General features: G+C 42.3%; 1 protein-coding gene across 1 annotated transcript; it reads left to right on the forward strand.

The window, feature by feature from the left end:
• Positions 1–10756: 10756 nt before the first annotated feature.
• On the forward strand, positions 10757–42931 carry LOC115317008. Its single transcript, XM_040214565.1, has 10 exons — positions 10757–10954; positions 26457–26605; positions 27772–27857; positions 28939–29043; positions 31373–31474; positions 34978–35114; positions 37255–37394; positions 38942–39027; positions 40498–40578; positions 42807–42931. Exons 1-10 carry the CDS (start codon positions 10757–10759, stop codon positions 42929–42931), a joined length of 1209 nt encoding a protein of 402 aa, XP_040070499.1.
• Positions 42932–67696: the final 24765 nt, after the last annotated feature.

A 67696-nucleotide genomic window follows, 5' to 3' on the forward strand; every position in this document is an offset into this window, starting at 1 on the left:
AAGCATTTTTAGCATTAGAAAAAAAAAAGATGTTATATTGTAGATTAAGAAAACTACGATTGCACGACGTCCCCTACCTTTCAGGGATACAGGAACCGTAACGGCAATGTGAGGCTCGTTCAATGCTTCGATGTTTGCTAAAGTTGGCAGTTATTTTTAGTTTAACAGAGACATTTTTGTTGAAATAGGCAAGAAATTTATGCTCAGGTTACTTAATTAGATTTAAAACATTTTCTGCGAAGCCACAGAAGTGGGCTAGAAGTTGGTCTTGAGCTTAAATGCGAAAAATAAAAACTGCGAAAAAATCAAGGGAAAAACATATCAATATCTTTTTAAAATCGAATCGATCAGATTTATTTTATCTAAATTACTGTGGCTAGAAATGTGATACTTTATTTTTAGATCTCGGTATTTTCAAATATGGCAGTTTGATTGATCAATCCATCCAATCACTGAAAACAGTGCGGAATCAAAAATTGGTGTGAATTTAAAGAACAGCCTAACAATAGTTTTTAATTTTGTAAACTCCGGCATACTGGAGAAAAAGCAGTTAAATAATAAAAATATTAATTCACGGAGAAGAGGGACAAGGAGGAAAAAAAAATCCAAAACACAGTTGTGAATAAGCTTAATTTTTCTTTTTCTTTCGTGTTCCGATTTTTTTACTAAATGACATTGTTTTCACAATTGTTTCTTCATTTTGCTTTCTGATTTTCTTGCAATACGACGTACGTAACTGGCAAAAGAAGTGGAATGTAGAACGAAAGTTCAACCACCACTCGGAATTTCCCATACGAGCGCCGCTTTTGCGTATTTTCAGCACGCTATAAATATTTAAGGCGGGATGATTTTTTTAAATTTAAATACAAAACGAATATGAACATAAAAAGCATCGTACGATAGACAAGCTAAAATATCTTAGCGTTATTTGTGTGGGTAATGGTGGTAATAAATCATAATTGGAAAGCGGATATGATCTCCGTCATGATTCTTACTTAAATAAATATTCAAGTACTTGCTAAAAAAATTGTGAATTTTTTTAATCACAACATAACCTTTAATCTGTCATTATCTCAATCTTTTTTGAGTAATCCTGGCTGCTATTCTCCACCTTGGTCAAGATGCAGTTTTAAACTGCTCCTTTCGTTATGAACGTCTGCTAATAGTATATGGGCATCTATCTAATAGCGTAAATATTTATAGTTTTCTTACAAAAACTATATGGATGATTGCTCGCGTGAGGGTACGAAAAAACGTATAGCTGAAGAATATTTTTTTCTCTTCTACGGGAATTTAAAATGTGGTGAGTAGGGATTCCGCGATACACCCTAGGTTCGAAGTCGAAAGGTTTCGAGATTTTCGAACTGAACTGAGCTTCGAATTCGAAATAATCGATATTTTCGACGTACGGAGGTTCGAATTCGAAAAATTCGCACCTTTCAAAAATTGTAGAGTTTCGATTTCTAAAAGTTCGAACCTTTCACGGTTTCTAAAAGTTCGGGTTCGATTATTTCGAATCCTGTTTTACTTGAGGTCCAAGAAATTCGAATATTTTGAACTTTACTAACTGGAAATTTGAGAGGTTCGAATGTTTCTAATACTTTGTTACTTGAGGTCCGAGAAATTCGAATATTTCGCACTTTACTAACTTGAAATTTGAGAGATGCGAATGTTTCGAATTTCTTTGGTTCTGAAATTCGAAAAATCCGGACGTTTCGAATTCTTATAGACATAAAGATAAATAAATTTGAATATTTTTAATTTCTTTCTACATAAAGTTCGAAAAGTTCGAAGGTTTCTTTTAGGGCTAAATTCGAAAAAAAAACTTCAAAGGTTTCGAATTTCTTTCAAGTTCAAGTGCGCAAAGTTCGAAGTTCGTTTTTTATGTTCCGCTACAGTTTCAGTTTCAAATGACGTCTTCACGACCCACTGGTTTTCACGAAATCAGGTTTAGAAAAGTTCGGGTGTGATGTTTAGACTGCGCGAAGTTGGTCAGGCAATTAAATGATACGACGAGTGTCCCGGATGTGCTGGAATATTTGTCAGTGCAGAGTGACGAGTGACCATAGATCAGTAATTGTGACCGGCAGCCCCCCCCCCCCCCCCCCTCCTTTTCCGGGGGGGGGGGGGGTTATTGACCAGCATTACGAAGTAGTGATCACACAAACGTACTGTTTGCCGATACTTATCCAGTTCGCAACGGCCCGGGTCAGGCAGGTGGTTGAGGCTCAGAAAAACGTTGAAGCGATCTGGCAAACTGCCTCGCTACCCCCTTGCAGGCTGGTAGTAATCCGATCTAACGCCGCCCGAGTGACGCTGGCATATAGTAAGTTTAGTTTGTACATGATGCGAAATCCTGAGACTGGGAATGAAATTTGAAAGAAAAAGTGTGAGAAGACAGAAAAAGGGGGACAGGACAACGGCTGAAACTCAGCTCTGGGAATAAAATTTGGAAGAAAAAGTGTAAAAAAGACAGAAAAAATGGGACAGGACAACGTCTTAAACTCAGCTCAGGACAACGTCTCAAACTCAACTCAGCTCAAAAGTCAGCTCAGGACAACGTCTGAAAGTCAACTCAGCTGAGCTTGAAACGTTGTCCTATCCCCCCTTTTCTTCTTCTTACACTACTTCTTTCGAATTTCATTCCCAGTCTCAGGACTTTGCGTCATGATTAACGTACACAAGGTTGCCTGCAGCTCGAGAAGTTTTTAGTTTGTAATTGCTTTGGAGGTTTATTTTCCGGGACAGAACAAACGCCGAGCAAAAAGCACAGAAGCCGACACAACTTGAGATCGAGAAGCGTTCTACCATACCAGTGGCGTCGGAAGAGGAAAAACGGGGCGGAAGGGGGGGGGGGGGGGGGGCTCCAGTCTCTCTCCCCTCCCCCCCCCCCCCCAGATATTTCGGACTATTAAAGAAAACAATACGGGGAAACAGGGCATGGTCGAGCGTATTTTAATCTGAAATTATTTATGCACATGCATAGCTACTGCCGCTCTTCACTGCATAAACGATCGCGTAGAAGGTCATTGTTAAAAACTCGTTGTCAGAAGGCACTATTCGTCACATGCTCGGGGGTTTGGAAGTTCAAAGCTTTGTCTTTTCGAACGAAATAACTGTGCCATTCGTAAAAATAATAAATAAATAAACATAACAATAAATCCAAAAATAAAAGGCTGTAAAAAAAAAAAAAAAACTACCAAGAACCCGTCGGAAGTGTTGCATTCTTGCATACCCAGAGGCCCAGAACTGCGAAACAAGTTTCTCCTGCCAAAATGTGTACAGGCTAAAAAAAAAAAAAAAAACACGTCCCAGGAACGTGAATCAAGAAAAAAGAAATTAAAAATGTTTTTTTTAATGACATGCTGACTTTGAATAATTTTAGAAATATTCCCCATTCTTCAACGTGAAAAAAACAATAAATACATTATTTTGTATTCTGCAGAAGGTAATGATATGTACTGTATGTGGTGTTAATTGAAATCCGATATCTCAAACAATTTAGACGAAAAAAAATTACCAAGTTTAGGGCATAATTGCCCGTAGATACATGTTTGGATATTTCTTCGAAACCAGTCTTGAACAACACTAATCATATCTTAAGACTACACTTACATAGGCAATAAATAGACAATTCTTCAAAAGTTTAACTTCTCTACCATAAATAACTTTGGCTATAGCGCGTTTCAAATATGGCACAAACGACAACTGCCAAAAACGCATCGTCCTTCCCCGCTCCTTCGGGACTCTATTTCTTTAAAAGCAAGCAAGCCATAGGATTAAAATAAACGGCGATGTCTTTTGCAAGGGATGCGGCACCACATGTAAAAATGCAAAAAAAATAAAAAAATAAAAAAATTGCGAATTTACAGTTGTCAGTCTATCAAGTTCGAAAGTTCGACAAGCATCGAATTTTGCAGCATAATAGGTTCGAAATTTCGAAAAGCGTCGAACTTCTAAGTTTATCAAGTTCGAAAATTTGACTTCCGTCGAATTTCTCGATAGGGAAAGTTCGAAAATTCGAAATCTTTCGAACCTTTCGACTACTTGATTCGATCGTCGAACCTTCGCTCGAAAAACGTTCGCGGCATCCCTAGCAGTGAGTATTGTTAACACCTTCACATTACAGATGAAGAAGCACAAAGCGCCTAGATGTGGCTTTTTATATTACACGCACTGATCTCTATGACAATTTTATTAGGTTGTGCTTCCTAGCCCCGTAAATTTGGCCACCGAAAGTTCCTGATGGGCCAACTTGCAACATCACAAATTCGTTCACGTGAAGAGTTGTAGAGGCTAGCCAGCTGCATCTGGAGAAAAATTAGCGGAAAACTTTCCCGTTAATTTAGCTGTAAGATTTCCTTGCTAAATTTAGTGGGAAAATTTCCCCGTTAAATATAGCTGAAAAGTTCCCTGCTAAATTTAGTGGAAAAAATCCCTCGCTAAATTTAGCGTGAACAGAGTCCCACTGAATCTAGCGAAAAACTTTCCCCGCTAAATTTAGCTAAAATAATTCCGGCCTAAATCCAGCGGAAAACATTCCCCGCCAAATCCAGCAGGTAGATTTTTCTCCTAAATTTAGGAGAAAAGACTCCCCGCTAAATTCAGTGGAAAAAATTCCCCGCTATACTCAGCGGGAAAACTTTCCCGCTAAATTTAGCGGAACATTTACCGCTAAATCTAGCAGAAAAATTTTCCCGCCGAATTAAGCGGAACAACTTCCCCCCTAGAGCGGCTACTGGCATATTGAAGTCGACGAAAGGGACTTCGAGAAGACTGCGCAGCTGCGGCGAATTCGCAGCAGGTCATGGATACCGTGATAGCGGAATTAAAATAACAAAGCTGCCTTGTTTACCTCGACGCCGTCATGGCATCCCCACTTGAGTTCAACGATCACTTGAGATGGCTTATGGTCGTGCTCCAAGCAATCAAGGCCGCTGGGCTCACACTCAAGCCGTCGAACTGTCGTATCACCCACGGCGAACTGAAGTTCCTTGGCCACGTCGTCAGTGGCGAAGAGCAACGCCCTTACTCCGTGAAGACATCCGCCGTAGTCTAATTTTTTCTACCATCACACAAGACCGCTGTTCGCAAAGTTTTGGGGCTGTGTGCGTACCACAGGCTTCGTTCGTTCAAGATTTCGCGAAATTTTCGGTGCCACTCACACATCTCAGAAAAGAAGCCGCGAAGTTTCCATGCAACAACAACCGGCATCCAACAAACTAAAGCGAAGATTCCAGACAGCTCTAAACCTTGGCCATTTCGACCAGTCTGCAAAAATACAAATCCATACTGATGTCAGTTATACCGGATTGGCTCTGTACTGGTTCCACACTAGGAGGGGAGAAAAGAGCGGTCGAGTATGCAAGCCGGACGTAATCAAAGCCGGAGAGTACTTACTCAATGACAGAGAAAGAATGTCTTGCTGTCGTCTGAGCCTTCACCAAGTTCCACCCGTACGCATATGAGAGCCCTCTTCGAGTGGTCACAGACCACCATTCGCTCTGTTGGCTCACAAACCTCAAAGATTCACCAGGGCGCCTCCCTTGGTGGAGTCCAGGCACGTAGCCAGGGGGGGCATGGGGCCCGGCCCCCCCTCCCCTAAATGTTCCATTTTGCTGGGACCTCCCCTCCCCCCTCCCCTTCATACAGCATTTTGTCATGGGCGGGCTGCCCCCGAAACAAAATCCTGGCTACGTGCCTGGTGGAGTCTACAACTACAGGAATTTGGCATGACCGTGGTCTATAAGTCCTGCGACAAGCACATTGATGTCGACCGTTTCTTGAGAGTCCCCGTTGAGTCGCCACCTACATGTGCCGGCGACGATGACAACCAGGTGCTTATCGGGGCAGTCAGTGATGACGATATGGCCGACTTGCAACGCGACGACCCAGAACACCGCGCCGTGATCGACCATATCGAAGGATCAGAAAGTGCAGTCCCTATGTCTTCTCCCGAGACCTGGCAAGCTTCGTTATTTGTCGAGGGTTGCTATTCGAATATAACTTCGAGTCTGCACTGCAGTATGGCTAATGGTAGTCCCAAGAGATCCCCTAGGAAGAGATATTTAACGGCTGCCACTATGAAAGCCTAAAAAATGGCGACCACTGCGTCTGCGTTCCGACCCTATTCTGGACGAACTGTTTCAAAATCCCAATGACTGTCGTTAAAAAAGAAAAAAAAAACATTCCTTGCACAGTGACATTTGAAAAGATCGGTTATCTTTTAAAAGCGGGCTAGTTGAACATGAATACTTTAAATCGAAAGAATGAGAAGCAGAGGACAAGCACAGGACAGGCACGTTCTTTCATTTAGCAACAACGTTTATTTTGGGCAGGAAAATTGCACCCTGAACGAGGTTACAGCTAATATAGGGTGATAAGAGGGAACGAAAGCTGAGGAATAAAGAGCGGGAGGAAGAAACTACGAGGCGCGGATAGAACTACAGTGATCGTATGGTTTCTTACGGGGAGTTGCCATATTTTTTTAAGTTCAGGCCTGATGAGTTCTATACAGAAATATTTATAGCGGCCTGAAAATTAGTTAAAGCGAAGCTTTTACGGAAATATCGGAGTGTTGATCGAACTTTCTGTCCACCTTCCACTTCGTTTGTCTTTTACGTATGTCGTATTGCAAGAAAATGAGAAAGCAAAATGAAGAAACAAATGCAAAAACAATGTAATTTTGTAAGCAAATTGTAACACGAAAGAAAAAGAAAAATTAAACTTTTCTCAGCTGTGTTTGGACATGTGTGTTTTTTGTGCTCCCTGTTCCTCATCTTTATGAATTATCATTGTAATTATTAAGCTGCAGTTGTTCCAGTGTAGTGACGTTTACATAATTAAAAACTACTGTTAGGCTGTACTTTAAATTTACAGTAATTTTTGCTTTCACATTGTTTTCAGTGATTGGACGGATGGATCAATTGAACTGCCATATTTAAAAATACCGACATTCAATAATAAAGAATCATATTTCTAGCTACAGTAACTTAGACATAATAAATCTGATCGATTCGATTTTAAAAAGGAAGTTAATATGCTTTTTTTCCTTATTTTTATGCAGTTTTTATTTGTCGCATTTAAGCTCTAGACCAATATAGAGCCGATCTCTGTGGCATCGCGGAATATGGTTTAAATTTAATTAAGTAGCCTAAGTATAAATCTTTGGGTAATTCAACAAAAATGGATCTTTCTTAAAGTAAAAATAAATTTTAATTATAGCAAACATCGAATCATTGAACCAGCCTTTGATTGCCGTTACGGTTCTTGTATCCCGCGAAGGTGGGAGGCGTCGCGCACTCGTAGTTTTCTTAATGTACAACATAACACTCAAATTTTTCTAAAGCAAGAAATGCGTTTTAACGGAGCGATCCTATTCTAAATTTTTGTGCTCCCGTGCATCCACCCGCGAGTATTCTGGTAAATTAGTGAGGAAATTTTCAAACCGTCAACCAACGACATGTGAAACTGCAATTTAGTCTCCGCGCTCAATTGATCAGAGAAACTGACGTCGCGTGACCTTGACAGCAAATCAGTTGGCCTGCTAAATTTAACAGAATTAACATTGTAACATGACATGACGTCACGAGATCATACATCAGTTCATTTTCCCACCTAGACTTGACTGGGAAATTTACATGGCTTGACCTCAGCCTACATGACCTATACACTAATTCTTTCCTCACAGAAGTTGCAAACACTACTGCAGCCAGGTAGAACGCCTAAGATCGTCGGGTTACCTTGATCGTTTTCTTCAAGAGGTGGCTGAAACGCTTGCTTTCAAAATGAAAACGGAAGAGGAGAAATCACAGGAACCAGGAGGGAAGTGTGACCCGCTGTTAGGCACTATACTCACAAGGTCTCGCACAACCTAAAAAAGTGGCGGCACGCTTTGATTTGCCGTTTGTGTTTGCTGCCCCTTTGACACAAGCTGTCCAGCCTGTGTAAAAAAATTAACAACAAAAGTGACGGAGGTGACGTTTGCAGAAAGAAACAATGTTGGGAAGTACTTTAAGCACATTATACTTAAAGTACTACTTCAGGTAGGTTTAGGACCCTTGTACTTTACTTGAAGTACAATATCTGGGTATGTTCTAGTACTTTACTTAAAGTATTCTTTCTCGGTACTTTCCGAGGAAAGTACAATTTCCAACTTCAAAGTAAATTCACCATATTTGGTTTGTTTAATTTGTATCATGAAATGATGCTTTGGCAACTACAAAGAAATACTGGGGGGAATATTCTACTTTCATCAGAAACGTGAACAGACGACGCATCGCTCAGTTTGTTTTGGGGGCGGCTTTCCCGTGATCTTTCTGAACTCTCGCTACTTCTCGGTCGGTCAGCGCAAGCGAGGAGGTTTAAAATAGTAGGAGAACAAAATTAATCATAATGTGGTACCTGAGCTTGTGCTGTGGAAAGATTAAACGTTCAAGTCGAAGAAAACGGCAACAGAGGATAACGCCAGAATGTTTTGACACATTCTCTTTTGTATTTCCCTTGGACCTGTTTTAATTTTTTTTTCGCACGCCAATCCCAAGTGTCACGTTATATTTAATTATCACCAGCTCGCTTGAACACTCACTGTTTTTTTTCATTAAGGATAGAACATTCCTCTATGATAGTGAAAGCGGCGCCAAATTCACAAGAGGGACCCCTAAATTTGGCTTCACTCCTGAAAATAACTACTCTATGGCTACTTGACTTTATCAAATATTCACCGCAGTTTTTGAAAATGGGTCATGCACCCTAGTACACCTGGACAATGCATACCAGTTAAAAAAAAATTACTGTATAAGGAAATGAAAGGGCATCATGAAAGATTGTGTTAAAATACTTGTACTTTACTTTGAAAGTACATTGTGTTTATAGTACTTTACTTAAGTACATTGCATCCAGCGTACTTACTACTTTACTTGAAGTACATCACGTCTAATTTACTTTATACTTTACCTAAAGTACCTTTTAGACGTACTTACCCAACACTGGAAAGAAACACTGTATGAAATTCGTAGAATGCGCATCTTCGGTCGTATACGAAATTCTAATGACATGCGGGAAAGGGAACGTGGGCCAAACGGGCAGATGCATTAATGAAAGGGCAAGAGAGCGCGCGCTATCAGTAAGGAATTCTCCCTCGGGCAATTTAGGTATTCACCGTGACAGATACCACTGCACCCCGGAATTGGAAAAAAACAAAAATTTTGGGAAAGCTAAAAACTCAAATCTCGAGAGAGCTGTACGAGACATTCAACATTAGATTGCATGGGGATGACAGATGCGTAAGTGTCAATCCATCTTACAAAGACGGAATTTGAATTCTTGGTTGAGAAGCACGACTGGGTGCATCATTTTGTGTGTTGTTTCAATGAACAATTAGTTGAAAGCAGTGCTTAGTGTTGTCTCCCTTACTCTGTCCCTGTCTTGCGGCGCATTTTGTCAAAAGAAATCATGCACCAACTGCCGCATCTTTCACTATTGATATCACATTGATATTTTTCTAGTGATAGGTCATCCACTTCTTTCTGACATGTCTTAAGATCGCTGGGATTTTTCTACGGTGCATAAATGTTGACATTCAGGTACTTCATTCTCACTTTTTTGTGATTGCCGATACGTAGACGTCATTTATAACCCGGACGTTCGGCGTAATATAGAAATATTGTTGACCTTTTTACAAACTAACTCTGCACAAAATATCTGCTTTTACCACGGAAAGGCCAAGACATGCGATCATTGCACTGGAGAGCCTGTAGTTTAGTGCAAAAGTTGTTTTTCCCATACTTTACGAGAAATTGATGTGCTGCAGCTAGTCCGTGACATTCTAGAAGTATTTCAATTTCACGAAGTTGAGTTTGCTAAAATGTAGTTAGAGATAAGCAGCTTTATTTTTCAGTTCATAACTCAGGAACATTATCCCGAATGCATACATTACAAGATAATATCATGCTCCAATATGCAGGATCTGCAAATAGGGTCTAATAATCACGAACATTTTCACGTATTAAAAAAACCCCAATACTCTCCCTCTTATACTTTTTTTTCGGCGTCTTTCAAGGGATCACTGAGCACTTCCCTTGCTGCGTAAGGTTTGGCATTTAGATATTACATTTACATAGAAAAGTCGAGTTTGCTGTGAGGGTTATAATACGCAGAGTTTGTATATATGTAAAAACATTTCTAGAAACTTAATATGCTACCTCTCGGTTCAGACATTTTAGAAGCGTTTCGAGCACTTGAAAAAGATCTGGATGAAATGTATTTTCTACCCTTAGCGTTGTTCATCCGAGCACGGCACACGAACCCTATTTGGTAAAATTAGACTAAAAATTAATACAGTGCTTAGACATTTTTCCCGTCCAAATGGTTATGCATAAAACCTTTGGCATATTTCAGGCCAGGTGCTGGCTCCTTTCGTTTTGTGGCGCATGGGGGTGATAATTTAGCCCTTGGCACGCTGTATAAATTTCGGTATTCAACTATAGCATGCTTACACGAAAGGTCACCCTCCTATAGAAGTCGTTATGTTGACGTCAAGAACTACCCGTGGGCATAACACAATAGGTTATTCCTTTTCTTTTCGGACAACCCGTGTGATATGTGAGCTTCCAAAGAGTTCAGGTCAAGAAACGGATAGTGAAAGGGCATGGAAAATATATATAAGGTCGGCTTTAGTATCTTGTTGTTGTTAGGCTGAACTGTGTTTGCTAGCAGTAGACTCAAAAAGCTTAGTCAGGTTTTCAGTCCCGTGAAAATGAATTTGCTTGAAGTTATTTTTCTATGCATAGCGTTGTTTATCAGTGTACATTCCACCAGCCCCTTTCCAGATGTTCCGTCTAAGTATGTAACTGATAAATGCAGAGAAAAAGCTACAGAATTTCATATATCAAGAGAAATGAGCCTTCCACTGTCGTACAACAGTGCACAATTTTGTATGTATCAAAATTTACAGGTGAGTGTTTGGAGATTATATTAAAATTAAAATTTTATTCTAGACCACGGATTACAGTTCTATATTAACTAAGGCAACATAAATCTTTACTTTGCCTAGATAGAAACGTCACATCAAATGTTCAATTGAGTTTAATGTCCCTGCAACAGAAGTGATCATCGTAGTTATAAAACCCCGAAACAAAAAATAAACAAAAATAAATAAAAAAGGACACCAGAACGATGCCTTACGCTTATTAGCGGTCAATCGTTGTACGCGTTGTCGTATATTAAATATTTTGTATTCTTGTCCTAAATTGCCATCATTGAGGTCAGGACCACTAGCTTTTTTGCATATCTTAGAGTGGGTGTCAAGATACTTTTCAGGTGCGGGATATGTTAAACATTTAAAATTGCCTATATCATTAATTGTGATTTTTTAGTAAGTGATCAGTAGAAATATGACAAATAAGGATTTCCCGTGATTACAATTTTAAACACAACAAAGCTTTACTGAGAAAAAAATATTTTGTAAACAATTAGGATTCGGCTTTTTCCTCAACCTAATATAAATTAGAGTAAAATCTAGAGAGTCAGGTAGACTAATCCAAAGTTATTAGGCTTAGAAATAGGAAGAAAAATACAGTTGATTACATCTTAAATCATTTTTTATTCATCTCATCAAAGTGTGCTATTGCTTCAGAGCTTCAAATAGCTAAAGCTCGAAACTGACGATGCAGGAAGCAAGCATTCAACGTTTAATTCCAACACCTACTCCTTCCTAGTTCCGTTCGTTCCCACATGTCTTCATGTATCACTACCACGTGATGACGTTAAAGACCTTCAGTCTTGCGATCCTGTACTGGTACATGTGGAGTGATAAATGAATTCTTCTCACGCTGCATGAATCTTGCCATTAAGATATTGCATTCTTAAACGAAAGATAACCTTTTCGGAAAAGTCAAAACGTTGACGTCATTATCTAGTTATGTAGCGTAAACACAGTTTTTATTTATATTCCTGCCATTTCTGCGCTATGCATACATCCAAAAAATTAAGGTGAAGACAAGCAGTTTTGAGGGGTGAGAAAAAAAAAATTTAACGCCAGCATTTGTACTCGTGTGTCCATTTTCACAAACGTCGAAATGTCATTGCTGATGAGTAGATTCACCGTAAAAACTGCGTTGAAAGATGTTCTCAAACAAAATGTGCGCACTAAGACATGACACATTTCACAGTACAGGTTAACTGGTTGACATGTGTGTCCATTTCAACAGGCGTGGACCTCATGAAAGGTCGTTGGTGAGTAGTATATTCCCTGCAAAATCTATGATGGTATGGGCCAGAGTTGGTAGCCATTTATTTTGCTAGCACAGTTCCAGCCTTCCTTTCCCTTGCTCTTGTGTTGGCGTGCACACTTTTGTCAATTAATCTTTAGCAAACATTCTTCAGCAAGATGTCAGTGCTGCACCACAGTACGTGTTTAAGGACAACCTTTTTTCTGCCCGTCTGCACATATATCGAAGTCGGATGAATTGTCACTGGTTAGGAGCTCCACAGTGAGGTTGGCGGCAAGTTGGCACTGGTTCGGCATTTGCAAGAACTCCGACTGCTTCGACAGTTGTGTAACAATGACGTAGCTGTTTGTAACCGCAGTAACGGCCAACAGTGTGGGGTGTACAACGCCCTACTCTGTCAAAGGCCATCACAAGATCATAGTGCTTTCTGGGATGGAAGCTGACAATTCCTTTTCACGCCTCAGCATGATCCTGCATAGGCCGCACTTCACCTTCTTCAACGTGGCATGAGTCGCTTAACCTGCCACGTAAACCAAGATAGGTAGTTTTATACCAGTCTTGTTGTCGCCGTTTCCATCACGTGAAGAGTAAGGCTGAGGTTGACGATTACAATGATCAACTATTTGATCTATGGTGGTGGGTTTTCAACGATCCGCACCAATATGAGTCAACTATTGCTTTCAATGGCTTGCCAGAATGCACACTGCTTGCACCTTATGTGGTCGGCAAGGTTCTCTGGGCTAAGAATCTTATCTTCTTGTTGGTCGTTCGCAAGCGTATCCATAGAGTTGGCCACAGCGGTTTCCACAACTCTTAAGTCGAGGGGCGTTCTTCGAGCCCCTGGGGCTTCTTTTGCTTGTGAGTGATCTGTTGAGAGGTAGCCAAGGCAGTTCCGAAACCTCCTCGGGACTGCCCCGTGGCATAAGTGTAGATGCTTTAATGGAACTGTGACATGGGACCATGTAGGATTTATACGTGTGACGACTCTGCAAAGATATCGCTCTTCGTGATGTTACGCTCGCACACAAGAAACAAAAAATTGGCCTTCACATAAGTGACACCAATTTGTGAGTACGTTTTTTGGCTCCCACGTGTTACATGAACTAGAGATGTCCCGATAATATATTCGAGCACGAACACTCGTTTGAGCATTTTTTTTCACTTACACGTCTTTTACGCGGATAGATGTGACAATTGAAAGAACACATGACAATTTCCTTTCGTGAACCTCCAAAACCAATACGTAGTTCGTTTATCTTCTGATTATTTTGGGTCTTCGCGAATATGTGTTCTTTTTCCTTTACGAGTCGGCACATAAAGTAATAACTCATGTGGATGAAAGATTGCGTTTTTTGTTTTTGTTTTTTTGACAACTCTGCACATAACGTAACAACTCCTCTGCACAAAGTCTTGTGTTCTATTTTCTGTGCACGCTAGGCTCCAAATGTCAACACATGTGAGAATATATTTTTGGCGCGTTAGACTCCGAAACTATAAATTTCTATCTAATCTTTCTTTTTTTTTTCGCTAAACATCACTTGTAATTTTTACCTTGTGTGTACATAAAACTGCAAAGTTCCAACTAATTGTTTTTTGTCTGTGTGTAATTTTCTTGGTGAAAAAAATGACCTGTGGGAAGTATTTTCTTTTATGCACGTGAGACTGCGAATTTCGACCTGTTTAACTTTTAATGCTGCGTTGGGGGGAACGTAGCACTGTAAATTGTGACCCTCATCAAAGCTTTTGCGTGTGGGAATTGTTTGCGTGCGAGATTTTACTTATGAAAGGTATTTTTTGTGCACATGAGGCTCCGAATTTCGACTGGTTTTACTTTTAACGCGGGGTATGGTCCCCAAACCCCCTGCTGGGTTTGATGAGACCCGATAATACACTTGGAGATAACGGTATTTTAGAGCGCAGCTCTTAGGCGTCCGTTTCCAGGTTGAGCGGCGTCGCTGTCGGCGTAACTGCGGGCGTTGCATTATGGAACGTTTCTTCGCTAAAGTTAGCGGTGAAAGTTTCTCGCTAAATTTAGCGAGAAGATCACTACGTTGTGACGTCATTTTCCCTGATAATTTTAGCGGGGAAACTGAATTGGTGTTCAGGTCACGTTACGTCAATTTCTCCGCTCAATTTAGCGGAACAATTTACCGGGTACCATTAGTGGGGAACGTTTTCCCGCTAAATTTAACGGAAACTGACATCACGTGACTTCGACACTAATTCAGTTTCCCCGCTAGATTTAGCGGGGAAATGACGTCACAACTTCATGTCACGTCACCCATGAACGAATTTAGTGAAAGTAGGAGAGGAGGAGGAGGGAGGTAGGGGAAGGAGGGGAGGGTACAAAAGAGGAGCAGGGGCACACCTTCCCCTCCTCCTCCTCAAAAGCAGTGCTTTAGTTTCGCATTACAGAGATTTGTAAACGTCTGTAATTTTTTTTATTAAATTATTAATATTATTATTTTTATTTGTGATAATAATACTTTCCCTACTTTCCTGGCATGTTTTAAGAAACGTTGAAGCCCGTTACACAAAAAACGACCAGCCACCATCACATCTCTTTTTCGAACCGGCCGTGCCGCCGCCCTACAAGTGTCCGTTCGGCACCGCTTCCTCGGTTCAACTACGTCTTCATCTAAGCAAACATCTGCTGCCCATCTGGAGGCCACTGGGTCCGTTGTCTAGATTCCTCAGACACACCCACCGGTGTCTAAGAAGCTAGGCAGCCAGTCACGCACTCTGCAATAACTGTTGTTTTATTTTGCGGGTGAGCTGTAATTGTTTCTTCTATTGACATTTTGGCTAGATTCAGTCTTTCGCCTTTACCGTCAACTTCTTTTTCCTTGTTAAAGTAGATACCGTGGCTGTGCTTTGTGCCATTTGCTCCGAATATGTGCCGATAGACGGCCATTTTATCAAGTGTGGTGACTGCACAAAAGTGTTTCACCTAGGAGAGACGTGCTCCGGTATATCTGAGAGCACCTTTAAGGGTATGAGAGCTTCAAAGATTGAGAAGTGGTGCTGTCTTGGGTGCCGAGGTGGGCCGATGTAATCTAATTCTGAAAGCGAGCTCACACCACATCAAAGTGAACCCGATACTTTCTGCTCACAGCTCTCAAGAGCCAACCACAAACTAGACATCCTACTTTTCTGGAAATGCGCAATGGGTTCTCTTCACGAACTCTACCCCATGGTAGACGCTTTATTAATACTAAAGGAGACGGTCGACTTTGTGCGAACCACCATCACTGAGGTGCAGACGCCTCTTAATTTCTGTTCAAAGTAATATGATACACTTGTGAAGTCCAATCAATCACAAGGAAAACTCATCAAAGATCTTCAGGGTGAACGAGCTCATTACAAGCGCTCGTAACAAAGCAAACCAATGAAATCCAACCATTAAAATCCGCCCAATATTGCTAAGATCAAGCACACCATCTCTCTAACTTAGAGATACAAAATGTGCCGGTCTTGACTCATGAGAACATTGTACATATTGTGACTGGCCTAGCCGAACAACTAAGCGTTGAGTGCTTTGAGCCCGCACAAGTAGGGGCTGCTCACCACCTCCCGGCTAAACCTGGCGCTGTGCCTCCCATCCTGGTTCGATTCAGTTCAGTCTGGCACAAAGAACGCTGGATGACCTGTCGTAAACGCCTCAGCTCTTTGCCTAGTGATAATTCCCATCCAAGTATATGTTTCAATGACAACCTCACAGAAGCAAACCGATAGCTATTCTGGATAGCAAGATCAAGAGGAAACGAAAAGTTCTTTTTTAAATCGTAAGAGTGATACACGGACCAATATTTGCAAAACAAAGCCTAAGCTCTCAAATCATTCGAATCACTGACGTTGGTGCCTTGAATAATATTGCAAAGGCCACGATGACTAATTGTATCCAGCAAAAAGTTCTGTATAGAAACCTTCAAGATCACTTATGTCATATGTTTACTCTATTTCATGTGAATATTCGTATTTTTCGGAATCACTGGGATGAATTTCAACTTGCTATTATTTCTGTCCTTCCAATTGCTGATATTTTTGTCCTGACAGAGATTAATATCCACGATGATGAAGTAGGCCTATGCACTTTAACAGGATTCAAAAGTACTTTCTGCACCTGCGAAAATAAGCGCGGAGGTGGCATTGCGATCTTGCTTAAGAACAACATATCCTTTACGGAAGTTCGGCTAACGCTCCACTCAGCTGAGAGAAAAGTTTTGCATATAATTACTTCTGCCTATGGTTTCTATCTACTTACGTATTATAATCCACCTTCTGGAAAAGCTGCAGGTTTTTTTTTTTGTGACCTGCGGAACAGTTTGAAAACCTTACCGGCAACTCTTTCTTTATGTCTCGTCGGGGACTTTTATATTGACTACTGAAGCCTTCAATTGCTCTAGTTTGTGAATATCTGACACTGCTAGCATATCATGGCATTGAACCAGCAATCCTTGTTCCAACAAGAAAGGAACTTTTAGGAAACAAAATTGTATTCGCGTCAATTGACCACATCAATCTTAGATCGGCATCCTTCACAACAAAAGCAGCAGTCATTACTCACAAATTATCAGACCACAATTTTGTTGCATGCCATTTAGAATTCCCCCATGATACGTCGACTTCAGTTTCTAACAAGATTCATTGGGTTGAAAATTTTTATTGACAAATGTATGACTACTTTGTCTCTAATTACGACTGGAATGCTTTTCAGAAATCTGTTACATCTTCAGATATTCACCCCGTTTTGTGCAGCTGTATAAGCGGTTTTCAGAATCCTCAAAGAAAGGTATTTCTCGCAAACAACGAGATTTAAATCTACGTTGGTTAAATAACGATATATTATCTGCCATACAACATAAAGAAATAGCATGAAGACGAATCCGGCGCTCACCTCCTAACTCCTCCCTTTGAGCTGAATGCAGAATTCTTCGTACCAGAGTAAGCGCACTGATTCGCTCGGCTTAGCGTCATTATTTTCAAAAAAGTTTCAAAAAAAGTTCAACGCATTCAAGTCCAACTTTGCTATATTTTGGTTCTTGATTTATAAAATACGTGGTGTCACATCCCCTGGTTTACAAGCTGACACCTTTAGCGAGTTTTGTTTGACCCAATTCCCTCGCGACGGCGAATTCCTTCAACAAGTTCGCCGTATTTTAAAGGGGCACTGAAGTCATTTTTGAAAAAGGTCGTTTTTATCTTATAGTGTTGAAAGCGCTTTAGTTTACTCATACACTAAGTCCTATATTACAAAACCGCCTATTCTTCTGAGGGCAATCGAAAAACATGTTGACTCTTTTTTCTCGCAGACTACATTCTGTGGATCAATGGAAGGACCCCCCCCCCCCTCCCCCGCACACACACACACCCGCAATACGTGCAGATTCCGAGTGATTTTATTATATCTTGCTTTGAAGAGCGTCTGATAAATACACATTCGGATAAGACTCCCCTTTCTCTCTGCGGGTGAAGCCATCGCTTGCAACTTGCCGACAAGCGCCCTTCGTCGACCCCTTTACTCGGAAGAAAGTTATTTTCAAAAAGAAAGTGTCGCGAGTTTTTAACACGCTTCTAACGAGGGAATAAGCTAAGCACGATTGCAATTTCGGGTTTGTTGTGATGCTTAGAGCGTCTAGATTGAGTTGTCATCACAAAATGAAGATCTCAAAATCGACCTCAGTGCCTCTTTAAGGCAAAGCCACACGAAGCCTAACACCACCCAGCCTTTTACCCGACTCCGAAGTAACTTCTGCATTCTTCCACTCATGACAATGATTGAACTGGAGTCTATTTTTTCAAATCTGACACCTAGAAAACCACCAATGTATGATGGAATTCAGCTCTCTGACCTCCAGAGAAGATTTACACCCATACAAGACGCACTTCTACTTATGTTCAACGTAAAAATAAAGTCGGGTATGATTCCTTCAGGGTTAAAATTTTCCATTGTTAAACTTCCTTTGAAGAAAAAAAAAAAACGTGACCGGGTTGAGAACTACCGACCAATATTGATTCTTCCGCGTCTTGCTCAAATCTTGGAAACGCATATTTATATAATTATGTCTTGTTATATCGGAAAATAAAACATAATATCGCAATCACAACATGGTTTTGTGCCGGGACGTGGGAAACACCCTGTTCCTGAAGAACACAGATTATTTAAATTTTAGTTTTGATCACAACTTATTTATCTGCGCTAGTTTTTTAGATGTCAGTAGGGCATTTGACACGGTATTCTATTCTATTTAGCTTAAAAACTTTTCTCTATCGGTTTCCGAGGACCGTTTTTATTTCTGTTAACCAATTTTCTCAAAGGTCTATCGCAGCTTGTTTCCATCAATTGCATGCAGAGCACGAATGTTTCCTTACAAGCCGGGGTTCTACAGAGTTCAACTCTTTCACCTTTAGAATTCAATATTTATGACAATGACATGAGTTTAACTGTTTTAACCTCTACAATTTATCAATGTGTGGGTGATACTCTTTTGCTGACGAGCCATATCTCATGTGTAAGAGCAATGGGTTTGCTCCAAGCTTCTGCTTCAGAGCTAATTAACTGGCTCGCCAATATTATAATGAGTATAAATATTTCAGAAACTAAGCTCATCTGTTTTCACAACCCCCTTAAAGATGTGTACCTAAATATTCATCTCTTACTGCATACACCTCGCTGTGTCCCTATCTTTTGTTCAAACACTGTGAATTATATAGGAATCACATTCCATTCAGATATTTTCCGGAACGCAGAACATTTATAATATTGTTCCAAATTAAGAAGCGAATTCCGGCTTATTATATTATACGAAGACGTTTTTACCTCTTAATCTCAGAAAGCTCATAGCTCACTCATTAGCTTATGATGCACTCCGATACGGCGTAACAGTACTTGGCAAATGCACTGGATTGTGGCAGGCCAAGAAAAATACTATCCTAAAAGGAATCTTGCGGAATGTTCAGTCTAATGCTGCATTCTCTGAGCACGATCTCGTTTAGTCTTTGTCCATGCCAAATCTACAATTGTTTTTCTTGAATCAGTCGTGCTTGGGCACTACTGGAAGGATGGTTTTAAAACTATCCGTCCGAATATGAGACAATTCCGAAATATATCAAAGTTTCTCGTTCCTGTTTACTGTACACGCTATGGTAAGAACATGCGGTCGGTCTATGTGCCTGAAATTTTTAATTCCCTAACTCCCAACTGATGCGACTTTACCTCAAGGAAAAAGCTCAGAAAAGCACTTCGACATTTTGATATGACCGACGAACCCTTGTGATTATTTCTTAATTAGTATTTATCGCTAGCACTTTTTAAACAAGGGCGTTTTTTGTCTGCTTTATGCGTGATTTTTTTATATTATGTGGCAGCAAAGGAAGTAATTTACATATTCCGTGTCGGAAGAACTGGGCAAACTTTTGTGTTACATTTGATGGTGAAAATTGACGCTAGCGCCTTGAGTGTGTTTTTTTTAATTTTCTGGCTTAAATGACATATTTTTAACATTGTTATATATGGCGTGTGTGTTTTTTGTGATTTTCTGACTTAAATTAGATAGTGTGTGTGTGTTTCGTTTTATGATTTTTCGACTTAAAGGTTTTTGCTCATATATTGGAAGCTTCAGTTTCCTGTTGGAACTACTGTAAAAATTTGGTTATGAGTAATTTTTTTGAAGTCTAGAACTGGCTATTTTATTTTTTTGCGATTATATAGCTGGTTTCGCCGCACAAGCCCATGATGGCTTCCGTGGACACTCACTGTGCCTTGTTTAGGCTCTTCGTTCACAAATAATTTTTTTTGCTATATTATTATTATTATTATTATTATTATTATTATTATTATTATCTTGGCTTTCGACGGGCCCGCTTTTTCTGTATTGTATTGAAGTCTGTGCAATAAAATTATATTATTATTATATTATTATCTCATGACCGATTGAGAAAAAAAAATTCTCATGTTTTGTGTATCTCTGCATTAGGTTTGATGGTAATGCTGTGTCACATAATGTGAGCAATCATATTAAACTACCTTTGTTTTCCATTTAAGTGACTCCGAAAACAGATTTTGTTAGCATTTGCGTTTTTCTCTTTCACTTCAAGAGCAGCATGCTCATCAAGATGGTGTTCATCATACAAGCCCTAGTAGGCTTTGATGAACCCGAGTTTGTACCTGGTTCTGTGTTCGTGCAATAAACTATTGTTATTATTATTATTATTATTTTCCTTTTTTTTAATAATAATAATAATATTATTATTATTTTCTTTTTATTAATATTAATATTATTATTATTATTATTACCTCTCCCAGCCTTCTGTCCGAAGTGAGCCTAAGAGTTCCACGTGTGCCTACACGGCTTCAATCATTTTTCTATATAGCTCGACATTTTGGCCTCTTAAACCCAATCCAAGGATCGGCTGAGTATTATAGCCGTTACACTGATACACTAGATATGTGCGGAAGCGAATTCGCAAATGCTGTTCGAAACTTCCTCTTGCACGAAAGGGCTGCATGATCAGTTGTAGAGTTGATGTTTGTCAGTACAATATCCAAATATTTGCTTTTTGCTCTCACACTTGGTGATGTCTATGTTTTGTACTTTTAACTACACTTATTGACTTTCGTGTTTTTTATACTTGTTAATATTTTTAGTCTCAGACTGGTTGACTACGTTCTCCTTTTGCACTCGTGTGTATCTGTGTTTGCATGTGTGTTTTTGTTAATTTTTTAGTGTGCCAGCACTAAGACCGATTGGTTGTTCCTGGACGCTTTAATAATTATTGATTGATGGATTGATTATTATTATTACATTATTAATTATTAGTTATAATTACAATATTATTACATTAATAGTAATAATACAGAAGAAGAAGTGTCTTGAAACAGACGTTATTTTCGATTGCTTCGCAATATATCGACTAAATTCTGGTTTGCCGAAGGCTTGGCACCCCCACCCCCACAGGTATTACACGAAGGGGGGTTGCGGGTTAGGATCCAACGTGAGGAAGTCTTCAACTATTGTGGATTCTAGCCAAATCGTCGCTTTGACTTCGGCCTTCTGCTTCATCGCTCAAGATGGCTGCGGTGCTGTACATTGGTCCTATTCCACATCATATCCATGTTCTCATTGCTTCAACTCGGCATCTTAGCCTATGAGCGATCATCCTCACTCGCTGTGGATTCAGCATTCTCGTCCTGTTCAGGCAGGGCAAGAAGGCTGTGCTGGTCTTACAACCGTCGGCACCGCCGTGAATAGCTGTAATCAAGACATACAGGCTTGATGGTGGCAGAAATCACTCCACTGCATATTCATGTCATCGGTGCTTCAACTCGGCAACTTAGCCTATGAGCGATCACCCTCACTCGCTGTGGGTTCAACGTTGTCGTCCTGTACAGGCAGGGCAAGAAGACTGTGCTGGTTTTACACCCGCCGGCATCGCCGTGAAGAGCTGTAATCAAGACATACTGGCTTGATGGTGGCAGACACCGCATACTGGAGCAGCGAAATCCCGCACCCTGGATTTTGTGCTTCACAGACAGCTTCCTTGAACTGTTGTGCTTTAGTCAGCGGTTTATATACCCTTGCCACACACACTGTTTTGCGGCAGGTGAGCGTCTGATACGTTTGTGTACTGTAGTCTAAGTTGACCACGAACTGCAGAGCGTGGCGTTAAATTTTTATATCTTATTTTTTGTCGTCTTTTATAGTTAAAATGTCTCTTAGTTGCTGCGCCTGTCTTGATCCCCTTCCTACCGATGGGAGAGTCATGAAATGCTCCGAGTGCCTCAGCCAGTACGTCATCTTGGCCAACGATGCTCTCACATTGCATTTAAGACGATGGGCAAAGCAAGACGCAAAATCTGGGTATGTGGCCCATGCAGGAAATCTAAAACTCACTTGAGTTTCATTGATACCGAGTCAGAGTGGATAACTCAGGATGATGACAACACGATATCGGTTCAACTTGCTGCCGTCAAGAAGAAGCTTGATCTTCTGCATAATCTGAAAGACAGTGTTGACAGGCTTAGTGATCTACCATGAAACGTTGAAGTCCTATTATCAATGAGACCAATAGTTGAGGCCCTAAAAGAGACCGTAGGAGCTGTTCAGACGTCAATAACCTTCTTATCCCAACAATACGACACAATTCTTGCACGTGTCAGCTCCAATGAAAGTGAAGTTAAGTTACTGAGGTCGGAAGTTAGCTCTCTGCAGTCGACAGTATCTGATCAAGCATTGTTGATACAGCGACTGTAGTCCGACATAAATGAAAAAGAACAAGATAATGGAAATTTCTGGAATTGCCTGTGCTCCGAACGAGGATTTGGGTGCCATTCTGAAGGGCCTGTCAGTCAAAGTAGACTTGCATAATTGTCAGGCTAGCGAGATACTTGATGTCCACCGCCCCCGGGCCAAGCCTGACTCAACCCCACCTATCCTAGTTCTATTCGCCTTTACTGATATCAGACAAAAATGGATGAGTACCCGTAAAAAAACTCCGCTCGCTTTCTAATGTAGAATGCCCGCAAAAAATATATTTTAATGAAAACCTCACTAAGGCAAACAGAGAGCTTTTCTGGCAAGCGAGATCAAAGGGCAAAGAAAAAGGATATACTTTTGTGTGGGTTAAAAATGGTACAATATTCGCAAAAATAGCTGAAGGTTCCATTCCCGTGCGTGTCTCTAAGGCTGTTGACCTTGAGAAAATTGTTTGATCGCGAACCTCCTTGCTGTTCCTATATGAAGGATTCTCGACGATTTACTGATCTTTCTTCGCTAAGCAATTTTTCCACTCGTAAATAGAGCAGTAACGATAGTACATGTAAATATTAGGAGCATCAAGAACTACTGGGACGAGTTCCAAGTTGTTATTCGTAACATTAAACACATCGTGGATGTTTTTGTTTTAACTGAGATAAACGTACATGATACATACAAGGAACTATTTTCTTTGTGTAAATATCGGTCCTTTTTTAGTACACGTGACTCGTCTCGCGGAGGTAGCATAGCCATTTACGTTAAAGAGAGATGGTCTTGTGCTGAGTTAAAGTTCTCGTTCAATCACGCTGAGTACTTATCCATAAAAATGTGCGATAGCCAAATTTCAACATTGGTTCTGGCGTTTTATAGACCTCCATCAAGCAATGTTAAATCATTTCTAGATGAGCTTGACGCAAACATCGCTAACGTCGGCCAGAGTGAGGTCATTTGCCTTGTGGGCGATTTCAATATTGACATACTTAAATCCACAAGATCGAACGTATGTGACTACCTTAGGCTTCTTTCTAACCACGGTATTTTCCCATTATAAACGTACCAACGAGAGAAGAGTTCACAAGCGGAAAACGTGTTTTTTCTTGCCTCGATCATATTGACATCAGGAGTTCAGGGGCGTCTGTGAAATCCGCAGTCATCTCACAAAAGCTGGCTGATCATTATTTCGCGGCATGCCAAATAGACTGTGGTATTGTATCGGAAGAAAACAAGAAGCCTTCAAACCAGATTGCTATTATCGACAGTCACGTTTTTGACAAGTTAATATCCTCATATGATTAAGAACAGTTAGTAACCATCACGAACTGTCAGACTGCCTACACAAAGTTAGTTGATGCATTTGCGCATTTTACGGAGAAGAGTATAAAAGTCATTAAGACAGAAAAACGAAGACCGCAACATCTCTGGTTGACAGCAGATATTATGTCGGAAATTAAACTTAAAGATATCTTATGGGCGCGTTATCGCCGGTCACCAAATTCCCAAGATATAAAATTACAATACGCAAGCCAGAGAAATCGAGTAACCGCTCTCATACGCTATGCGAAACGGAAACACTACCAACGTAAGTTCTTCGACGCACGTTCTAACATTGCAAAAACCTGGTCTCTTGTGAATGAAGTAAAAGGCGGCAATACGCGAAACTCTATCGATGAAGTTATTGAAAAAAATATTTAATTCCAATATGCTTTCTGTGGCGGATAATTTCAATAGTTTTTTTGTTTCAATCTTCGGCATATCTGACGATGTAAATGTTTCCGCGGTAAATCTGGAAAAACCCTGCCCAAATTCTGCCTTTCTCCCAAACATGACTGAACAAGATCTTCATATGTTGTTGTTTAGCTTTAGGCCTCGTAAGTCTCCTGGTATAGATAATACTAAACTTAGCGACTTGCTTTGCAATTTTAATGTCTTAAAACGCGTTCTTTCCCACATACTAAACGGAATTATAGACACCGCGGTTTTCTCCAAAAATTTCAAAAGCGCAATTGTCAGACCTCTTTATAAAAATGGTGCACGTGACATTGTAAAAAACTATCGTCCCATATCTATTCTTCCTTGTTTGGCGTTGGTTCTCGAAAAACAAATTTTTAAAACAATGAGCGCCTTCCTTGACGAATACAATATTCTATCACCTAACCAATACGGCTTTATCGTAGGCTGCAGCACCATCTCGGCACTTGAGGATATGTCTGATACTTTACACTCCTCATTCGACAATAATCAGTTTACGTGCTCACTCTTCCTTGATGTGTCAAAACCGTTTGGTTCTATCGATCACCGAATACTGCTGGAGAAACTTTGCAATTACGGATTTCGGGGTCCATTTTTTTCGTTGCTCCAAAACTTTCTGACTGACAGATCGGCAACAAGTATTGGTTTCCAACAAAACAAGCGCCAAAGTAGGCCTACAGAAGGGAGTACCACAAGGCTCGGTCCTGTCCCCCTTGCTGTTTAATCTTTACGTGAACGATCTCGCCCGATCAACATCAGGATGTACAGTTTACCAATATGCAGATGACACATTGTTGCTATCTACTCATATCAGCCTGCGCTGTGCAATCAACATGCTACAAATAAATTCTACAAGAGTCATGAACTGGTTTGAAGCAAATCGAATATCTCTGAATCTGCAAAAAACAAAACTTGTCTGTTTCCGTAACCCACTCAAGCGGACATGCATAGAAATGCCTTTTATACTTCATTCATCGTCTTGTGTCTCTTACAGCTGTACACCTATGCCATGCGTAAATACAGTAAAATACGTGGGCGTTTATTTCGATAGCGATTTAACATGGAAAACACACTTGGATTATTTGGCTAAGAGACTACGAAATGTACCATGTTTATTATAACTCATCAAAACCTTCCTCCCAATCTCCGTCAGAAAAATAATCGTTAATGCTTCCACCTATGGAGCTCTGCGATACGAAATTACAATCTTCGCCAACTGTTCAGCTCTTTGGAGAACAAAAATAGATGTCATTCTTAAGAGCATCGCCAAAATTGTTGCCTATGATTCCAAATTAATACAGGACGGTGACATATTCGCATCAGTGGGCCTACCGCGTTTTCTGCCTCTTTTTCAACGATGTGTTATCCTAAAGCATTATTGGAATAGCCCGTTTAAAACGCCTCATTTTGTTCAGCACTCCATAAGAAATAGTGAACGCGTTATAATTCCTCGAATATACACCAACTACGGAAAGAGTATACGTTCATTTTACCTGCCTGACATCTTCAACAAATTACCAGACGTTTTTGATGAACTCGATTCTCTACGATCTTTAAAAAAAGCATCTAAAAAAATGTGCTAGAAACCACATATGCATTTTTGTTTTGCGAATAACATTTCGAACTCTTTGGGCCTTTCTTCAGTTGGTGCTGAATCCACATAGGCATTTGTTTGTGTCTTTATCCGTGTCTATGTTGTAAGTACTGTATATTTGTGTATCCGTGTACGCATCTGTAGATCTAAATTTGGGTATATATATATGCCTTTGTGCATCTTTGTGTGATATATGCCTGTATACACATATCCGGGTTTTTTTTGCAAACATTTACTTTCTTTTATTACTTTTTGAAAGTGTACATTAATTTATCCATGTGTTTAAATATTACTTTGTCATGAAGGATGGTATAGTGTAGTTATAGCTATCACCTCTTTGCTTCTTATTTTGCCATTTGTAAATTATTTCAAATATCTATACTGACTGCCATTTGTGAAATATATTTTAACTTCTAAACTGACTGCTATTAGCATACCAAGAACGCCCGTCTACCACTCACATTGGCTAACATCAGCGCTGGGTCGTGTCACACAAGTTAACCCTGGCTTCGACAGACCCGAGTCTAACATAATGAAAAAAATCAAATGCTGGAATAAAATATATTATTATTATTATTATTATATTATTATTATGATTATATAATTCAAAAAACCCTCTCTGTTCAGGTATTGGAAGATATAAGATTACTAGATTTGGCTTTGACATCACCACACACTACACGGTCCATTTGCCGGATTCAAGTCCACTGGTTTAATAATACAGCTAAGACGGTTGATATGACAATACATGATACCGATCTGCGTGGAAACTGTGTGTAAGTAGAGAAGCATGTATATGCATTCGCACATAATTGTTTACACTTACTTGGAATTGCTGTCATCAGGTGTCACCTTAAATTCAAAAGATATCCAACAGTCCCGGCAAAGCATGCTTTTCACACAGTTCAGCAGAGATTTGTAGAAAAGGTTAAAGAGGGATGCTACAATGTAAGCTTGAGATGGATGGGCGTGTTCAAAGTATGTTGCGGGTGCGTGAATTCGGTCATGTACACGTGCGGAAGAAAATCCGTTTCAAGATATAAACTTGCGTATCAAGCACACCCAGTAATACAAGTTATTTCAAATAAAAAGGCACGCTTTCATTCACTGCTAACATATTTTATAAAACAATGTAAAACTAGGCATTTCAAATTATTTGTAAATTTGCGTTACCAGCACAGGTTCAGCAGGTTTAATTTTGTAGCTTGTTAAGTTTTAAAATACCGGAAGCAACACGTTTGAGAATGACGCAACTGAAAATATAAGTATTAAAAGCAGACAGAAAACCAACAAGAAGTGTATATGAAGACACCCTAACTTTCAATGTCCGCTGATATAACTTTTTGAATGCAAGACTACTTGAACTTTACTTCACTTGACTACTGAAACATGGGTGAATTGAGTTAATTTATAGTGAAGCAGCTGAACAGTGGCTAATATCAGCAAATTGTCACGCAACCACGTATTCTTAAACTCTTGCAAGGATTTGCTGCATGTGGTCTGCTCTGTTGTATGGTATCAACCTTTCATGAGCATTTATCGAAACTCCGTGCAGACACAACGCTTTGCTTTTAGGAATACACATTATTTTGCTAACCTTTTTGCTGCCCTGTCGAAATATTCCAGACCTTTAATTGGATTCTGTGACCTTTGTACATTTGTTTTCGAAAAGGCCTTCATGCCTCCTGGGTACAAATAAAAAATAAGTAAAATTAACAAACATTTCTTGAGCTTTGCGTGTTGTTTTGCGTTTCATTTTATGGGAAAAGCGTATATTAGAATTTGACACTGTAATAAGCTCGTTAGAACACAGGCAGTGGCGTAAACTACCAATTGCTTAAAACATCACTTAGATTGTTTAATCGGTATGCTGAATTGTTATTCACCCGCCGGAGGGTTTTCTTTGATACTGAACAGTGCTTTTCCCGCATTTTTATTACAGTGCGCGGGAGGCCACGGTTATTGTGAAGGCTCATGAAGACCAAAGAACCAAGGAACTTTCAGAATTAGAAATTCCACGAAAATTTGGTAATACACGCGATAAGAATTTTTGAATCACCTATGATTTCCGATAGCCTCGACAGCCCATACAGCTACAATCATTGACGCAGCTGTCACAAACTGAAACTTAGACACTTTTCTTGTTTTCCTTGGTAGTTTAATGGCTGAAATAACCAAAAAGTCAATAGCGTTATTGTGTGCGAAACACACTTAGTAAAATTGTTCGTTGAAAAAAACTGTACAACTAACATGGACAGAAAGTACCTTATCGTGCTCGCTCGCTGTCGCGCAGTTTGATAGGTGTAACTTGTCATGCTGGCTAAATCGATCTGGGCGTCCTGTTGAGAGATATACAGGGTCCGATCGAGAAAAGTAAACCCTACTTTTCGGCCCGCGTAAAAAAAACTGCGCATCGCAGAACGCTCAAACTCCGCCAGAATGTAACCCTAGCGGTCCAAGCAAGATGCCAAAGTTTCAGCCAAATCCGATAACGTAATCTAAAGTTATAAGTGATTTCCTGAAAATTGAGCCAATTTTCGCCCGTTTTCGGTCTCTGGTGTCATAGAGCCCCATGTGTTCGAAAACTCCGTCGGCGGCCATTTTCCCATTGAAATTTCAAGAAGTCACTTATAACTTTTGATTAAGTTATCGGATGGGGCTGAAACTTTAGCATCTTGCTTGGACCGCTAGGGTAACATTCTGGCGGAGTTTGAGCGTTCTGCGACGCTTAGTGTTTTTACGCAGGCCGAAAAGTAGGGTTTACTTTTCTCGATCGGACCCTGTATATGGACGTGCGAATTCTAGTTCCAATTTACATAAACCACATTACTAAGCTGAAGCACATATGATCCGACAGCTGCAAACTTCCTGAGACAGTCACGCATATGGATACATTAATTTTATGTCTCACGTTACCTCGAATTAATCTCCAAGTTAAGACTGCACTACTAATCTGTTCTCCAAGTCAATACCTACGTGTTTCATAGGGTGCCTACAGTATTGTAATATAACTTTCCTAATTTACGAAAAAAAATCTGGCTTACCTTTTTACGGGAACTGTTGCTGAATACAACGGAATATAAGTCAATAAATAATTTTATTTCTTTAGGATCGAAGAGGACATATATACAAAAGGAAGATGCCCGACTTCTTTTTACGGATTACAAGGAATGTTTAATTTTAATTACTCCATTCTTAAGCGGAAGGTCAAGATGTAAGTAATCAATACACTTTTACTTATGTAGTTTACACATCATATGAATATGAGTTGAACTGGTTTCTGTTACAAGATGGCTAGTTTGTCTAGTTCGCTCTGATTCACAATGAAGATGTAGGGAAACAAAAATGAGGACAGGATGAGGGATAGCATGCAGGACAGGACGTGGGTGGCTCAGCGCATAAGGGCGGCCTGTCCTGTGGTCCACCCGTCTTCGTGTCCTCGTTTTTGGGCCCATATCCCCAATATGGTTTCAGTATTTCTCTTTAGAGACTTACAGAACTTAGAGCAATTTCTAACCGGTGCCGACTACATATAATTCAAGCCTAAATTGCAGTCCATGATTGTCGCAAGAGACAGGTTAACTGAAAAGTGATGTGCGTGTTTTGTGAATCATTCAGACAAACATGGACGCCGCGCCGACCACGCGCGATCCAGAGCCCGCGGCCTACACGACACGGCTGGCCCGGCACGCCCGCGCGTAGGCACACATGCTGTTGTTTTTTCTTCCAAAATGACTTCGATGACATTGAATGCAAGAGGGGGCCAGATTACTTCTATCTAGATGCGTTTAGAAGAATATAAAAGTGTTACATATCTTTCACGAGTCTTGCGTCGTCGTCTTTCATGGCAGCGAATGCACTAGTGACTGCGGTCGGAGTGTTTGTTTATTGCAACACAGCGTTAGTTCCCGAGGTGGCCGCTAGGGAGCTCCACTCCTCGATCTCCTTCCAAATAGAAACAGGAAAAAAATTTCAGTGGGCTTTTTTGAGGTTTGGGGATGAAGATGTAACAACTAACTATAACCACGTTGCCCGTTCCTTGAAATAGGTAACGTAAGTACTCTACGCCTTACTACTGGGGAGAAATAATGAGTACGTTATTAATTTACCAAAGAAGTAAAACGTTACCGGTAACGCCGTTACCTGTAACGCGTTACCTCCAACGCTGCTTTATAGAAGACGTGCTTGCACCAAAATCCGAACGGACGCAAGCGGATATGGCACTGGGGCTGTCTTAGCTTAGAACGTCAATAATCGTCCACGCGTCATCGTGGACGATTATTGACACTAGTCCAACTCTAACGAAGTGTGAGCGAAACTGCAGCATCACAAAGAGTTAATATCAAGCACTTATATATACGATATCAATATGCGGACCGTACCTTTATGCTACCTAATATTAAAATTGTTATAGACCATCACACCTTATGCTGGTCAACCACCTTTAAAGATTCATCTGGCCGCCTTGGAACATGGTCATTCAAAGTTCAATACTATTACCTCAGCGTTGTATAGAAGACCCGAAAGCATCATCTCGATGCCCACCCCTTGTCACGCTGTACCTTGCCCAGTGGCATTTAACCTGAGTCTCCAAGCGTCCAATAAAAATTTGATGCCGCTGAATGAATGCTTGAGAGGGATTCCCAGATCTGCCACGCGGTACACAAAGCAGTGAGCCCGTGTCTTTACCCTTCGTCATAGTGTTTTCTACAGACGGAACTATGAGCCACAAGGACGACCCTGGCTGCAGATCCAAGGCACCAGTTAGTAGGTCACTAGGATATCCTTTAGGCGTGACTACAGATTGTACTCAGAATTATAATAGAGAAACATGCAGACCTTATGCTCAGAGTCTAAGTCTTCGATTTCTCCCTCAGAAATATATTGTAACTGCTTTCGCACCCTTCTTTCAATCCCTCTCATCGGCAGTAGCCATTTCTTGGACAGGACGCGTGTCCAAGAAGACAGCTTACGTGTAGGAATACGAAAGCATTCATACAAGCAGCGCTCCCAGCTGTCCGTGCCGCGGAGGACAGCAGGCAGCTTGCCCCGCTCCTCCGCGGCCTTACATGGCTGGAACAAGAGTGTAGAACACGTGAGGAGCGGAAATTCCCCAGTCTCCCTCTCGCCTCCCCCCTCCGGGCCTCCGGCCACGCCTGACATGTGACCCGAAAGGGGGACACAGGGGCGGCCGCGCGTACGCGCGGGCCACAGCGGCGTGGAGAGGTCTTCTCTGTCTGTGCGTCTGCGGGGAGGGGGGGGGGGGGGGGGGGGCGTTTCTTGGAATTGGGACGCGTCGCAGCCTTTTTACCTGCCGTATTTAGGAGCCGTTTATTGCGGTTCCAGACAACGCTGGCTGCGCTCCATGGGACAGAAAATGCTTTCGCATTAAAATACACACAGTTTTGTAACATTGTTAAATAGACAAGTAGCCTCCGGGGTTCTTTCACACTGTGCTACTCAGTTTACCAAGTTTCGAGAACGTGCATTTTAGTTTTTCACAGCTTAAACTTCCTAATCACGTTCAAAATGTGCAATTTCAGTTTGCGAGCTTTTCGTTGCAAGTAAAAAATCCAACAATATGGATAACACGCAATGTCACTCAATTTACCGGATATACTGTGGTTATGGACGGCCCACACGAGGTACGTAAATGTCGCTTTCAACTAAACAAATAAATTTCTTTCAGATGCAACACATCTTTTAAAGCGAAATCTTTATCGGGCCAACCAACCTCACGAGCCGCATAAGCGCGAAATGTGTAGTGTGTAGGCCTCTAAATTTGTGAGGCTAAACGATATCGAAATAAAAGGCAGCTGGTGCCAGGGAACGAATACTGGTCGCCGGCGTGGAAGCCGAGTGCGCTGCTGACTGCGCTGCAAAACCAGCGCGCAGGGACGGGAAGTAGGGGATGTGAGAAAGCGCTCGCAGCGGAGAGCGTTGAAAAAGGCACGAAAAGAAGAGCAGGAGCAGGTGGTGTTGCAAGAGCGCGCGGAGCGAGGAGTGGAAAGGACAAGACAGCGAGCTTCCCCTCTCTTGGCAAACCATAAAATTTAGATTAAAGGCTTTGTATCCGGGTAGTGATGAAGGGACGCAGCGTCACAAAGGGACAATGGGGTCCCATAAGGCACCACCTAAACTAAAAGCCCTCCCCTCCCGTCTCTCCAGACATTGAAAGACTAAGGTCCATCGTGCCCTAGGCACCACATACCTTATGAAGCTACCACAGTTAAACGTCTTTAACAAATGGCCAAATATGCAATCAATTTTCACTTTGAGTTGTTTGCTTCTTTGGTTGTCTGTTTGCGCGAACTTCCTACCTTCGACGACGACTGGGCGTCTTGTGAGCCTTGAGTTCGTTCCCGACAAAGCCCGACGAAAGCCTTGAGTCTGTTCGCGACAACGCACAATACAGACAAAACACGATAAAAGTGAGCGATTGCGTGAAAGAGACCGAGCGTAGCAAAAAAGAAAAAAAAAAGATTTTGCCGTTTTTACTTTGTCAGTGTTTATAGAGAGTTTTAGTAGGTGAATCCGATACCTACGCTTGTATCGCATTGTTTCCGGGTATAGTTATTCGGGAGTTTTAGGGAACCGTTTTTGCACATCCGATACCGTACGACGGGCCCTGCGGTACGCACTGCGCATGCGCGAACACAGAAGAAGACACCCACACGCGCAGGTCGTACCCGAGGGCCCATGGTACCGTACCGGACTTGCAAAAACAGTTCCCTAAAACTTTGAATTGGAGATATATTGGAACGGTGTACTAACAACTCTCCTATAACAAAAAACTAAATAATAGGTTAAAATATTTCCACAAAAAGACTATGCTACAGATTTCTCTGGGTGAATGTTAAGCAAATATTATACATCTTAGGAGCTATTTTGCTCATGGCGCGCTGAGATGGTTTCTAGATTCCTGTATTTATAGTTGAACAGGTAGGAATTAATTATGCGCATTTTTAATCTGGAGGACATGTTACCACTTTGGCGATGTTCATGTTAAAGGGGCCATTTTCAAATGGCCACTGAGCAACGTATATCCGATCGCGTGCACACGCAACGCGGCGAGAACAAAAAAAAAAAAAAAGAAAGGAGGGAGAGGAGGATGCCCTAGCAAAGATAGACACCCTAGTATCGGCGCTCACGCCGGGTTGGCCGCTCGGCAACGCGCGGGAACTTCGTATTCGGATTCGGACGGCGCGTCTATCACTGGGTAGCGTGTTAACCCAGCCCCCCCCCCCCCCTTGCGTTTACGACGCTTCGCGGCGACAGTCTGCGGCTGCTCGTTACAGGACTATTAACCCACTTGGCCCCCAAGTACATGACGCTTCGCGGCGTCCAGACGGCAACACAAGCCCCGCTGTCCCCTATGCACCTCCGGAAAGAGAGACGCGTATCATTTAGGTCAGCGAAGTTTCGTCGACAACATTCACCTTTTTCGGTGTTAATCGTAAAAAAAAAAAGAAAAAGAAAGACGTTTACAATTCTCTGGAATGCCGAGTCAGAGCGCAGCTCTTGAGGAAGAGGGGAAGGATCAGAGGGGAGGATATGCCCCTCCTCCCCCTCCCCTCCTACTCTTCTGCTCCCCTCCCATTTAGCGGAGAATACTCGCTAAATTTTCCGCTAAATTTAGCGGTTAAAATTTTTGTGCCAAATTTAGCTGGGAATTTTTTTTACTAAAATGTTTTCGCTAAATTTAGCGGGGAAACGTTTTCGCTACATTTTGCGGGGAATTTTTTTCGCTAAATTTAGCGGGGAATTTTTTTTTTTTTGCTAGATTTAGTGGGGAAGTTTTCCCGCTAGATATAGAGGGAAAGTTCTTTCGCTAAATTTGACGGTAAAATTTCTCCGCTAAATTTAGCAGGAAAGGTTCCCCGCCAAATCTAGTGGGGAAATTTCCGCCGCCAACTTTAGCCGGGAAATATTTCTGCTAAATTTAGGCGCCGCGTGACGTCACTGGTTACCCTCGTGTCGTCACGCGTGACGTCACGTGTAGCGTCAATATGGGAGCGCTCATAATGCAACGCGTGGTTACGCCGACGCCACTCAAGCCAGAAACGGGCTCCTAAGAAGTGCGCTCTAAAAATAAATGTCGTAAATATCGCCAAATGCATCGACGAAATAAAATGTCCAATAAAAATAAATAAAAAGTAAGCCCACACTGGATTGGCGCCAGACAAAAGGTTCTGAGAAGCTGTTTAAAATTAGCACACTGCTTCTGTGATTTCTTAGATAAGGCTGAAACGATTTATTTAGCGTAGAGATGAAACACCATACAAAAAAAGTTTGTGTAGAAGTAGTTTATGGTTTATTTTGTCGGAAGCCTTTTATATGCCGAAATAAACTGTGTGGACTTGATCGCGGGTGAGAACCAAATAGAGTAATCTATCGTTTTTTGTCAAGGTCGTTATTCTACCGTGCTTTGTACTAGTTCGGCGAGAACGTGTATACTGCATGATGTTGAATAAACGGAGGAAATTGTTTAAGAATACTACGCAGGTGAGCTCTAAAAAGCACATCTATGATAGTGTCTTTAGAGAATACCGAAACTGCGATAATGCGCATAGCGCTTCTATAAAGGCACAAGTGGAAAAGCCCATATGACGGTTTTATGCACTGTATAGGTCAGCGTATATCAGAACGCAACTGTAGGAATGTTTTGGGTGGTTTCTTTGTATACATAAAGTAATTAATAAAATATAATACTTAAACTAATCAATAAAATATATAGAGCCCCTCTCAGCACACACTGTGTAAAATATGATATGTAGGATTAGTTAGTGAGTAACAAATCGTTTAACATGCGGCAGAACACCGAGCGATACACAGATGTCGAGATCCGGATTTGTGATACTGTTATGCAGCGACTTTTTCTGAGGAACGGGCAAAGTTTTAAATAATGAGCGAATATGAAAACACATAAAATGCGCAGTTGAACAGAAATTGAGATGGCAATTAACTCTGCGAGAGAACCAAACTAAATCAACACCAGCAAACCATATCTAAAAAAAAACAAAAAAACTCTTTATGAGTGTTGTTAAATGACTTGGGCTCAGCTGCTCAGAAGATATATGAAGAGTACATCATTCTTATATAATTATGAATAAAAAAATAAATGCATTTTTATTGTTTCTTTACCTAGGTGTATGGCCGAACCCCGCCGAATCCTCAAGCAGTGAACAATTCTTATATGAATTGAATTTACTTCGGTTGCTTGTACGCACGCCTCTTTTAAAAGAGGACACCATCTTCATGAACGAATATCAAAAGATCCCGGAGGTAACTAGTCTTTTTCCTGAAACTATTTTATGTGGATCAATTGTTAGAGGGCGATTTTATTTCAAATAGTGCTGAAAAAAAAACATGTCTCAAATACTTTTGAAATATATATATATATATATTTATATATATATATATATATATATATATATTGTACGAAAGACAAAGTAGAGATAAAAAGCACCGGCTTTGCTGGCCGAGCCCTGGAGCAGTTCTGCCCCCCGAGCTCTGGCATGAGCCACGCATCGCCCGTGCAGGCGATGCACTGTCGTGGATGGCAATGATAATCTGGATGCTGATGGTGATGACGCTGCGCTGTTACAATTTATATATGTTGGGCAAATTCATCGGTTGTACAAAACACTTTTTCGTTCCATTTTTATATCTTATGTGCTTGATTTCTAAGGACCAAGACGTATTTGAGATTGACGCGATCGTCACAGCTTTCTTAGGCTCATATACCTGCCGCAGTACAAATGAACCATTTACATAATTTTATATAGAATGCAAAACTCCATATGCTCCTAAAAGTTTTTTTTGTAAATCCTCTACAACCTGGTTTTTTGACGACAGTTTACGTATCTTGGATGATATTTTGTTTTTATAGCGTAAATATCATACGACAACAAATTTTAATCATACCTCTTAAGTATAGCCAAATAAAATTACTTCACGGTAAAAGCCTTTAAACACTAAATACAACTTTAAAACTACAAATTTAAACATTATTTTTCTTAACTTTTTTATTTTATTAGTTTTTTAATGACCCATAACAGGGGTCTGCAAACCCCGGCCCGCAGGTCAGATTAGCCCTCAGAGTCATCCCGGCCGCCCCGCGGTCCGCTGTTCATGTTCGGTCATTTAGGAGTTATAATCGCGACAAATGAAAATATGACGCCAAAAAGAATTCTAGGTGTGTCTTAATGAATGAGGTGCTTATCACATTTGTTTTGTTTTCATAACCTCAGGAGAAATGACCTTTTTTTCCTGCACAAGTTGAAATGAAATGGCCAAACTCACATAATCCTGCTTCCAGGTTAGCTACGCACATGTAAGGTTCGGTGTTTTCAAAATAATCTGAAAAAATCCGAAAACACTCGTCGGTAAATTTTCCGTCAGTTGGGATTTTTCCCAAAAACTCAGAATTTTCAGGTCACAGCGACAATATAAACAGGACAAAGAACGGAGTTTACAACTAAACTTTTGAGAGCACGCAGTCAGTGGTCCTCAGGAGATCCCACTTCAGTTTCCTTTGAAATCTAGAACTACTGGCAAAAGAAGTTAGCCTCTTAGCACGTCCGAATTCCTTCGGGAGGGGGTTGAGGGTACCCGAACCTTATTTTTATTTTTTTATTTTTTTTTTTAAATTTTACGCAGTAAAATAAACATGGACTTTCAGAGAAAGGGAATCTAACAAAAATATACTCCAATAAACCCCAAATTCCCAGCTAAAAATAAACTCCGGAAAACGCCCTCCAAATTTCACGAGAAATAAACTCCGAAAACACGGAATCCTCCGTATATGCACTTTATCTATTATCTTAAATTGTCACTCGAGGTCATCTCGCGCATGGAAAACGGCAGACGAATGTAAAACTGACAGTAAACATTTAATAAGGCTAACTTCTTCCTTTAAGTGAATCCAAAAGTACAGCGCGCATTCTGACGGAGAGGGACTGATTCGAAGTGGCGTCTTACAGTTGCTTTTAAAGACGCAGTATATTTTTGGAAAGTAAAAAAAAAAAAGCGTACTCCATGACAGCCAGAATTGTCTCACACTTTCCTGAAAAGTACACAATTAGAAATCAAAGCTCTCAGTTCAGGGGATTTCTAACCTCGTTTGTCCACGTGGCAGCCGCCTGCGTTGTAAACGTGGCCACGCATGCGGCCGTATATTGCAATCCAATTGTTAAAATCCCGAAATATATTACCGAGGTAAAACCAACATCAGGCAACATCATGAATATATGATAGCATAAACAAATTTCAAAAAGGTGTCAAGTGACCTTTTTTTCTTTATTCAAATAGTTCCTGTATTACCTTGCAACGTGAAAAATGTGGAATGAAATAAATATCCAATCAAAATAATTGTGCAGACGTCATTTACGTTTCTGGATGAACGCATTATTCGGTATTTCAGGTTTTGTACCGCATTCCAGAGGCAAACATGTACGCCTCAACCTACGAGAAAAAAGACCCAAGACTATGTGGAATACAAACTCAGAAGACATTGCCTATTGAGGCAGATTTGGAGCTCAAAATGATCACTTCTGGCAGGAAGTATGACTACAGTTTGTTTTATAATTAGGAACCACTTAAGACCAGCGACACACTTCATTAATTTTTCCAAGTTTGGTAGATATTCTTACAAAAACTATCAAATTGAAAATCAAAACTAGAGGACCAACTCGGAGGAAGTCACAATAAAGACTCCCAGGGTACCAGGGATAGTTTCACATGTTGCAACCACGCGTTAAAGTTTTTCTTTAAATCAAAGTATTTTAGAAGCACCAGTGGACAATAAAAATTCATATGATGGATTATATTGTTGATGAATATCATGCTGTGACTCGGGATAACTTAACTCTTCTGAAATATCGCACGGAGGAAAGGTAAAGGCAAAAGAACTATTTTGACCCACATTTGTTTTAGATATTCAGTGCGATCGGAAGCATAATGCTAACGTGATAATGCTTGCATGGCATCCATCACTGTATTATTAGGTGCCATTTCAATGAAAAATAATTAAATACCTGCGCACCTATTGGGAATAATTACTTGATTATTCGTTGGCCTATGCTTAAGTAGTCATTCGGTTAAATTAATGATATTGTTAAAAAGCTGCGAAGTTATCACAGTAAATATGTAAATCATTATATAATTTCTGGCCCTATTCCCGTGTTTCTTCTAGTCCTGTGAATTCAGTATTAAATTTATCATCCAAGACATTTATTTGATTGATTTGGCGTAGGTTCGTTGATTCAAAATTCTAAGATGTTGGAAAAAGAAAAATTTCTTAGACCTACTTATTTATGACACTTATAAAACAGAAATATTTAAATAGAACAGCGAATTTAGGTACTTATCTCTGGTCTACCACATAAATAGGCAGTTGAAACGTGAAAGTGGAAACTCAACGCCATTATGAGAGATTTACTTTAGTAGGAAATTATGCAGTCAGAGTACCATAGGTCGCAGACGAGTTTACTCGTACTTTTTGACTGCATGTTGGCTTTGGGTCGCAGATCATTTGAGAATAAAGTGTTTGATGATGGGTTCGACAACGACAGGGACGATGTCCGTGACAATGGCATTAAAGGAGCACCTTTGACCAATTAATAAGTTAAATGTAAGGACGGCAGATAATGCAGTAGTCGATTAATTGCGGTATATTAAAGATTCACTTCATTCCCTATTTAAAATGTTTACACGTTAGTATCAAGCTACCCCTTATTTGTGATACGTGTAGCAAGTTATGACACTGATATGACAAGCCTCGGGTACGTACTTGTCAAGCTTGTCGGTGTCGGTTGGTTTTGTGTGTCGCTCTAGTGAGACCAAAGCATTAAAGATATGATTACTGCAATAATATTGAATAAATATTATATATCTACGAAAAAGCTCAAGATTTCACTCATATGTCTGCAACTTTAGTGCAGTACTGTCACCAACAAGAAAACTGCATTTACGTAGACTTATGCCTCTCATGTTATGAAATGTCATATACAATAATACCTTCAAACATAAAAGTAACTTTTAAGGACGCACTCCTACTTCCTTAATTTTCTTTCCGCTTTACATTTATCATCTCTTTTTTAATATTTCAGTCAAAGTATAGAAAAAAAATATCTACGCTTTTATTCGGACATAAATGCGATTTCTCCTACCCAAATCTCTCTTCAGGATCAATACGGTAACCTTCTTTCTATACGTTTTCGTGTATATGTTCTTAAATGCATCGTGCTGTTTTGTATTGTTGCTTACTGTTCTAGTTACGTTGCAAAACATGATAGCCTTAGTAAAGACGTATTGTAATGCCCCTTGTCTAGACTAATCTTGCATAAGATAGTTCGCAATTCTGCCTCGAACCCTCAAAACAAATTTGCAAGGGATAGCATTAAACTATTGTAACTTTTCACAGATAATAGTAACTTTTATTTATGCTCTCCAAAGGTTTTATTTGTACATGACAGATAAGAGCCAAAGAAAGCAGAACACAGTTTGCGGCTGGAAATTCCTTTTCTTTCCGCCCGAATACCGCCGATCGAGAACCAGCGGGTTCACGTATATTACGAACTTATGACGTATAATACTTTACAATACGTATAATACAAACTTTTTAAGAACAACTCCCCCGTTTCTACTTTACCGCATAGCTCTGTAGCACTCGATCAATGGCCTTTACTTACAGAGTTCTTTTTTCGGATTTTGGAGTCAAAACGCTATCACTGCTTCGTAATTAACTGCTTTAGGCCGCCATGTACTTTCTGTTGCACTTAACAGTAACTTGAGCTGACAGAAAGTTAGAACACCTTTTATTTACGTCGTTAGCGTTACAACAACGCTAAATATTCTTATGATAGCCTCCTTGCTTGCCACAAACCATCATAAGGGGCCCCTATTGCTGCAGGATATTCACTAAGACAATCTCAAAAGGGATCTGTACATCGTTTTTATGTAGGTGAGAGTGCAGCTAACGCTACGAGCCGAATATTTTGCCGGAGATACGACAACCGCGACTCGACTTTTGCATGTTTGCAGAAAACTTTACGCAATATTCCTAACGCTCCGCTTACAGTTAGCGGGTAAAGATTTATCTGAGGCCCTGAACTAAAAATATAACTAGTATGAATGTGTCCAACAAGCCTATGAGAACATTTAATGTCACATAAATTGAACATTCATCCGCCTTAAATGCGTCTTATGTAAAGGAGGTGTTTGGAAGAGGGTGTTATACCACTGTCAGACCGGAATGATAGAAGCCTACAGAACGAACACCTTCAGACGGTAGGCGAGCCAGCGCACTCCGATAAGCGCAAGATCGCGAGCTAAATCGCCGATTCTTTAAAGGAGTTCGTTCTGGAGGCCTTTCATGTACCCGTGTTGGGGCATCACATGGTGGAGAACATTAACTGAGAGCTCGCCCTGCTGGACCCAGAGATATTGGGTTCAGTCCCCATCCCCGTCCGTTTCGATTTGGACGTACTGGCGTTCGGTGGCGTATCACTATTGCGTGGTGCGTGTTAAAGACCCCAGGCGAGCGGTTGTACCGCACTGGCTAAATTTCTCAGTTACTGTAGAAAAACAAGTTGCCCGTTGAGGCAGAATAACTTCGGTTGTTTCTCTACGCATCATGTCTGATATTTTTTCTTCTTTTCATTAGGTCTGCGGCGGGTCTTGGTGTCCAATTTCAAGAATTGCTACGTATTCAAGAAAGTTAACAGCACCGAAAACGGGACTCCTGGTACGTGTAATGATTACATAAACGTGATAGATTAGGAAGTGGCGCAAATCACGTGTGTAATGTTGCAGTATCACGAGCGGATACAGTAAAGTTATGCTAAGACTTACTTTCCCCATTCGAAAGATTTTCGGTATTGAAAGCTGACACACATCTGCATTTGTGTGTGATCCAGTGTGGTGTACTTAGGTGTAGCTGCTTACAACGAGGGAACACACTAACCCCATTCTCTCGGGTAGCCATGGTAGCATTTCGAAGCTGTATGCATGCTGCTCGACATTAATTAGAATTTTCTTTAATCGGGTGATACCTCTACAACATGTAAACATGTTGTAAAAGCTTTCTCATTATTACATGTCTTTAAACATGTAATAATGAGATTCTGCCAATATTAAATGATGGGATATCGTCAGGTAATTTGGTTAATTAGCTAAAATTTGATCATTTACTTTTTCTTGTTGATTATAAAGAGGTCATGTAGAAATTGCAATATTGCCGATTATTTCTATTAGAGCACTGACCGATTAAAAAAAAAATTGGCGAAAGTACAGTCGTTTTTTTAAATATTGATTATTAATAATTTAACGTTTTTAGCTTGATTTAAAAAGTGTGGGAACAAAGGGCTTCGCGAGCCCCGCTCACAAAAATGTTTAGAAGAATGACACAAGCCCCGGGTAGATGGATGCTATCGTATAGCATCGAAATAAGATACGGCGATTGTGATTGCAGAGACTCCGCTTGTGTTATTGAATCCGTCTAAATTCGATGCCCTGCCGTAGCACTGATGTAAACGCAGCCATATGCATTTTAGCCACGTTTTCACTTGAGTCATCGGCGCACCAAGAACACACGGCCGATATCGTGACGGCCTCAGTAAAAGGATTAGGTCACTCTTCAGTGCGAGAAGAGGGGTCGGAAGTGGTGCGCTTGCGACCCTATTGTTGCGGAATTTTTATATCTGGATAACAAGCGTGGAACTTGATTAATTTAAAAAAAAGAACTGCAAGATATTCGCAAAATATGTAAATTAATCTATCCTCTAATACTAATTTCCGGCAATTCTGCACTTGCAACATGACCCACAAAACAAATTAAAAGTTTTTTTAACAAATTTTAGTTAATGAGACAACTTACAAAGGAAATTATCTCCTAAGCTAATGTCCCCGAGCCTGATAAGTACACGATCAGTACAGCACTCTTCTAACTCTTTGCCACTCCAAGAAACGGTTCGAATTAAAAACAAGTAACCTGAATAAATAAATACTCTGAATGTGTTTATGTATTCGCAAAATGCATAATATATATATGGAAACCCTCGTGTGAAAAAAAAAGGATTTGTCCCACAAACATATAAAAAATAAGATAAAGTATATCTGGCTTACATATAGCTTATATAAGTTCTTTTATGACCCTTTAAGTCCCCATATATTTATTGGCCACTTTCATATACCTTTCCTTCACTTGGAACATAGAGGCTTATATCGTTGTCAGAATTATTTCAAGCCCACATCGAAATAATGATGCGTAAAAGATATAAATATCTATACCCAGATAAAGAGTGCTGCACGGCTAACTGGCAGGGGGCGCTAGTGGGCCTGCAGTCGATCAAACTTAAGCTCAGATGTGTGAATCAGCCTTAATCATGTACTCTTTTAGTTGCATGCAACGATGCCAGCTACCGTCGCCTATAAATCAACTGCATAATGCATATGATAGGGAGCTGCGATAGAAATAGCTTTGAGCACTTTAAATGAAATACACTGGTGGAAAGGGCCAAGGAAGCCACGGGAGCGCGCGGTCTCGAGCAACACGCCCGTGTCATACTGATGGCAAGAGGAACATGCTCGAGCCCTCTTCTGGCCGGTTGCGAGATTAGCGGCTATCAAAATCTGGCTATCTGGCTTTTGCCATGTTTGATATAAAATAGGTGAGCGTTATTAAAAATAGTGTAGCTCGGAGACCGCACGCTCCTGTGGCTTCGTTGGCTATTTCCACCAATGTGCGTCACTTTTATATTGAGCAATCATTTGGACCCCACGTACGATGGTGACAACCTCGGTATCATCTGTATTTATACTTATATAAATGTACTCGGGTACCCTCATAAATAAGAGGTTAGTATACAAAATCAGAAGGCAGGGCATTTTGAAAACATCGTTTTAATTTGAAAGTGTCACTTGAGAGTGTAATGCTTAAATTTATTATTTGTATTATATTTTCTGACTTTTCAGCTTGTGAGTTCTTTCTTAAGAACAATACAACTCCCACTACTGACCTGCAGGAATGCTGGTTTGTATTCCTCGCGTACTGTGGATACCCGAAGGCTTTTTACAAGGACACAAGCTGCTACTCTTGAATCATCCCGTAACATCTGAACACTGAAAAACGTCAACCTGAACACACCACTCTATAAAATGCACTTGGTAATGGGCTATTGTTTTTAAACAGCACTGATTTTTCTCATTCTGTCACAAATCTCGGATGAAAATAGGTTCTCTTATGGTTTTCAGTCGTGTGATGTCAATTCGCAACGCTTTGAAAAACAACAAGCTTTTATGTAAAAAATAAACTCATGTTACTTAACGATGCATAATGTCTCTGTATTCTTTATGTCAGATGAAGTGTGCAAATTAATTAACACATAAACTTAATAAACGTGGCTGGCGGAAACATCATTTTGCGGATGTATATAGATCGCATGTTTATACACGGACCATGCCAAAAATGTGACAACCTTCAACTCGTGCACGCAAAACGTAAAAAGCTATTTATATAACATGCAACGCGCGTCGCCGAGCGAGCGTGTGAGTTGACGAATGGTCACCGCGCTTGAATGTCGCGGGGAAAGTCAAGGTTCGATTCCAGTCAGCGGAGTGTTTTTGTTTTGTTAATTCTTTCAACTTGGCGTTCTGGTAAGTTCGAGAAGATTGTCATCTGATCGAGTTCCGAATGTCCTACGCTCCGATATTTCTACGACGATTGTTCCAGAAACCCACGCGGATAAATAGGAGAGATATGGCGAGCGGAGTCAGTCTCGTCCCAGCGTTCGATCCTGCTGTTACACCGACTTCAACGCCCACGACGCTCAGTCGTTACCTTTTGTCCAATTTTATTTTTGTTTGGAGCACAAGTTTGCCCTTTTGGGCTTTGCATTTTTCTCAGTTATTCATTGTTTCGTCACCTCTATTTCTGACATTTTGGTAGAGGCGTGGGGTAGCGCATGTTCCTGCAGCGTACCCCTCTGAGGGTACGCAGTGCACGTCCGACACCGATCCCACGAAGGCCCAACGAAGACAATACCGAGACCCGATTCAGTCGCGCTGCCCTTAACTCGGACTTCTGCCAACTGATGCCAAGCTGCCAACGATATCGACGATGGACCACCAGTCGTCGCAGACCCCGACTGTCGCCGCAGTCGTCTACCTGCCCGTCGCCCAGCGAAACTCGACGACCTTTCATGGCGAGGCCCACGAGGATGTGGAGGACTGGCTTCTCCAGTATGAACGTGTAGCCCTCCATGATGGATGGACCACTGAGCAGCGCTTCCAAAACATCTACTTCTCCTTGGAGGGTACCACGAGGCAGTGGTTCGAGAACCACGAGGCTTCACTTACGTTGTGGGACACCTGTATTGCCGGCCTGAAGGAGGCATTCACGAACCTGCAATGACTACAGAGAGCGGAAGACCTCCTGCAAATAGGGACGCAAGGTCCACAAACAAACTGTCACAAGCTTCGTTGGAGGTTTCCTCTGTCTGAGCAGCCGCGCCGACCCTCAGTCTACCAAGGAGAAAAAGCTGCGAGCCTTCATGAGAGGCGTGAAGAGTGACACCTTCGGCGGCCTTGTTCCTAACCCACCAGCTACTGTCGATGGATTCGTTGCCGAAGCAACTAACATCGAGCGTGCCCTGTCGATCCGAGACAGCCACTACAACCGACTCGCCGGCACGCCTGTTGCTTCGACGCTGGCATCTTCCCGATCCGACCAGGGCGGCATCAGCGCTGGCAACCGTCTAGGAATTGTCCGCAACATCGTCCGGGAAGAACTCCGGAAAATTCTTCCCGCAGCTGATGGCCCTGCCTCGATATCCATCGCCGAGATCGTGCGGGAAAAGCCCCAGAGAGTCATCCAGCGAGAGGCTTCCATTAGCGTGGCAGTCCCCGAGAAACCCACTCTAACCTACGCCGCAATGGCCCGACGGCCAACGCCTCCTCCTCGCGCCTATGTCGCGCCGCCCCGACGTCAGTCTCCTGCGCCACCGTACGACCCAAGCCACGACAAGCAGGCCCAGTACGCCTGCCAGGAGCCCCGTGCACCCCGGAAGACCGACGTGTGGCGAACGGCTGACCGACGCCCTATATGCTACCAGTGTGGGGAGGCCGGCGAAGTGTACCGACTGTGCAGCTTCTTCTAGATGGGGGAAGGTTTGCGTCGAACGTCCCTCCCCCCCTTGGAAGAACGAACAAGAAACTTTGAGGAGTACCTGCGCCGTCCGCCATCTTTAGTGCCGGGTCGTTCTCGGGGATCCCGCTCACCATCCCCCACGACGTCCGGCATCGCCCCTTCGTCGGTCCCGCCGACAGAGCTTGTCCCCCCTGCGTCGCCGGGAAAACTGAGTGCGGCCACACCTGGAGGTGGCGGTGCCGAAGACGACCGAAGTAAAGAGCCTCCAAGAACACCGGAGCGCTCCCACACTCCCGACCCCACGCATCGCAACGACGCCTCTGCAACGGTGCTCAAAATCCTAAACGTTGTTATGAACGGCCACGACGCATCGGCACTCGTGGAGACCGGAGCAGACTACTCAGTCTTGAGTGGGAGGCTCTCTCGCCGCCTGTGAGAAGTGACGACGCCGTGGGATGGGCCAGAGATACGAACCACTGGGGGACACCTGTGGTGGACGAAGTCTGGGTCGGCACAACGAGGCCACGTCTGGCCTCCTTCCTGGGTATCGGGTCAGCAGAGCAGCCGGTCACGTTCACGTCGACCTATGACGTACCCTTGACCCGTGCAATAACGGGCGAGGACATATTCAGAGATCTGTTGAACTTCACTGCGTGTGTTATCCTACTATTTCAAATCAACCACCACCAGGCTCGTGCTGCAACGGACTGTGACTCAGCTTTGCCGGTTGGGTGTACTCTGTAGGGTAAGGCAAGAGAGACGGTTAGCAGCGGGCATTGGCTCCCAGCAAACAATGACTCATGAAACCCTTACCTAGAGACATGCGCGGTAGTAGATGCTCCGATTCCACTCCTGGCAGGCTACCTGGTTCCAGTGCCCGACTACTTAACTCTTCTCAGATGAGAGAAGAGGACGCATAGGAAAATAGTTTCGAGAATCGAAAGGATAGTTGGTTAGCATAGTAACAATGCCCCAGCACCTACTTAACCTTAAATTAAAGAAAAAAAACAAAAACAAAAAACGTTTGGACTTTTTTTTTTTTTTTGAAGGGGGGATCTTTTTGAAGAAATGTAACAAAATACATTTTATCCTGATTGCATCGCAATATCAAGAAACTTTCCAAATGTATTTCGATACAGGAATACAGATACGAAATATATTTCTGAAATACTATCGCGATACATTTGTATTACGGTACTGCCCAATTCTGTGCCCGAGCTTCCTGACACCGCATCTAAGCTCAAAAGGTCACATTCTGAAATTGCCACGATCGCCATTTTCACCTACTCCGCAGTAAGCTCAAAAATGGCGGCGCAAAATAGGCTCTTAGTACCTCTAGGCCGAACAAAGAACTCTTCATCAACAGCGCTTATACCGAATGCCACGTTGTTTCTGCAGTCACTTGCGCTGCCCACACTAACCCTGATATGAACTACATTGTTTCCAAGTCCCGACTATTTGTTGACTATTTGGGGGTAAAATACACGTTATTTACACAAATCAGTATAAATTGACACATTGCATAGCGAATAACTTTGTTAAAAATCATGCAAGGTACTCAAAAATGTGTTTTGGAGTGGTTTTACACGAATAACAGTGTGGACGACTTCTGAAACACCCATCGCCACCGAGACAACCGAGACGGCGACCGCCATGTTGATTTCGATTTGGTCGATGGTATCGATGAGACACAAGGAGACATGAAGTCTGGCTTAAGATATATACTCTTTAGGTGAGGACATTGCCCGACGCGGACCGATCTGATAAAGTCCCCCAAACCACGCAGACGCGCACAGCCCGCGGCCACCAGCGTCACCGCCGGTCTCTTCATGACGCTTGGAGCGACGGCGAAAACGTTCAGTCGGCAGGCCGGTTGGGCTGAGACGAATGAAAGCGCCTAAGACGATCAAAAGTTCTGGATATTCATCTATTTTAAGGTATGTACAGGCCTCAAAACTAGCTTATCATTTTAAGCCTGCGATACATGTCTGCCATGTGTGTTTGACACGAGATTCGGAGCTTCAACTAGTGCAGCAGCTGCGCCGGATTAAATCTAGTGGTTTGCAGCCACTATTCGGCCGAACTGAGCAACATCCGAACTTTTTTGTGCCCCGGGCTGCACCACTCTTGCATTCTCTGCCAAGGGAGCTGACATAGTGCCCGCCCCTCGAGCAGCAGGACATGAAAGCAAGGACGCATAGGGCAACCTCCAACAACAATGATTTACACTTCCTCTCTCCCTCCCGACCCGCTATGAGTACGTGTGCGTGCGTGCTTGCGCACGCACGCACACGCACACATACACGTGCGCGAGCACGTGAGTGTATGTGCATGTGCGTGTTTCGTGTAAGAGTCTTTGATTTTGTTTGTAGTAATGCAGCACCACGGGGCTCAGGTATTGACCAATGTCCCTTCTGTGGTGTCGCAGCCCTTCATTGGTATAGCCCAATGTCCTTTCTTTGGTGTCGCAGCCCTTCTGTGCGACACGAAAGGTAACGCTAACGCCCTCTCTAGATGATCATGTGTGAGGGCTCCTGTCGACAGTACTTGAGCATGGTCCGCCTTAATTCAGCCTTGAGCGGTACCATCTGCCTGGTAACCATTTTTAGTGACATGAGGTCACATCAAGAGATCCAGGAGGCCCAGTTGCGCGACCTTGCTGTCGGCATACGTGTTCAGTGAAAGCGAAGCGGTTACCTACCACCATGTAGTACCGAGATATTGCACCTTTCTCTAGGCGTATTAAGCTATTGCGCCCAGTGGGACGGGCTGAACTTGCGCAGCGAACTTTGTATCGACGCTGCGAATCACCTGCTGGTGACTTTGTCGTGTGGCAGGAAGTGGTACAGCCCGAGTTTCGCGTCCAGATCTTCAGGGAGCTTCACAGCAGTCCTGAAGGAGGCTATGTGGCGTTAATTGCACTGTTCGGAAGATACGCGAGCGCTTCTACTGGTTGCAGCGCCATAATGACGCTAAGTCATGGCGCCGTCAATGCGACATGTGCACCTCGCGTAGGCCCATAGAAGAAAGCGCACGCGCCATTTGCATCAGTGTAGCTCCATTTAAACTTATCACCATCGACGTTTTAGGTTCATTACCATCATCAAAAACTGGAAACCCGTATCTACTTGTCATTGCGGACCACTTTTCGAAATGGCCAGAAACCATTCCCATTCCTGATCAGACTGCCCCTGTTGTGGTGGACGCTTTGGTGACTCGCTGGATATCCTTATATGGCGAATACTTGTTGCTGCATTGGGACCAACGGCGGAACTTTGAGTGCCAAGTATTTCAAGATGTTTGCCAACAATTTAACATAACCAAAGCAAGATCTACGCCACTGCATCCTCAGTCCACTGGACACGTGGAGCGCTTTACTTGCACCATATTGCAATATTTGTCTGTTTGTTAACAGCTACTAGGTCTGGGATGACTTTGTTCCTTCATTTCTGTACTCTTACCGAACTCACCGGGTAAACGCCCGCTGTGATTCTCCTTGGGCGGGAAATTCGTATGCCATGCGAGTTCGCCTTCTCAAGACCGCCAAACCGTCCCTCTCAACCGAAGTCGTACGTTAATGACTTGAGTACACGTCTGGAACAAACTCACGACTTCGTCAGAAGCACCTTGTCTATCGGCTTCCAGAGCATTAAGGTTCGCCATAACGAGCAGAGCCACGCAAGAGGCTTTTCAACCGGGTGACAGACTGTGACTGTAAAACCCACTACACAAACAAAGACTTTCACCGAAGCTCCAAAGAAACTGGCAAAGACGATTCACTGTTGTCGCGCTCCTTAACGACGTGGTGTACTGTGTGAGACAAGACTCTTTCTTTTCTGCATGTTTGTGGTACACTGGAACGGCTTTGCTCGCTACGTGGGCAGCTCTACCTAAAATTAAAATCAGAAGTGGGCATATTTTAGAGGGTTAATACTGTGATGGGTGTAAGAAGAGAAGACTGCGTCGCTTTGGGGACAAGCAGGGAACAGATTGGAAAGAGACACATTTAAATAAAAGCGTTACAGCATAATGTTATCTATGAAAGGCTTCAGAGCTTTTGTTCTGCTTCCATATATCTTATTAAACCGTCTGCTGAAGAGGTGAGAGCCTCGAACACTTATTTAGGGAAGAAGTATGAAATCCTTTCGGCCACGGCGTCTGTCCATGAAACGCACATCAACGATTTGGGTACGGAAGAGGAGAGCCTTGAAAGATAGGGTTTCCGAACAGGGTGATACCATCCAAAGCCTCAAATCTGTGGTGAATGACAGAAACAAACGTAGACGCCTCCAAAATTCTCAAGTTTCACGACCCATAGGGTGCTTACTGTTGCCTATCAAAATGGCTGTCATCTCGATGATCGTCGTAGAACAGCAGTACGAGGCTGGGTCTGCGATGCGTAAGTTATTCTAGTCTTGCTATATACGAGCAGTATTAAAGCCTTTATTTTTCCCGCCAGGTGCGTGCAGACAAGCACCTTTATTGTGAAGCCTATCATCTAATAGCTAAAGCGCTATTCTCACACCGCGGTACCACCATCGCAGAAAGTTGCGAATATGAATATTCATGGATTAAAGCCCATACATGGCAAGGGTCTTCTATCTTTTTTAAGCCAAGGTTATTCTGCTAATACATCACACAAAATACAGGCTGCTAACACGACTCACTACAATATGCGTGGTTCGAATGACACGTGCCGAGTTTCTCCTTGAACTCATTGCCATCCAGAATTCGAAGCAGGGATATCGCGATGACTTGCGTTCGAATCTGTGTTCACACTCGCTTCTGTATGATGTATAAGTAGTGTGACCTCGGCTCTAGTGGGGCTGGCGGACAAGCTATAGTTCCTGGAACATACTCAATCTGATGTCATATCAGTTTACGGGGTATCAGGCAAGCAAGCATATTCCATCTCCGGGAAAGACCGGTGGATGCAAGCGCGTTGCAAACTTAATTCATTGTGTTCTGGCAGCCCACCTGAAAGACTGTGTTTCAGTGGCACCGTAACCAAGAACAACAGTGATTTTTTTCTGACTGGCTCGCTCTCGTGAGAGAGAGAACAATTACAAGTTTGTCTGGAAGAAGACCCGCGCATCTACGCTAGAGAGGAAGCTGTTCCTCTAGTTTGGATTATGCAGCGAAATGACCTAGACTAAACGGGCTTCTGAATCCGATTCCCACAGACCCTGTTCCTGGTTGAAAATGACACAGCAATACTTCGCTCTCGGCAAAAGGCTTTATTCACTCACTTATTGCCTGGGGGGTTTCGGGATCGGGGAACGGTCATCAGCGCGACCGGGTGAAGTCCGCTGCCACTCCAGCTGCTCGAAGTCCCAGCGGTGGTCGACCACACCGCGTCATGGGGACATCGTCGTCCAGGGTCGCCGTCCACTCCGTTCGTCGAGTCCGCCACTCAACGACTTGCCCGCACTTTTCCCGCGCCATCTTCCGTCTCCCGCCGAATCCCGCGCCAGCGTCCTCGTCTCCTTGTCACCGCTGCACCATCCTTCGTGTCCCGCCGCCCGAGAGCTTCACCGTCCAAGATAGCTGCCGTCCAAGAGAGAGCCTTCCTTTGTCCAGCTTCCCCTTTTCAAGCCTTCGCCCCTTTCTCTTGGGAAGCCAGAAGGGAACGCCGTACCCGTATCTCTGGTACGCGAGGCCATGGGCGCTCCCCCGAGGCATGACGTATCTCGGAGGTTTGGCGCGCTAGGCTTCTGCCGGAATTTGGAGCCCGAAGGGTCGGCGCGGGGGAGGGCAGCCAGATCTCCACAACTAAAGACACTGGATCCTGGGAGAGTAGCGACATTGCCTTCCCTGTCTGCTGGAGGGAAAGACAGAAATACTAACACACATATTAACAGACAGACGACCAAACCTCGTAAAGTGATTGGTTGATTGGTTTCAGTTGTCATAGCCATCGCCATTTGGGCCAATTGAAGTCATCGAAGCTTCCAAAGGGTCGTTGTGAAGCAGTCGCACCAAGATCGCTATGGAGCATAATCATACTGCAATCGTTCCTTGCCAATATAAGCGTCTTAGGCACTGTGCATGCAATAGTTATCAACCATGCTAATTTCTACATATTTCTTACCTCGGCAATGTCGATCTTGCGTATTTAAAGACAAGAAATGTATTTTTTAATGCCTCGAAGCATCGGAGCCGCCTGCGGTGGCGGTGCGAAGATATACGCATGTTTCGCCGATGTGTGAATAACAAAATATTGATGTTCAAGAAACGCCTCCATAAAGCTGCCCGTCACCAACGAATTTAAATCGGCTTGCGAAAAATGAAAAGGTGAAGGAGAAATCGCTGATTCCATAAACCAAAACGGCGACCATATGCGGAGCTTGGCACAACTTTCCCTGGATACAGCTACTTTAACCTGGACCTGATTAAGTATTCATAATGGCTATTTTTGTTTACAGTACGCCATTGTTTTCTCGCTAAACGGCTGTTCGCCGCTTTTTTTTTTTTGATTCTCACTTTTACTCCTTGCATTCGCAATATACAAAAATACTAGTACAAATTTAAGGCAATTGCTAATGAAATTCGTGACCCAATTGATGCTTTTGTTTTCACAGAAATCATTGCCACTGCGAATCAGTTGTCAGAATTTAAGATATTAGGACTATAAAGATTTTTCTACACTAGTCAAAATACTCGAGGAGGTGGAATTGGCGTAATCATATAAATTCCCTGGACAACTACCCAAATCAGCTTAACCTTTAAGCCCCCCGAAATCTTGACGCTTAAAAAACCACTGAACTTGGAATTCTTTTTTTTTTTTTTTAAATTTAGAACAGGAATGTTTCAAAATAAATGTTTGTGGAAAAATAATTTGGCCTAGCATTTATGTTACAATACGTATTTTTCAATTTCAGCACGAAACCGAAATTGAACTGCTTCGTTTTGAACGTCTTATCTATCACACTTATAGTTTTGGGCCAATTTTTACGTGCCGGAAGCACCCCACCCCTCCCTTGGATCCACTTCGTCTCACCTTAACATGAACTGCAAAGGCTGCGTGAGCTCGAGGAGCTAGCCTTGACTGCTTTGAGACTGGAGCACTCACTGCAAAGTGCTCGGGCCGCCGCCGAAGTTTCATCCAAAGCAAATAGCCTGCGCTTTTAGCTTGCGCGGCCAACAATGGCGAAGTATAGCATGCTCTCTGAGGTCCAGCTAGAGTTCCTGTATATGCTCCTTAGGGGAGCGAGAGTTGCGCGTTCATCTCCGTAGTGCCGTCTTTCCTACACGGCATGTTGATCCCGCTTGTCACGTGACTAAATTTGGCGAATAGTGGCGCCGCGCGTTCGAGGTGCGCGGCGCACTCAAGAGCAGGGGAACGTACGTCGGGGCGCGTGTAACGTCTACTTTCCTGCAAGGCACTTCATCCGGCTCCTCATGTGATCGGATCTCGGCGAATAGCGGCGCGACGGCAAGTGGAAAACAGACGCGCAACTCTGGCTCCCGTAGGGAGCCTATACAGGCACTCTAGGTCCAGCGAACTCGGAGCGCACTCTAGTTGGGTACAAATGCTATCGTCGTCGTCCCACAGGGGTAGAATTTCGGTTTCGCACGCAATTTGGATTGGAAAACCTTTATTGTTGGCTAGAGTTACAGGTGGGCATGCTGATCTTGTTAGGTGGCCGTCAATGGAGACTGGCGGCGACCTCTCTGGCTCTAGTCACGGCCTGGACTTTGGTTTCCAGGTCGGAGCTGAGCAGCAAGTTCTCCCACGGGCCCGGGTGCGCGAGCAACTGGAGCGATAATGGTGGGGAATCTGTAGGACAGTCCCAGAAGATGTGGTCTACGGTAGCTTTGCCACCACATTTGCTGCAGTCGGGTTTAAATCTATCTGGGTACGCATGGCTTAAGATTGCGGAGAGTTTTAGTTTGGAGTTGTCTCCATAGTAGCTCCTGTTAATAAAAAAAGTCATATTGCAACATAAACAATGGGCAAACACTTTTTTTTCGACAAGCATTCATAGAGAGGCCTGGCGTAACCAGATAGAACATTTTTTTTCCAGGTTCACCACCGAATTCACAAACCAGACTGCAATTGAGGCACCCCTCCACGGATTGGCGGCCTAGGCTGCTTACCTGCCCTTACGATTGGCCAGCGTCGGCCCTCGAGCCTTCCGTGAGGAAGTGGAAGGGCGCCTCTATTGAGGTGAGGTTTGTGAATTCGGCGGTTAGTGTCCCTTTAAAGGCCGTTCACACATACAGCGGAGCGCTAAGTTAGCGCTACTTGAGCACTCGAAGGATCGCTTATGTGGCGCTTCCAAACGCGTGACTTTGTTCAAATATAGCGCGTGATTAGCGCTTTAGTAGTGCCTTGTTAGCGCTTCATGTTGCGCTTTGTTAGCGCTCCAGTAGCGCATTGTTAGCGCTCCAGTGGCGCCTTGTTAGCGCTCCAGTAGCGCCTTGTTAGCGCTTCAGTAGCGCCGTGTTAGCACTTCAGTAGCGTTTCTAGTACCGCGGTGCTGCGGATTAGCGCGTGCACTGCGGTTCCGGTTCCTGTGGTTGGCTGTCCATCAGCAGCACCATGGCGGGCATGTGAGATGCTGAAATAGAAATGCGACTGATGCTCTTACACACGCGATTAGTGCGTATGTGTGTGGACGGCTTAACTCTCAGAGGAGCCTTCTAGTGTGCAACAAACCTTTAGCCACGGAGAAATTTATGCAATGGGATATGTGCCCATATAATATGGACAGTCGTTTGTAAAGAAAGGAGCAGTTTGCAACTGCATTTTTACCACGGTGGAGCATAGCATCCGAGATTACTTAAATCAAGATTGAGATAATGACCTGAATTAAAAGTTGTATTGTGATTAAAAAAAATAAACACAATGATTTAAATGTATATTTAAATAATGATTTAAGTAAGAATCATGATATAAATCATATCCGCTTTTAAATGATGATTTATATCAAACATTACCCGCACAAATAACGACAAAATATTTTAGCGTGTGTATGATATGATGGCTTTTATGTGCATTTGTTTTGTATTTAAATTAAAAAAAATCATCCAGCCAGAAATTTTCGACTTCCTTGGCCAGTTACCAACGTCGTGTTGCAAGAAAGACAAAAGCAAAATAAGGAAACAAATGCCAAACCAATCTCATTTTGTAAGAAAATCGGAACACAAAAGAAAAATAAGAATAATGCATTTTTTCGCTCTGTTTTTTTTGCGATTTTTGCTTCTTCCTGTCCTCCTTGTTCCTCTTCTCCAAAAATTAATATTGCTATTACTAAGCTGCATTCGCTAAAGTATGGCGGAGTTTAAGTAATTAAAAAATGTTGTTAGGCTGCACTTTAAATTCACAGTAATTTTTGCTTCCGCAATGTTTTCAGTGGTTGGACGAATTGTTCAATTAAACTAGCACATGTAAAAATTCTGACATTTAATAATCAAGAATAAAAATTTTAGCTACATTATTTTAGATAAAATATAAGATTCTAAAAGGAAAAAATATGATTTTTTCCCTGATATTTATGAAGTTTTTACTTGTCACATATAAGCTCTTGACCAATATATAGCCGATCCCTGTGGCTTCAGAGAAGATGCTCTAAATCTAATTTAGTAACCTGAGTATAACCATCTTGCGCATTTCAACAAACATATCTCTTTTTTTAAAGTAAATCTACCTCCCAAATATAGCAAACGTCGAAGCATTGAACTAGCCTCTGATTGCCGTTACCGTTGTTGTATCCCGCGAAGGTAGGAGACTTCGTGCAATTGCAGTTTTCTTAATTCCGATACAGTTACCGGAATAATTTTTCCGCCAAATATAGCGCGAAACAAATTCCCGCTAAATTAAGCAGAAAAAACTCCCCGCTAGATCTAGCTAAATATATTCCATGCCAAATTTAGCTGAAACGTTTTCCCCCTAGAGTCGCTATGGCATATTGAAGGCGACGAACGGGAACGGGAGAAGACCGCCTTTGTCACGCCCGATGGACTCTACGAGGTCAAACTGGTGCCCTTCGTACACTGTACAGCGCCGGCAAATTTCCAGCAAGTAATGAATACCATGATAGCGTAAATAAAATGTCAGAGCTGCCTTGTTTACCTCGACGACGTCGTTGTATTCTCACGCGAATTCGAAGAACACTTGAGATGGCTTAGGGTCGTGCTCGAAGCCATCAAGGCCGCTGGGCTCACACTCAAGCCGTCGAAGTCTCGTTTCACCCTCGGCGAACTTTAATTTTTTGGCCACGTGGTCAGTGGCGCAGAACTACGCACTGACTCCGCGAGGACATCCGCCGCAGTCGAAGTTTCTCGACCATCACACGAGACGACTGCCCGCAAAGTTTTGTGGCTGTGGGCGTACTACAGGCGTTCAAGATTTCTCAAAAATTTCGGTGCCACTCACACACCTCACAAAAGAAGCAGTGAAGTTTGCCTGCAATAACAAAAAGCATTCGACAATCTAAAGCGAAGATTCCAGACAGCTCCGATCCTTGGCCATTGCGACAAGTCTGCAGAAATAGAAATCCACACGGATACCACTGATACCGGATTGACGCTGTTCAGGTTCCACTTTAGGAGGGAGGGAAAGAGTGGTCGCCTATGTCAGCCGGACGGTGTCGAAGGCAAAATGTACTTACTCAACGACAGAGAAAGAATGTCCTGCAGTCGTCTGAGCCTTCACCAATTTCCACGCGTACGCGTATGAGAGCCCGTTTCCTGCAGTGGTCACAGACCACCACTCTCTCTGTTGGCTCACAAACCTCAAAGATTCATCAGGGCGGCTCTCTTGTTTAACTCTACGACTACAGGAATGGGGCATGACAGTGGTCTACAAGTCGTGAGACTAGCACATTCATGTTAACCGTCTGTCGAGAACCCCCGCCGAGTCACCACCTACATGTGCCGACGACGATGACGACAAGGTGTTTATCGGGACAGTCGGGGATGAAGGGAAGGGCCGTCCTGCAATACGGCGATCCGGAACACCGCGCTGTGATCGACAAACTCGAACGATCGAACAGTGCAGTCCCTACCTCTTCTCCCGAGACCTGGCAAGCTTTGTCATTCGTCGAGGGGTGCTTTTCAAATAGGCCTTCGGGTCAGCACTGCAGCATGCCTATTGGTAATCCCAAGACACCTCCGAGAAGAGATATTTAAAGGCTGCCACAATGAACCCCCGGTTAGACACCTGGGATACAGCTGAATACTTGCCAGCATTCCTGATAAATATTACTGGCCAGACTGCCGAAGACTTCAATAGACCTTGTGCATTTTCGGTGCCGCCTTTCGGCGCGTAGTCGAAACTGCCGGCAGCTAGCCTCAACGATGGCGGCCTCTTAGACTGTGTTTCGCCCCCATTCAGGACGAGAAGTTTAAATATCACAATAACCGTCTTAAAAAAAATTTCGCACGTTGACATTTGACATAATAAAAGCGAGCGAGTTAAACATAAATATTTCAAATCGAAAGAATAAGACGCGAAGGACAAATACAGAAAAAAAACACTTTTTCATTTAGCAACAACGTTTATTTTGGGCAAGAAAAGTGCACCCTGAACAAGATCCCACTTAAGATAGGTTGATAAAAGGGAGGGAAAACTGAGGAATAGAAACTGGGAGGAAGAAACCACGAGGCACGGGCAGAACCACAGTGATGGTATGCTTTTTTACCGGAGAGTTGCCATATTTGTCAAGTTGAGGCCTGATGAATTCTATTTCCCGCCTTGAAAAGACCACTGAAGCCGGTGAAACGTTGTTTTCTGCGTTCAGGATGAGGAAAGATTCGATGATCCCACGTGCATAGCGATTGTGGTGTCTCTCTTTGTCTTGGTTCCCGGAAAGTCAGGCGCGGATCCAATGCAATTGTTCGCGTGAACCGCGATAGGATGAATGGGGTTATCAGTCCTTGAAGTGGCTTCATTATTGTGTTCACGTAAGCGGTCACTCATACATCGGCCGGTTTGTTCTATGTACTGACATCCGCATTTGAGGGGGATGGAGTATACTTTTTCTGTGCAGTAAGCCTGGTAAATCGTGGCGTGCTTTTTTTCGTGAACTGGCTTGGCTACTTCTTTTCGGTTGATCATGTTGTACATCCTTGCCAATTTGAATCTACAAGAAAATACAACTTTTGTGTCATAGCGTGAAGTAATCAATCGAATACGATGGGAAGCATTATGAACGTATGGTATTCCTGCTATACTTTGACTGAAAGGCGATTTTGTAGCTACTTTGTAGTTACTTACCATTTTGACGAACTTTGAATGAGCACTCTCAAAAGAGAGTACAGGCTTTTCTGAACGCTGCCAGAACGCGCAGAAAACGCTTTCGTTTTCTTTTTTTAATATCAGGTCTAGAAATTATAGCCATTCAGAGGTTGGATCTTCCTTTTTGATTTTAATTTTGCTCCTGACTACCTGATTATTCACCATCTAGCTAATAAAGTCGTGGTGATTGTTGCTAAGCCAGGATCAGCGTAAATGGCGCAACTGACTAAAGAAGTTCTTCGACTTAGCCACACTCGCCATAGTGAGATCATTGCATACCATTCGCAAACAACGGGCTCGCCGAACGGCAAGACACGACCATCGCTGACGTGATCTGCATGTCCGTTGACTTAGAGCACAATACCTGGGACCAAGTGCTACCCAACGTCACGTTTTCCTACAACACGGCTCTTCAAGATCCTAGTGGAGTGACGCCCTGTTAGCTGGTGCACGGCTGGAAGGTGACTACTGCATTAGACTTCAAGTTTCCTCATGAACTTGTTGACGGTGGGAGAGACGATGCCCACGTTTTTGCTCAACGGGAATAAGAGGTACGCAAGCTCTTCCAATCTAGGAATTCAAGATCAGCAACGTGTCGACGCCGGTAGTTACAATTTCTTCCGTCGCAACGTCCCATTTTCAGCTCGGGGACAGAGCCTGGGTCTTGACATCGATTCGGCGCCACGGGCTCAACGAGAAGTTGCACAAGCGTTACTTTGGACCCTACAAGCTTCTTCGCCGTCTGGGCGATTTAAACTACGAGGAGCTGCCCGACGGAACCCGGCCACTATCCCGCCGACTGCCACGAGCCGACGCGGGTCACGTCGTGCGCCTCAAGTTGTGCTACTTTCGATGGGATTGTATACGTTTTCTGTTTGGTGCGCCGCGTGGTGTTCTTTTAGTTTTGTTATTCTAGAAAGTAGCATTGGGACGATGCACATTTTTGAGGGGAGAGTAATGCCGCATTCTCGTATACAAGCGGCAAAACTAGCCCAAGACGTAAAGCAACCAGCCATCTCTACAAAAAAAAAAAAAGGTTTGTCTTATTGTTCTTGTTGTTTACTACAATTCTAGTACTTTCTGCGTGGTACGCGATGTAAGCTACCCTTAATATAAAAGTGCCTTACTGTGGCAACAGAGGGGCAGCCTCTTGCCAGCGCTCTACCAAGCTGTCACGCCGCCTCCGACGAACACGACACCTGTACCTCTGATCTTCTTTTGAGCAGAAGTTTCCTCGCTTAAACGCTAATTTTTATAACTAACTGCGTCTCTGTCTGTCATTTGTGACAATATTCATATGTTTTTTCGCCTTAAAGTTTAGTTGATAGTAGCGCTTTTTTTGTCTCACCTTTTTCGCCCGTTCCCCGGCGCTTTCATCTTGTCCAATGTTGCTTGATGTGGTTTTGTAAAGGGTGTAGAAGATAAATCGCGTGGGGCACACATGACTCACGCCGCTCTGAGTGTCCCGTGTTTTATACGGTGCGACGCGGGTCACCGGTGGCTAATAGCAAGTCTACCCAGTACGGAGTTTGAACATGGCTAATGGAATCGAAAGCCTATTTCCCCAGTAATTCATTTTTCTCAAAAGTCTTTAATTTCAGTACGCACAACCCGCATATGTGGCGTGATCCACCGGTGACCCAAAACGCCGTGAACGCGCTAAAGTGAACTTGTTGTGAACTTAAATTTAAGTTGCAATGTACTGGGCCTTTGTGACGGTAGAGAGCCGTGTTTTTGGGCCCGCGTAATCTATTTACGTATCCCAAAAAGCTGTAACTTTGTAAAAATGTGACGCTAGCGATAGTGATAGCTTGATAGGTCGCGTACGCTTGAGAACACAACGTTACCTGGATTAAGAGATAATAGGAAATTCTATATTGTGGGTGCCTACAATATCTACCCCAGTGAACCTAAATAGACGTCAATAAGAAAACAATTTTTTTTTCTTGCTGGCAAGTGTTAGTTACCGTTATAAATCCCGCATGCTTCCATTATCTCAGTTCCTGTTTTGACGGTGATAGACTTAGGCGGACGTCAACTCATATATCATGTTGTTTAAAATTATGTTTTGATGAAAGTAACGCAATTTTTTTCTAACCAACGCGTCCTGTCATGAGTGCTCAGTGCTAACGATACATTCTAACGGAGTTTGAGCATTCTGCTATGCGCAGTTCATCTATGCGGATCGAAGGACACGGCTACTTTTTCTCTTGAACGGCCAGCACTTGCAAAATATACAAAAGTGTAGAAGAACACATGTACTAAGAAAGCCACATGCACATAAAAGATCCATATCCTCATTGTAATATATAAAAACCGTCACGAAGAAAAATATTAAAATCAAGTGCGCGTACCCTTATCATTAAATGTTACAATGTTAAGTGGCCCAAAAGAATTCCGTCCATCTCATGCGCGTACTATTTGCAGAAAAGAAACTCATATTGTTGACTACGCTGTGCCATATTTATCTAGATGAGAAATAGTTATTGTTGAAATAATTGAATTGCTTTGACGTCATAGATGTGCTAATCCTCCAAGTTACTTCCGCGTGTCTAATACGCGTTAGGTTTTATCCTGGCCTCAAGCTTTTCGGCATGAACCGTTGCCGAGGTTAGAATGAAATTGATTCTTCCTACTGAATGTTTAGTTAAAGGTAACAGTAAAGCGAAGTAGAGTAATGTCTTCGTTTCAACTTTTTCTTCTTGTCAACAATTGGAGTTTTGAGAGCGTATACCTTTCACGCCAAACATTAGGATTTCTATTTACCAGATGAAAGTCGCTTCTATGTTAACAACAGCTTGGCAGCTTGGAAAGACACCTTCACAGACGCTGAAGCAATACCTCCTAAAAGACAAGGCCTACGCATCCCGTCATTTTTAGTCTATTCCCGACCCCTCCCCAAAGGGAAAACGCGTTGAAACTTGACGAGAGTTGCGGCAAAACAGAAGACGCGTCCTCTATTTACAGGGAGTCCAACGTGCATTCGTACCGCGTCGCGTGTGTTTTTGAAGTAGCCGGTATTGTATTTATCTTGTGCTGCGATTTCGTAGACTTTTCCTGGGGATATCAAAGGCAACTGCGACCTTTTGCGGCACGTGTAAAAAAAAAGAGAAAAACGTATATGAACGAACAACTTTGATTGAGGAGAAAACGTGCTCTTCGGTATGCAGCTGCATAGCATCAACAACTCTTCACGTGACCGAATTTGTGATGTGGCAAGTTAGCCCATCTGGAACTCTCGGTGGCCAAATGTACGGGACGAGCAAGCACAATCTAATAAACTTGTCTTGGAGATCAGTGCGTGTAATCTGAAAAGCCATATCTAGGCGATTTATGCTTCTTCACTTGTAATATGAAGGTGCTAACGATACTCACCGTATTTACAATTTCCGATGAAGAAAAAAATCATTATTATGCCATACGTTTTTTGGTACCTCCACGCGAGCAATTATCCAAATAGTTATTGAAACAAAAATATAAATATTTACGCAATTAGATAGGTACCGATATACTATTTATTCGCAGACGTTGGTAATGAAAGAAGCAGTTTGCACCTGCATTTTTACCAAGGTGGAGAATAGCAACGAAGAAAGTTTAAATCAAGAGTGAGATTATTACTTAAAACCAAAAGTTACATTGTGATTTAAAAAAAAACATACAGAATGGTTTATGCAAAATTTTAAGTAATGTTTTAAGTGAGAATCATGATTTAAATGATATCCGTTTTCCACTTATTATTTATACAAAAATTACCCATCCAAATAACACAAACTAGTTTAGCTTGTCTATATGATATGATTATTTTCATGTGCATTTGGTTTGTATTTAAATAAAACAAATAATCCAGCCATAAATAGTTATAGCCTGCTAGAAATGAGTAAAGGGGCGCTCCTCTCGGAAATTCGGTGTGGATAAAAATTCCTTTGTGCCTTCCGCTTCGTTTGCAAATTGTGTATGTCGTATAGCAAGAAAATCAAAAAGCAAAATGAAGTAACAAATGCAAAAACAATGTCATTTTGCAAGAGAATCGGAACGCGAAAGAAAAAGAGAAGTGAAGCTTTTTCACAGCTGATTCTTGGAGATTTTTGTTTGTTCTTTGTCCTCCTTGTTCTTCTTCTCTATGGATTATTATTGTTATTATTAAGCTGCATTTGCTCCACTACGGCGGCGTTTACATTATTAAAAGCTGTTGTTAGGTTGTACTTTAAATTCGCAGTAATTTTTGCTTCCACATTGTTTTCAGTGACTGGACGGATTGATCAATTAAACTACCATATTTAAAAATACCGATATTTAATAATAAAGAATCACAGCTCTAGCTACAGTATTTTATATAATATAATTCTGATTGATCCGATTTTAAAAGTAACTTATATGCTTTTTTCTCTGATTTTTATGCAGTTTTCACTTGTCCCATTCAAGCTTTAGACCAATATATAGCCGATCTCTGCGGCTTCACAGAAAATGTTCTAAATCTAATTAAGTAACCTGAGTATAAATAGCGTGCGTGTTCCAACAAAAAGTTCTCTTTTTAAAGTGAAAATAACTGCCAACTTTAGCAAACATCGAAGCATTGAACCAGCCTCTGATATCCGTTACGGTTTTTGTATCCCTCGAAGGTAGGAGACATCGTGCAATCGTAGTTTTCTTAATGTACAATACAGCATCTAATTTTTGTAAAGCAATAAATGCTTTTTAACGAACACTTCCTATTCCAAAATTTTGTTATTCCGTCCATCCACCCGCGAACATTCCGGTAAATTAGTGAGGAAATTTTCAAAACGTGAGCCAACGGCACATGAGACTCCAAATTAGTCTTCGCGCTAAATTTCTTAGTGAAACTGAAGTCGCGTGACCGCGACAGCAATTCGGTTTTTCTGCTAAATTTAGCAGAATTAACACTGTTACATGATCTGACGCCACAAGACCATACATCAGTTCAGTTTGCCACCTAGACTCGACTGGGAAATTTACATGCCCTTACCACAGCCCATGTGACCTATACACCAATTAAATGTTTTTCGTAGAAGTTGGCGGGAAAATTGATGACACGTGAAAGAGGGTCACTTCAGTACAGCAGTGAAGTTTTGCTGTTAAATGTTGGGAATAATTACCTTCACGTGACTTGTGCAGGAAGTCCGCTTTCCCAGAAACTTTAGTGGGAAAACTGGTAACGACGTAAGTTCTGCAGTTCCCCAAGCGACTCTTTAATGTCATCTCAGCCGTGGTACATTCGCCACTTAAATACTGCATTTTGTGCATTATAAGACTTGAGTAGTAAAGGTCTCTGCATACTCTTTTAGTAGATATTGAACAAAATTTGACGGCGTGATGTAGTCTGATCGATTTTTTCAGCTTTTACACAACTCAGAGAGGAGGGAGGTTGCTTAAATGCACATCCTAGCTTATGAAGGTATTCAACAGTCTATATTTACGAACTCTATTCCTGAAAAGTGAATCACGAAATATGCCATTTTCGAACATTCAGCATGTTTGATTCGTAACTCCTAAATAAGATTACGGGCTTTCTTGTTGCTATTTTCCCGCAAATAGGTTGTCCCGGTGTTTATCATAGGTGTCCAGTAGAAAATCGGTATTTACAAGGGCTCATGTTGAATAAACCTCGACAGGGTTACAGGATTCCTCGTCCTTCAGGGAACACGCGCCTGAACCGAATTCTCGTCTGCGTTAGGAGTCAACGAAAAACATAGGGCTAAATTATAACGTGTGTCCGTGTTAGCATCGCGCGCAGCTCCTTGAAATAACACGGGGTGTGAACGCCATCAGTATAAGTTTTTATTTTATCTTTAGCGGATTTTTTTGAACTTTCTAGTGGAATCTGGGTATTCTGGTCAGAACGTCGTAGATTACGCGGGCTGTGTAAACAAAGTTGGGCCCGGCAACATTTGGACAGTCGCCCTTCTGTAGCCGACACAAGATACGCGGTCCTTAACTCTTTGTAAATGGGCATAGGCTCGCTTAGTTTGACATTTGTTTGTTCTTTTACAAAGATTCGGCCCTTTTTTGCGACAATAATAATGTTTCTTTCCATAAATCTTTTTTTTTTATCTTATTAAAGAAAAGCTTCGATTCGTGGTTTTGGGTCCCTGTATGATTTGAATCAAACCGGCTGGAGGTTGTTTTGAGGGGTTTATCGGCATTTACTAAAAAACCACGTAATCCCACTACTGTCACATTGCGATATTTCTAGTAGAGAGGTCATACCCTCCTTTCTGACATTTCTGAAGATCGCTGGGATTTTCTCACCTTGTATAAATGTTGACATTCAGGTACTTCATTCTCGCTCTTTTCCGATTGCCGATGCGTAGACGTCATTTATAATCCGGATGTTCGGCGCAATAGAAAAATATTGTTAACCTTTTTACAAAGTAACTCTGCGCAAAATATCTACACCTACCACGGAAAGGTCAGAACATGGGATCATTGCGCTGGAGAGCATGTAGTTTACTGCAAAAGTTATTTCCCAATACTATACGAGAAAATGATGTCCTACCGCTACTCTTGTATTCCATGAAAGCATTTAAATTTCACAAAGTCGAGTTTGCTAAAATCTAGTTAGAGACACGTAGCTTTATTCGTCAACCATACCTCATGAACATGATTCCGCATACATAGATTACAAAATAATATCATGCTCCAATATGCAGGATCTCCAAATGAGTACTAAAAATCACGAATATGTTTAAGTACTAAAAAAATCACCAATACTCTACCTCTTATACTTCTTTTTCGGTGCTTTTCAAGTGATCAGTGAGCACTTTCCTTGCTGCCTACGTTTTCGCTTGTAGATCTTCCATTTACAAAGAAACGTTCACTCTCCCGTGAGGTTCACAATATACAGAGTTTGTATATCTGTAAGAACCTTTTTAGAGCGCAGCTCTTAGGCGCTCGTTTCCGGATTGAGCGGCGTCGGCATAACCGAGACCCCCCCCCCCCCCCCCGTCCCTCTCCGAGGATCTCAGGAGGACCTTGGGAGGACCACGGGTACCTTCAGTGACCGCACGGCAACACCTCCTAGAAATAAGGCCGTAGCGCTCCGAGTTAGTACGTCACAATGGCGAAGGAAGGAAGGCCATGGCGCAACTACGTGAGAAAATTTATACTGCCGACGCATATCGACGTGAGAAAAATGTTTCTTCTCGAGCGGCGCGGTAATGTTCGTGCGCGTTTATCGGACATTAATACACATTTTAAAAGCGCAGTCTTGTACAATTTATTATATAGATATAATATAAACGTAATGTACAACGTGCTACCATGGTTGAAAGTACCAAATTTATATTTATGATTATCCCCATAACCGCGGTACTACGCGCAGTCCCGCAGCTCCCCACACTTTTCGAATGAACCGGCTCCGAATTTCCGATGCGACATCTTCTTCCCTCGTACGGGCTCCAATTCTGGTAAATTTACGTTGTGTGTGAGCTGCTGACTGTCTGCAAAGGAACGCTGAGACATTTCAGAAGGGAAAGGAACCGAAAAAAAATCCAGTCATCGCCGCAAAGAGGCGCACACGAGGAAGAGATGGGTTGACAATGTTAAGCCTCTCGTTCCACACTGCTGGTGCTGCTCTAGTCTGTGTGTGCGTGGTTATTTTGATCCCTCTACCCGCCGTTTTTGTTGTTTTTTTGTCACCGCAGTCTCGGGTAGTTTTTTTTTTTTTGTGTTTGCTTGATACTACGTCATTTACTTTCATTCGCGAAACAAGTCCTGCTACGGTTTGAGTGACGTGTGTGGCAACTAGTCAACGATGACACTGGTCGATGACCTCTCTATCGACAGAGAGACTTCTAGAAGTTCGTGTCCAAATGTTTTCATGATGGATCGAGTGGCTCGTATGGATACGATCGACAGGTGGGAAACAACTTATTTACGGGCGTTCTTGGTCATGTAGGACGCAAGTAAAGTGCTGCAGTCATTTTTTTTTAAATCTCGTTATATAATGGAGTTTTATTCTTCGTCGTTATCCGTTTGGTATTGCGTCAATATTTGTAAATATGCGTGGTAATATTGCAGTTTTTACTGGAAGGTATATAACAAGTTTGTGTGATTATTGAAAGTGCGTTGTTTGTGCTTATGTGTTTATTTATACTATTGTTATTTTGTTGCCTTTACCGCGTTTATACTAGATTCTTAACTGTATTACGGGAATAGTATTATTGTATAAAAAATATGTTATATGTTGTTCTTAGGCAGCTCGATCTCATAGGGAGAAGTAAATAAGTTCACAGTAAATAGTAAGTTTAAAACCCCTGCCACACGAAAAAGTAATTATATTTTGATTAAATAATACAGGATTTAATCAGCTCGCTGTTTGAGTGATTATATGAGCGTCGCAAGCTGATTTGTCGGCCGAATATTTTCATTCGATCGAAATTACATTAATTTTAATTCAGTGACTGCACGCGATAACATCGCTTACATGATCGTGATTGACACTTGTCGTGCCGTGTCCGCGTTGGCTACGTCTACCTTTAACTGATATGTATTGCTGTGTGCAATCACTGCGTGTCACGTAATTTCGTCGAAATATTTCTGTATAAAATATGCATTCCTACAGCAATATTTGTGTGACTCAATATTTTCTACTTAAAACAATCACATTTTTCTATAGACGTCTTATACGCATACCTCCTGCCATTTCGGATCGATTATTTAGTGGTGTAATGTGTTGCCTGTGCAATAAAGTGTTTCATAGACCCCTTGTTATGTGTAGCTTCCATTTTAGCTAATAAGACACGGCTATGTGACTAAAAGCGCGTTACGACGGTCGATCCAGGCGCGTTGCCTTTGCTTCGACGCGCGCCGCCGATGGCCTTCCTTTCTGACGTCACGAGAAGAGCGCTACGGCCTTATTTCTAGGAGGTGTTGCCTGGGGCAGGGGGGAGAGGTCACGTGACCCTCCCCCCCTTAGTACCCTTCCCTACTCCTCCTCAAGAGCTGCGCTCTAACTCGGCGTTATAGGGCGCTGTAAACGGCTTTCGCTTTGAAATGAAAACCAACTTTTTTAAAACTTAATATGCTACCACTCCGCTCAGATATTTCAGCGCAGCTCTCACGCGCCCGTTTCGGGCTTGAGCAACGTCGGCGTAACCGCGCGCTGCATTATAACATCTTTCCCACATGACGTCACACGTGACGTCACGTGACGTAACAGGGCACCTAAATTTAGCGGGAATATTTTCCCGGTAAATTCAGCGGAAAAACATTCCCCGCTAAATTAAGTGGAAAATTTCCCCGCTAAATCTAGCAGAAACATTTTCTCGCTAAAACTAGCAGAAAACTGTCCCTTAAATATTTTGCATGGAATTTTCCCGTGAAATTCGGCGGAAGGATTTACCCGCAATTTTTCGCGGAAAATTCTCCCTGCTAAATCTTGCGAAAAAATTGTCCATCTAAATTTTGCGGAAAAGTTTCCCGCGCAATTTAGCTGAAACATTTCCTTGCTAAATCTTGCAGGAAAATTTCCCCTCTCAATTTAGGCAAACGATTTTCCCACCAAATTTAGCGAAAAAAGAATCCCCGCTAAATTTAGCGAGAACAATTTGTCGCTAACTCTAGCGTCAAACTTTGCATGCCAAGTTTAGTAAAAAAAAAATTATCCGCTAAATTCAGCGGGAAATCTTTCCCGCTAAAGTTAGCGCAAACAATTCTCCGCAAAGTGTAGCGGGAAATTTACCTGCTAAAACTCACGGAACAATTTCCCCGCTACATTTTGCCGGAGAATTTTCCCGCTAAAGTTAGCGCAAAAGTTTCCCGGCTATATGTAGCGGAAAACATTTCCCGCTAATTTTAGAAGAAAAATCCTCCGAGCTAAATCTAGCTGAAAAAAAAATCGCCGCCAATATTAGCGGAAAACTTTCCCATTTAGAGTGGCTACTGACAGATTGAAGTCGACGAACAGGACTGCGAGAAGACTGCAGAGCTGCGGCGAATTTCCAGCAGTTCATGGATACCGTGATAGCGGGATTGAAATGGCAGAGTTGCCTTGTTTACCTCGACGAAGCCATGGTATTGTCACGCAAATTCAACGCGCACTTGAGATGGCTTAGGGTCGTGCTCCAAGCCATCAAGGCCGCTGGGCTCACACTGAAGCCGTCGAAGTGTCGTTTCTCCCACATAGAACTTAAGCAAGCATTTAAATAATTGTTCAAGAATCATGATTTAAATCGTATCCGCTTTCCAATTATGATTTATATCCAACATCACCCACACCAATAACGCGAAGACATTTTAGCTTGTCTATCGTATGATATTTTTTATGTGCATTTGTTTTGTATCTAAATAAAAAAGTCATCCAGCCAGACATATTTATAGCGTGCTGAAAATAAGTTAAAGCGGCGATCTTCTGGGAACATCGGATTGTTGATCGAGCTTTTATTTTTAACTTTGACTTCGTTGGTCATTTACGTACGTCATATTGCAAGAAAATCAAAACGCAAATCGAAGAAA

This window comes from Ixodes scapularis, unplaced genomic scaffold (genome assembly GCF_016920785.2).
Source record: "Ixodes scapularis isolate PalLabHiFi unplaced genomic scaffold, ASM1692078v2 PGA_scaffold6__148_contigs__length_123643588, whole genome shotgun sequence".
Taxonomy (NCBI): domain Eukaryota; kingdom Metazoa; phylum Arthropoda; class Arachnida; order Ixodida; family Ixodidae; genus Ixodes; species Ixodes scapularis.

Bases quoted from the DNA above. Each gene is read 5' to 3' on its own strand.
- LOC115317008 (XM_040214565.1), top strand. From the start codon at position 10,757: ATGAATTTGCTTGAAGTTATTTTTCTATGCATAGCGTTGTTTATCAGT. The intron at 35,115-37,254 runs GTAACTAGTCTT...TCGGTATTTCAG, and splicing joins AATATCAAAAGATCCCGGAG to GTTTTGTACCGCATTCCAGA. The intron at 37,395-38,941 runs GTATGACTACAG...TTAATATTTCAG, and splicing joins ATGATCACTTCTGGCAGGAA to TCAAAGTATAGAAAAAAAAT.